Source organism: Amphiura filiformis, chromosome 10 (assembly GCF_039555335.1).
Source record: "Amphiura filiformis chromosome 10, Afil_fr2py, whole genome shotgun sequence".
NCBI classification, from domain to species: Eukaryota; Metazoa; Echinodermata; class Ophiuroidea; order Amphilepidida; family Amphiuridae; genus Amphiura; species Amphiura filiformis.
The window spans coordinates 64,538,349-64,609,006 of record NC_092637.1 but is presented as its reverse complement, the minus strand read 5'-3'; the positions used below and the strand labels follow the sequence as shown (position 1 = coordinate 64,609,006).

Here is a 70,658-nt window from a genome sequence, read left to right as displayed (position 1 = left end):
GACACGACACCCCCCCCCCCCTTGCGCGCATATTTTCTCCCAATGTCTGATAATATTACAATATCTTCAATCAAAGAAACTCGTCACAAACTTGGTTAATCAATTTCCCTCTAGAGAATTGAAAACGGCCGCATTGTAACTAGTAACGCCATATACCGACCAAATTTCGTTAAAATTGAGAGGAAAATAGAAACGTCACCTTAAAACGCTATTGATAAGGCAGTTGGAGGTACTTGGATACCTTTGATGGGATAAATGTTTCCGAGAGTATCTTATAAACGCATTTCATGTTATACGTTTTTCAATTATTGTACCATTTTCTTAAACAAAAATTTTAAAAGTTGAATGGTTATTCGATTTTAAGCTCAAAGTGGTATATCTGAACAAACATGGCCGCCATTGCCATCTTTGGTACCAAACCCTGTTTCCAACGAATTTTCCAGAAATTTATACTCTAAAATCTTGTTTGAAAGCTTCGGGATTATAAAATAGAATATTCTCATTTCAAAATAAATCAGTTTGAGGGGAAAACCTTCTTTAATAACTTTAAATTCCGAATTTTATAGCTCATTCCACCATTTTTTAACATGCTTTCAACCGCACAAGAGGTTTGAATTTTTTTAAACTTTTCTCTATTTTTGGAAACAATAAACTATTCTAAGAAAAAGTGTCATTTCTTTAATTCATACATTACACCAATCTGCTATAAGGGTTCTCTAAACAATTTTTGATACATTAAAAAAACCCGCCATTTTGGGTACTTTTGACCATTATGGATATAAACAGAGTTTATAGCAGGTTCGATCGATCTTTAAATACAATTATGACATCATAATAGTTAAAATTTTAACAACAGTGAGTCAAATAACTTAAGTTGCACATTACATAAGCAAAATGCACAAAGGTTTCTGAACCCCCCCCCCCCCCCATGACAAGCATCATCTCATTGCACGAGTATATGCCTAGGTCGAAAACGTTAGGGGTAGGGGTATAAAGACACGACACCCCCCCTTGCGCGCATATTTTCTCCCAATGTCTGATAATATTACAATATCTTCAATCAAAGAAACTTGTCACAAACTTGGTTAATCAATTTCCCTCTAGAGAATTGAAAACGGCCGCATTGTAACTAGTAACGCCATATACCGACCAAATTTCGTTAAAATTGAGAGGAAAATAGAAACGTCACCTTAAAACGCTATTGATAAGGCAGTTGGAGGTACTTGGATACCTTTGATGGGATAAATGTTTCCGAGAGTATCTTATAAACGCATTTCATGTTATACGTTTTTCAATTATTGTACCATTTTCTTAAACAAAAATTTTAAAAGTTGAATGGTTATTCGATTTTAAGCTCAAAGTGGTATATCTGAACAAACATGGCCGCCATTGCCAGCTTTGGTACCAAACCCTGTTTCCAACGAATTTTCCAGAAATTTATACTCTAAAATCTTGTTTGAAAGCTTCGGGATTATAAAATAGAATATTCTCATTTCAAAATAAATCAGTTTGAGGGAAAACTTTCTTTAATAACTTTAAATTCCGAATTTTATAGCTCATTCCACCATTTTTTAACATGCTTTCAACCGCACAAGAGGTTTGAATTTTTTTAAACTTTTCTCTATTTTTGGAAACAATAAACTATTCTAAGAAAAAGTGTCATTTCTTTAATTCATACATTACACCAATCTGCTATAAGGGTTCTCTAAACAATTTTTAAAAACAAAAAAAAAACCGCCATTTTGGGTACTTTTGACCATTATGGATATAAACAGAGTTTATAGCAGGTTTGATCGATCTTTAAATACAATTATGACATCATAAACGTTAAAATTTTAACAACAGTGAGTCAAATAACTTAAGTTGCACATTACATAAGCAAAATGCACAAAGGTTTCTGAACCCCCCATGACAAGCATCATCTCATTGCACGAGTATATGCCTAGGTCGAAAACGTTAGGGGTAGGGGTATAAAGACACGACACCCCCCCCCCCCCTTGCGCGCATATTTTCTCCCAATGTCTGATAATATTACAATATCTTCAATCAAAGAAACTCGTCAAAAACTTGGTTAATCAATTTCCCTCAAGAGAATTGAAAACGGCCGCATTGTAACTAGTAACGCCATATACCGACCAAATTTCGTTAAAATTGAGAGGAAAATAGAAACGTCACCTTAAAACGCTATTGATAAGGCAGTTGGAGGTACTTGGATACCTTTGATGGGATAAATGTTTCCGAGAGTATCTTATAAACGCATTTCATGTTATACGTTTTTCAATTATTGTACCATTTTCTTAAACAAAAATTTTAAAAGTTGAATGGTTATTCGATTTTAAGCTCAAAGTGGTATATCTGAACAAACATGGCCGCCATTGCCAGCTTTGGTACCAAACCCTGTTTCCAACGAATTTTCCAGAAATTTATACTCTAAAATCTTGTTTGAAAGCTTCGGGATTATAAAATAGAATATTCTCATTTCAAAATAAATCAGTTTGAGGGGAAAAGTTTCTTTAATAACTTTAAATTCCGAATTTTATAGCTCATTCCACCATTTTTTAACATGCTTTCAACCGCACAAGAGGTTTGAATTTTTTAAAACTTTTCTCTATCTTTGGAAACAATAAACTATTCTAAGAAAAAGTGTCATTTCTTTAATTCATACATTACCCCTAATCTGCTATAAGGGTTCTCTAAACAATTTTTGATACATTAAAAAAACCCGCCATTTTGGGTACTTTTGACCATTATGGATATAAACAGAGTTTATAGCAGGTTTGATCGATCTTTAAATACAATTATGACATCATAATAGTTAAAATTTTAACAACAGTGAGTCAAATAACTTAAGTTGCACATTACATAAGCAAAATGCACAAAGGTTTCTGAACCCCCCCCCATGACAAGCATCATCTCATTGCACGAGTATATGCCTAGGTCGAAAACGTTAGGGGTAGGGGTATAAAGACACGACACCCCCCTTGCGCGCATATTTTCTCCCAATGTCTGATAATATTACAATATCTTCAATCAAAGAAACTCGTCACAAACTTGGTTAATCAATTTCCCTCTAGAGAATTGAAAACGGCCGCATTGTAACTAGTAACGCCATATACCGACCAAATTTCGTTAAAATTGAGAGGAAAATAGAAACGTCACCTTAAAACGCTATTGATAAGGCAGTTGGAGGTACTTGGATACCTTTGATGGGATAAATGTTTCCGAGAGTATCTTATAAACGCATTTCATGTTATACGTTTTTCAATTATTGTACCATTTTCTTAAACAAAAATTTTAAAAGTTGAATGGTTATTCGATTTTAAGCTCAAAGTGGTATATCTGAACAAACATGGCCGCCATTGCCAGCTTTGGTACCAAACCCTGTTTCCAACGAATTTTCCAGAAATTTATACTCTAAAATCCTGTTTGAAAGCTTCGGGATTATAAAATAGAATATTCTAATTTCAAAATAAATCAGTTTGAGGGGAAAACTTTCTTTAATAACTTTAAATTCCGAATTTTATAGCTCATTCCACCATTTTTTAACATGCTTTCAACCGCACAAGAGGTTTGAATTTTTTTAAACTTTTCTCTATTTTTGGAAACAATAAACTATTCTAAGAAAAGTGTCATTTCTTTAATTCATACATTACACCAATCTGCTATAAGGGTTCTCTAAACAATTTTTGATACATTAAAAAACCCGCCATTTTGGGTACTTTTGACCATTATGGATATAAACAGAGTTTATAGCAGGTTTGATCGATCTTTAAATACAATTATGACATCATAATAGTTAAAATTTTAACAACAGTGAGTCAAATAACTTAAGTTGCACATTACATAAGCAAAATGCACAAAGGTTTCTGAACCACCCCCCCCCCCATGACAAGCATCATCTCATTGCACGAGTATATGCCCAGGTCGAAAACGTTAGGGGTAGGGGTATAAAGACACGACACCCCCCCCCCCCTTGCGCGCATATTTTCTCCCAATGTCTGATAATATTACAATATCTTCAATCAAAGAAACTCGTCACAAACTTGGTTAATCAATTTCCCTCTAGAGAATTGAAAACGGCCGCATTGTAACTAGTAACGCCATATACCGACCAAATTTCGTTAAAATTGAGAGGAAAATAGAAACGTCACCTTAAAACGCTATTGATAAGGAGTTGGAGGTACTTGGATACCTTTGATGGGATAAATGTTTCCGAGAGTATCTTATAAACGCATTTCATGTTATACGTTTTTCAATTATTGTACCATTTTCTTAAACAAAAATTTTAAAAGTTGAATGGTTATTCGATTTTAAGTTCAAAGTGGTATATCTGAACAAACATGGCCGCCATTGCCAGCTTTGGTACCAAACCCTGTTTCCAACGAATTTTCCAGAAATTTATACTCTAAAATCTTGTTTGAAAGCTTCGGGATTATAAAATAGAATATTCTCATTTCAAAATAAATCAGTTTGAGGGAAAACTTTCTTTAATAACTTTAAATTCCGAATTTTATAGCTCATTCCACCATTTTTTAACATGCTTTCAACCGCACAAGAGGTTTGAATTTTTTTTAACTTTTCTCTATTTTTGGAAACAATAAACTATTCTAAGAAAAAGTGTCATTTCTTTAATTCATACATTACACCAATCTGCTATAAGGGTTCTCTAAACAATTTTGATACATTAAAAAAACCGCCATTTTTGGGTACTTTTGACCATTATGGATATAAACAGAGTTTATAGCAGGTTTGATCGATCTTTAAATACAATTATGACATCATAATAGTTAAATTTTAACAACAGTGAGTCAAATAACTTAAGTTGCACATTACATAAGCAAAATGCACAAAGGTTTCTGAACCCCCCCATGACAAGCATCATCTCATTGCACGAGTATATGCCTAGGTCGAAAACGTTAGGGGTAGGGGTATAAAGACACGACACACCCCCCCTTGCGCGCATATTTTCTCCCAATGTCTGATAATATTACAATATCTTCAATCAAAGAAACTCGTCACAAACTTGGTTAATCAATTTCCCTCTAGAGAATTGAAAACGGCCGCATTGTAACTAGTAACGCCATATACCGACCAAATTTCGTTAAAATTGAGAGGAAAATAGAAACGTCACCTTAAAACGCTATTGATAAGGCAGTTGGAGGTACTTGGATACCTTTGATGGGATAAATGTTTCCGAGCGTATCTTATAAACGCATTTCATGTTATACGTTTTTCAATTATTGTACCATTTTCTTAAACAAAAATTTTAAAAGTTGAATGGTTATTCGATTTTAAGCTCAAAGTGGTATATCTGAACAAACATGGCCGCCATTGCCAGCTTTGGTACCAAACCCTGTTTCCAACGAATTTTCCAGAAATTTATACTCTAAAATCTTGTTTGAAAGCTTCGGGATTATAAAATAGAATATTCTCATTTCAAAATAAATCAGTTTGAGGGAAAACTTTCTTTAATAACTTTAAATTCCGAATTTTATAGCTCATTCCACCATTTTTTAACATGCTTTCAACCGCACAAGAGGTTTGAATTTTTTTAAACTTTTCTCTATTTTTGGAAACAATAAACTATTCTAAGGAAAAAGTGTCATTTCTTTCATTCCTACATTACACCAATCTGCTATAAGGGTTCTCTAAACAATTTTTGATACATTAAAAAAACCCGCCATTTTGGGTACTTTTGACCATTATGGATATAAACAGAGTTTATAGCAGGTTTGATCGATCTTTAAATACAATTATGACATCATAATAGTTAAAATTTTAACAACAGTGAGTCAAATAACTTAAGTTGCACATTACATAAGCAAAATGCACAAAGGTTTCTGAACCCCCCCCCCCCCCCATGACAAGCATCATCTCATTGCACGAGTATATGCCTAGGTCGAAAACGTTAGGGGTAGGGGTATAAAGACACGACACCCCCCCCCCCCTTGCGCGCATATTTTCTCCCAATGTCTGATAATATTACAATATCTTCAATCAAAGAAACTCGTCACACACTTGGTTAATCAATTTCCCTCAAGAGAATTGAAAACGGCCGCATTGTAACTAGTAACGCCATATACCGACCAAATTTCGTTAAAATTGAGAGGAAAATAGAAACGTCACCTTAAAACGCTATTGATAAGGCAGTTGGAGGTACTTGGATACCTTTGATGGGATAAATGTTTCCGAGAGTATCTTATAAACGCATTTCATGTTATACGTTTTTCAATTATTGTACCATTTTCTTAAACAAAAATTTTAAAAGTTGAATGGTTATTCGATTTTAAGCTCAAAGTGGTATATCTGAACAAACATGGCCGCCATTGCCAGCTTTGGTACCAAACCCTGTTTCCAACGAATTTTCCAGAAATTTATACTCTAAAATCTTGTTTGAAAGCTTCGGGATTATAAAATAGAATATTCTCATTTCAAAATAAATCAGTTTGAGGGGAAAATTTTCTTTAATAACTTTAAATTCCGAATTTTATAGCTCATTCCACCATTTTTTAACATGCTTTCAACCGCACAAGAGGTTTGAATTTTTTTAAACTTTTCTCTATTTTTGGAAACAATAAACTATTCTAAGAAAAAGTGTCATTTCTTTAATTCATACATTACACCAATCTGCTATAAGGGTTCTCTAAACAATTTTGATACATTAAAAAACCCGCCATTTTGGGTACTTTTGACCATTATGGATATAAACAGAGTTTATAGCAGGTTTGATCGATCTTTAAATACAATTATGACATCATAATAGTTAAAATTTTAACAACAGTGAGTCAAATAACTTAAGTTGCACATTACATAAGCAAAATGCACAAAGGTTTCTGAACCCCCCCATGACAAGCATCATCTCATTGCACGAGTATATGCCTAGGTCGAAAACGTTAGGGGTAGGGGTATAAAGACACGACACCCCCCCTTGCGCGCATATTTTCTCCCAATGTCTGATAATATTACAATATCTTCAATCAAAGAAACTCGTCACAAACTTGGTTAATCAATTTCCCTCTAGAGAATTGAAAACGGCCGCATTGTAACTAGTAACGCCATATACCGACCAAATTTCGTTAAAATTGAGAGGAAAATAGAAACGTCACCTTAAAACCCTATTGATAAGGCAGTTGGAGGTACTTGGATACCTTTGATGTGATAAATGTTTCCGAGAGTATCTTATAAACGCATTTCATGTTATACGTTTTTCAATTATTGTACCATTTTCTTAAACAAAAATTTTAAAAGTTGAATGGTTATTCGATTTTAAGCTCAAAGTGGTATATCTGAACAAACATGGCCGCCATTGCCAGCTTTGGTACCAAACCTTGTTTCCAACGAATTTTCCAGAAATTTATACTCTAAAATCTTGTTTGAAAGCTTCGGGATTATAAAATAGAATATTCTCATTTCAAAATAAATCAGTTTGAGGGGAAAACTTTCTTTAATAACTTTAAATTCCGAATTTTATAGCTCATTCCACCATTTTTTAACATGCTTTCAAGGGCGTAAACCACCAAATAACTTCTCCATTGAAAAGCACGTAAAAATCAACTTTTTCAAACGGCGTTTTCTACCAGGCGTGACAATATTTGTCACTTTTTTACGTCATTCCTGTATTAATTAAGGACTGAAATTTTATTTAAGCTTCAATTTTGGGGAACTTTATAGAATCAGTTTTTTATTACAAAATGTTGAAAAGCGACGCCGCTATTTCAACACCAAAACTAGCATTAAAACTCGTTCCGTTGGCAGTAATTCGGACAGGGCCTACTTTTCTTGTGAAATCGATTTGTATACTTTCATATCTATTTTAGTCATTAATAGGCTAGCATCTTTCATTTAAATCAGAACATGTCAACCTCACGAAGAACATGGTCCCTAAGGACACCACGTTGTCTCCAGTAGCCATATACGTTTAACCGGAACTCATCTTTCGCGCAGTGATTTAGTGTAATACGCCCTTAGAAAATCGGTGACCTCGACTGTGTGTGTGTGACCTGCTGGCTGACTGCCTACCATGAATGCATGTGAACTTGCCGCTTGATGCTTCAATAGGCTAAGCAAATAATTCAGTTCCAAAACAGAATCGGTCTATTGACCGAGCATGTTTACTGACCCGTAAGGTTAAATACCACTAATAATGTATTACACGGGTGTCAATGGGAAAATGGCTAATTTATGGTAGAATTTTCTCATATTCAGAACTCTCACAGTTCAATGCCACTAATATCAGAAGAAACTATATGATTTAGAAGCCAAATGATCAAAAATTCAACATAGGTTGACCTGAGGCTTTTCTTGTTTTAACGCACTGAACCGTAAACATGGTAAACACCTGAAAATAACAGTGCGCCCTTGAAGCTGAAAGTTACAATATGGTAGGGCGAATATTTACTAAACACCGAAGCCGTGCGTATAAATTTTGGTACTATTACAACAAAAAATGTCATATAATAGGAGAAAATGTACCATTTTGAACCCGGGGTCACCCCCATTGTGGCCTGTACACCATCCGCGATAATGAAAACGCGTATAAAGGGTCGTTTTTCGTGGGTAGGCACGATACGCGCGTATCGCGTTTAGGGTGTCAAAAACATGAAAAAATGGAAAAAAGGGGAGCAAAATTGCAATTGCTAAATACGCGGAAATGAAATTTAGGGTATGAAATTTGATGTCAGGAATGAAATCCCTGTTTAGGGTGTCGTTTTAGCCAAGGGTTAAATCCTTGTTTATGGTGCTTTTCAAAAGTTGATTATCGCGGATGGTGTACAGGCCACAATGGGAGTGACACCCCCGGGATTTTGAAGCATCAAACCCTAAAAAGTACTTTTTTGGCTATATAACTTGATCAATTTCAGCGATTTTGTTCCTTTTTTTTAGAAAACAAATAGTTACTCGTCGTATTTCAATGTATCACCCAGGTCTATTAGTGATAACCTATATAAGCACAAAAGTGCTCCAATCTCGGGTAAAATGCCATGAATGTAAACATTGACATTTGCAATACATGTTTAACAAGAAAATTTCTGAAAAACTGCATGACGAGTAAAAGATCAATGATTTTCGGACACCCTGTATGATGACTGTTTCGCTGTTTTTCAGTGCTTCGTAGAGATTCGTATCTGTAGCCTGTCCTAGCACGATCAGATCAGATTAAGATTGATTTAGGGTTAGTGTTCCGATTTAGGCTTGCTGATTAGTTTTAGAATTGTTGATTAGGGTCAGGTTCGCATTAGGAATAGGGTTTTTATAGGGCTAGGCTCGTGGATAGGGATAGAGATACGGCTAGGTCCGAGGATTAGATATGGGTTTAAAATAGAGTTATAGATCAAGTTAGGGTTCCGCCTTGAGTTAGGATATAGAGTGAGGCCATACAGGTTGCTGTAGAGGCCCATAGACAACGTGTACACAAAGACTAGGTTTAATTTACACGTGACTATAGGCCTGGCATACGCCTGAAAGCTTAAGCAAAATGCCTAGCCTAGGCCTATACTGTATTTACACGTAGGCCTATAGGGCTATGTACGATATTTAGGGCAAGGAAATCACCAACAAAATGTGAATGTGGGTCTAATTAACAAAGTGGCATGTCTATATAATGCAATCTTTTCAGATGCCATGAAAACAAATAGTTACTCGTCGTATTTCAATGTATCGCCCAAGCATATTAGTGGTATTTAACCGTAAGGTCATGAAATTTTTGACCCTTTTAAGGGGGGGGGGCTGAAAAAAAATGACCACAAATTTTCCTTGGAAAATTGAATTTATATGCTTTTCAACGGGGCTGAAATTCTTGAGATCTGTAAAGGGGGGCCCGAAACATTTTCGCGATAATTTTTGCATCAGCCCCGCCCCCCCCGCCAACAAGTGTTTGTGAACAGTTCCTTAAAGGGAGCAGTTATTATTTACGGCGCGATGGATCATTTTAAGGGAACACGGTTTGTTTTTAAATTCTAGGGGGTGAGAGGTGGGCGAAACAATTTTTTCTTCAAAGTTATAAATTTCATCGTGAGTATTTCGTGCTCCTAGCGTCCTCTTTTTGTAACATTTTGTCAGTTGATTCCGATTTTTGCATTTACGAGTTTTGCATGATTATGTGTTTTACACTGCTCCATAGGCCACTGTTGTAATTTCGTTCTGGTGCACCGTACGTAATTCAAATTTGACGATATTTTTGCTAAACGAATTAATCTGCAAGAAATATTTTGTACATAAACATAATGTAGCCAGAGGTTATCAATGGTATAAAAACTTCAACCTTTTTGGAGCAAAATGGGGGGACGAGGTTGTGGATCACGAAATGCCCTTTTAACCAGTCGGTCCGGGTCCCGGTCCGTGGACACACACTTGCATTCTGATGGGAATACGTACCAGGCTAGGAGCACGAAATACTCACGCTGAACGTTCAAGCCAAGCTTTGATATTGTTATTAGTCATTAATGACTCAAAGCCCAAAACACCCTTTTCCCAAATTCACTTCAGAATGCTCATAACATTGGGCCGAACTAATGATCACTATCAAATTTTGTTGTTACTCTCCTCCCGACAAAAATTCAGGTACGTTCCTGATTTCAACTCTTTACCATTGGGCCCCGGCCCGAGATATTTTGCTGACAGGGCCCTTTTCCTTAAATCCGCCTCTGAGGTCAATGTCAAGCAGATGTCATCAAAGTCAGAAGCCACCGCCTAACCTTCGTGGCTCGTGAGTCACAGCAGCTCTAGTAGTAGTAGGGGGAGGGGCCTACTGACTCATTTCTGTCATTTTCCGTGTAAATCGCCCCCAACCATCAAATACACAGAAAATCACAGAAATGCTGTGTAACTGCTGTGTAAACCTCCACCTCCTCCCCTAACCTTAGATTCATTTTTACAGGGCAAAATACAGGGGAAAATTCCACAAAAATAACAACACAGGATTACACAAAAAACAATTTACACAGGATTACACAGTAAAAATTCCCTGCATTTCAATCCACCCCAATCCAAATTACACAGAAAAAATTCCCCTGTAAATTAACCCACCCAAAAAAAAAATGCAGGGGAAAAAATTCCCCTGCATCTCAAATCAAAAAAAATTGATATTCTACACAGAAAAAAATCCCCCTGTATCTCATATCCTGTCTTCAACTATTATGACCTTGAGCTGACCCAAGTAGGGGAACAATCAATTTGTCTAACCGGAAACCTAGCCTGGAGGCAACTCGCAAATCCTTGACTAGCACACTTATGTACACTGTTGAGTTGCAGGAAGTGAGACGAAGTGGTTTCATGCTAAGCAGGAACAATCCAGTTTGTTTTGTTTACTATAGGCAGAATGTCTATCTAACTCCAAACCTATAGCCTGGAGGCATTTACATTTTATGTTTAAGGATGGGTATGATTATTCATGCTGAAAGCATCATGGGTAATTTTCCTTATGTTTAAGGATGGGTATGATTATTCATGCTGAAAGCATCATGGGTAATTTTCCTTATGTTTAAGGATGGGTATGATTATTCATGCTGAAAGCATCATGGGTAAAAACAGTTACAAACATTGTTAAGCCAGCAGCCCTCCACTTTTTCCAGGCTTGGGACTGGATATGTTTGTTTCAAATTTTTGCTTGTGTGTTATGCAAACACTTGACAAAAATATTATCAAAAAAATTTCCCTGCATTAGCAAACAAACAAGCATTTTTTGAAACATGTTTAATCTAGCGTCTTATGTTTCTTAGAATCAGGAGAAATATTATCTCAAGCTCTAAAAAAAAATGACGCATGGACCTAGACCAAAAACAATGTGGTAGTCAGTCAGTGTTTTTTCCTACTTTAAGAAGCTGATTTGGGTTTTGTTTTGATGCTTTGTTTCCAATATTCTTTTATACTCGGATGCTGCCATATCATCAATTTGATAGCCTTTTCATGCTTTTCAAATTCTTGCATTGTTATGCCTAAGCTTTGAAAACGTAGGTAAGTTCCCCATGTTTCATACAACTTTCGATATTTATTTGCTTGCGAATAGCAAATATCGACAGTTTGCTTGATCCATTCTTTCCACGTGCCTGAAATCTTACCTTTAAGCTTAGACAATTCCCAGATATGATAGGCATTGCTTATAGATTGTCCAAACTTCAGATACATTTCGAAACATTTTGAATTTCGAAATTTTACTCTTTCAAAATTGTTTTGCAACTTTTTTTGAGCTTGTTTGAGATTGTCTGTTGACGAAACTAATTGAATATTACCAGTTGGTGCTGTTGGTTTAACAAGATGTTTTTGCAAGAATGCGTGCAAATCTTTTCCTGTTACAGCAGTAGACTTTTAGACTTGCCCCAATTTTTGTCAACAAGAGGTTGCCACTTTTCCTTTGGTGGACTTGGAAAATCATCAATTGTTAAGTTTTCTCCTTTTTGTAACTGTATGAAACAAATAGCCGATTGACTATGATAGTCAATCCACTTTTGTATGGTATCTTTTTCACTGACTGACCACTTACTTGTTTCTGACATGCTAGATCCTTCATTCCTATTAGAATCAATATATTCCATAGGTTCATCGCCTGTGTCGGTATATGCGTGTGTATCAGTACCTTTCATTTTAGTTTGTGTTAACACAGAGCGCGAACCGTACCACAACACAGCTAGTCCTTTGTTCTCAGCCAGACATTCAAGGTCAAAGGTTCAAACTGTGTGATTATTTAATTTCCTGAGGGGGTTATGATTGGAATGAGTGTAGCAGAAATGATATGGAGCAATTATTGAGTGGTGGCGGTATTTCACTTTTAACATTGTTAAATAAATAAATCTTGAAATTTATTTACCAGTTTAAATTTGTCTTGATAATTTTTCACGCGCAATCATATCTTTTTTTTTTCAATCGGTGGTTCATTCGTAACAAACTCAAGAGTCTTTTTCAAAACCTCGAACTCCTCTGTCCTTTCAGGAAAAATCCAAGGTGGTCTTAAACACAATCTCATCCTGTATTTATCCTTATACCACCCAATGTAACACATCAAAAGGTTGATTGCCTGGATTCTTACTTTGTTTCCGTTGTAACCGCTAGCAGCAACAAACAGGTTTCCGAGACTAGTACCATTCCACATATAAAAATCTCCTTTGGAAGAGTCTTCCAGTTGTTGGAATATTTCATCATCAGCGAGCTCAAAATAAATCGAATCAGCCATTTTTATTAAAATAAAGATGATCGTAGCATTTTGGATTCTTACGAGCGCTCTTTTGGATTCTCCGAGAGAAGAATCAGGATGGAAGCCAAGCGTATGACAGAAATTTTGAAAGCCTACAACGATGCTAAAGAAGCAGAATGAGTACAGAAATAAAAAAAACCTCTTGTGATTATTAATCACAAGAGGTTTTTATACCAGCTGGGAGAGGGCACACACTATTTTTAGATTTTTTTCCTAATTTAAAAAAATAATTTAAGAAATTTTGATATAATAAAAAAATTTATAATAAAAAATGGAAGCGTTTAAAAAATATCATAATATCGAAAAAGATATTACTCTTGAGTCAAAAGTTGAAAACAAGCATTTGTTTGTATTTTACAAGGATCAGTGGATTCAACTTAGTTACAAGAAAAACTCAGACAGATTTTACAGCAATCGAACACTTCGAAATCAATACGATGCTAATTTGTGTATTGAGCTTGGAATGATTAACCCAAATGAATATTCAAGAGAGCGATATTTGAAATTCCAACAATCGTACAAAACAGCTTCTAAAAATACTACTACAAAAAGAAATTTTTGTGCTAATGTCTAAAACGTAGATTTTTTTTTTTTTTTTTTGCTTAAGAAAATATAATTTGTATAATAAAGATAAGATGCCTCGACGTTTAAAAATTAAAATATTACGAACGTTGAAAGAATTTCGCGAATACGCTAAAAAAAAAACGGATATCGAGGATACTCCAAACTGAAAAAGGAAGAGCTGAGAAAATTAATCAGCAAGCCTCCTCCGGATTAAAAGGCGATTAAGGAAGCAAAAAATGAAGAAAGACGGCAAAGAGGAGAGTACACCAGAAAGGAATTAAACACGCTCGCAAAAATGCCGGTCTCCGAGGATACTCAAAACTGAGCAAAGATGTTCTCAATGAGAAACTCAAGGAAAATTTCATCCTTTCCTCTAACATTCTCGACATCCAGGAACCTTCCAAAGAACCTCGTCATCCATTCAAGACCAAAAAGATCGATTCAGCTCTTAAAAACTTCGTCGAACAGTACACGATTGGTGGACACGATGGTTACGACCCCAACACCTTCTTTGCAACTGTCAAGCAAAGCATCATCAGCCTATTTTCAAACAACAGACAGAAAAAAGTTCTTTTGGTTCTCAAGTGTCTGTTTGAAAAAACAAACCTGCAAACTGGTGAAACTGATGCTATAAGTAGCGCATTTCGTTCTACCACGAAGGAGATTCTAGCAGGTACGGATCTCGATGATTTTTACGAAACCACGACGAGTCAAATTCTAGAGAATATCGCCACATTCCAAAACAGTGGGAGTGGTTGGATATTCAAGGAGATCGTATCCCTAGAGATTCACATGGCCAAGTACCAACCGATGCAAGGAGCTTCATATATTCCACTTCCAGAATTTCTAGCCAAAAGAAAGCGATTATCAATCTTAAAAATGATGATGATCAGTGTTTTAAGTGGGCTATTACTCGAACCCTCAATCCAGTTGACAAAGATTCAAATCGGATTGACAAAAAGCTTAAAGCAAAAGCGGATCTCCTCAACTGGGATGACATCGAATTTCCAACTCCTCTTTCAGAAATTGGCAAGTTTGAAAGGAACAATCCAACAATTTCCATAAATGTAGCGGGATTTACTCCAAAGGGTTCGTGCAGAGACACAAAGTATGAATATCTTATCTCTCCTCTAAGAAAGAGTCCTAACATCACTCGACGAAAGCATCACATCGATCTTCTTTTGTTTTCGGGAAAAAACTCTAATGGTGATGAAACCAATCACTATTGCGTGATTAAGAGCATGAGCAGACTTTTGCGTGGACAAGATTATAAAAAACATGCGAAACGATATTACTGCAGAAACTGTTACACATCTTACACTTCCGAAGAACGTCTAACAAAGCATGAAGAAGTTTGTATAAATAACGAGACCGTGTTAATTGAAATGTCTAAAGTAACAAAAGACGGTGATTTTCCAACTCAGTATTTTAAACACCTTTTCAAGTCACAGAGTGTCCCATTTGTCATCTACGCCGACTTTGAATCCTTTACGAAACCGATTCAAACCTGTCAGCCAGAAGTTCTTCAAAAACAACAAAATACCAAAAGCACGAACCTTCGGGCTTTTGCTACTACATCAAGTGTTTCGATGATTCCGTGTACTCTCAAGATCCGGTTGTATACACCAAACAATCTGAGGATGAGGACATATCCCAAATTTTCGTGAACAAACTTGAGGAGAACATTAAAAAATTTACGACAGGTTTTGGAAACTGGAAAACAATCCATACACGCATGCCAAAAATATGATCATTAGTCCCAACGAACAAAAGATCTACGAGAAGTCCACACACTGTCATATTTGTAAGAAATCTCTAACCCCAAGTAACACCGTTAAAGATCACTGTCACTTTACTGGAAAATTCAGAGGAGCCGCTCACAATCAGTGCAATCTTGCTTACAGAGTACCAAAGTTCATTCCGGTATTTTTTCACAACCTTTCGGGTTATGACTCCCACCTTTTCATCAAAAATCTTGGTAAGACAGAGGGTGAAATTGGCTGTATTCCAAACAACGAGGAAAAGTACATCTCTTTTAGCAAAAAAATCGTGGTAAATTCCTTCGTTCCAAAAAGAGATCCTATCGATCAGGAAGACACTCACTGCTATATTTGCGAAGACCCTCTAACCCCTAAAGACAAGAAAAATCCAACTGTAGCTGATGTGTCATTTCCTAAGAAAGAATTCTTAGGAGCAGCTCACAAAAACTGCATTAAACCGGTCGATATCAAATATGAAATCAGGTTTCTTGATAGCTTTAAGTTTCTGTCTGCTGGCTTGGATAAACTCGTAGCGAATCTTTCAAAATTTTCTGAAATTTCAAAATTTTTTGAAGATGAAAGGTTAGAACTTCTTCTGAGAAAAGGAGTATACCCTTACGATCACGTCAACTCTCTTGAGAAACTTCAGGAAACTAGTCTCCCTTCCAAAGAAGCGTTTTATTCCAAGCTCAACGAATCGGAAATTTCCGACGAGGGCTATCAGCACGCGCAGAATGTTTGGAATACCTTCAAGATGAAAACCATGAGGGAGTACCACGATCTGTATCTCAAGTCGGACGTTCTCCTTTTAGCCGACGTGTTCGAAAATTTTAGAAAAGTCTGCCTGAAAAACTACGAACTGGATCCTTGTTGGTATTACACGGCTCCTGGATTGTCCTACGACGCCATGCTGAAAACAACGGGTGTAAAATTGGAACTCCTCACGGATTATGACATGGCTATGATGATCGAAAAAGGAATTAGAGGTGGGGTTTCCATGATATCTACCAGACATTCCAAAGCCAACAACAAATACATGGGATCCGATTTCGATTCCATTCATTCAGTACCTTGACGCAAACAACCTCTACGGATGGGCCATGAGTCAACCGCTCCCGGTCGGTGATTTCAAGTGGATGACTCCGAAACAGCTAGACTCTTGGGGTGAAACCCCATGCATTCTTGAAGTGGATCTGGAATACGCTAAGGAGCTACACGACCACCACAACGACTATCCCTTAGCTCCGGAAAGACTCCTCGTGAACAAAGTGGAAAAACTAATTCCGAATCTGAACGACAAGGAAAAGTACGTCGTCCACCACGAGGCTCTGAAGCAGTACTTGGAGCTTGGTCTCAAACTGACCAAGGTTCACAGAGGGATAAAATTCCGAGAGGAAGCCTTCATGAAATCATACATCGACAAGAATACCAGACTTCGAACAAAAGCCAAATCGGAGTTTGAGAAGGATTTCTTCAAATTGATGAACAACAGCGTCTTTGGGAAAACGATGGAAAACATTCGAAACAGAGTGAACGTCCATCTTGTAACCAGCCTAGCCAAAATTCGGAAATTAACCTCAAGACCCAACTTCGACCGATACACCATCTTTGATGAAAACCTTGTAGCGATTCACATGAGAAAAATCAAACTGTACTTCAACAAACCGATATATCTCGGAATGAGTATCCTGGATATCTCAAAGACAAAGATGTATGACTTCCACTACAATTACATCAAGAGGAATTATGGTGGAAGGGCAAAGCTCTGTATGACTGATACCGACTCGTTGACCTATGAAATTCAGACTGAGGATTTTTACACTGACATTTCGGGTGATGTGAAAAAGCTTTTCGACACCTCCAACTACCCAGCTGATCATCCGTCGAAAATTCCGACCGGAAAGAACAAAAAGTTCCCGGTATGTTCAAAGACGAAGCCGGAGGAAAGCAAATCGCCGAATTTGTTGGTCTCAGAGCAAAGTTGTACTCTTACAGAATGCATGAGGGAAAAGAGGAAAAGAGATGTAAGGGTGTCAAAAAGCAGTCGTTGAAAGAAAAATTACCTTCGATGATTATAAAAGTTGTCTCTTCGATGAGAAACCTCTGATGAGAACGATGAATGTGATTAGGAGTTACAAGCATGAGGTGTACACTGAAACCGTCAACAAAGTTGCCCTAGATCCGCACGATGACAAACGAAAGATACTTGAGGACAAAATTCACACACATGCATACGGTTACTGTGTTAAAAAACTTGAATAAGAAATTTTACTTCAAAACTCTGTCGGGTGGCAACTGTGTACCCTCGGGTACTATCATAAGCTCCTGTCTAACAAACGCTCTCTTTGGTGCTCCCTTCGACAAATAGTACAAAATTGGATCACCCGGTGTTCTCACGATACTATCAACCGTGTAAGTTTCCAGAGACCAAATGGGATCGGTTGCGCGTCTTCTCTCACCTCCCTCCAACTCTCCGGGAGCGTACAAATACCTTAATCTCACGTTACCTGGAATTTTAATCTCATTTTTCAACTTCTGTGGAGCTGAAGACATCGTTTCAATCTTTTTCTTCTTGATAGCATCAACCGGTTTCATTCCTATCAGCCGAGTCTCTTCGCTGTTCAAAGCTCTGATCACATCCGGAAGCCTACCCACCCACTCGGTAGACCTCACATTTTTCTGACCACGAGCTTCCATCAGTATTTCCTGCGAGTACTGATGACCAAACAGTCTTTCAGCCAAAGTTCTGTTGAATCTTTCAACAATTGCCTGAGCTCTATGTTGACCAGGCAACCCTCTTCTGATATCGACCTTGTGCTTTTTCATCACTTCGTTCACTTTGCCCATGAATTCTCTTCCAGGATCGACCTGCAGAAGCTTCGGCCACTTTAAAACTCGAGAGTAAATTTTCTCAAATGCCTTAGCCACCTCCCCAGATTCCTTCGAGCTCAGAGGCTCAGCTTCCTTGTATCTGCTCGCGACATCCACCACAGTCAACGCGTACTTGTAAAGCTTTTTTCCTTTACTCGGTCTGTCGTGAGGGAGAAACAACAAATCGGCTTGATGAACTTCATTAGGTACACTTACATTAAATTTTGCTCTGGGAATGTACTTCGGTAAATTTGCCACTGAGTCTGCTTTTTCAAAAAATTTCTAGCTTTTTCTTTCGTCACTCCAGCCTCTTTTGCCAGCTTGTCTATCGCAGAAACACCCTTCCAATACCCTCTCGGACTGTAGTAAACCTTAGACATTTTAGTTTCAGCCATCTTTTATTTTTAACCCCGATTTGAAAATAAAAACAGTTTAAGAAAATCCTAATTAATAAAAAAGCGAACAAAATGGCAAAACAATCAAGCATAACGAAGCAAGAATTTGAAAAATTGTATGAAGAGCAAAAATTGCCAGATATTTTGAAATGGGTTGAACTAGAAGAAGGTGGAATTTATGAAGTTACTAAGTTTGAGTTTATAGAGACTAGAATCGGAAAATCCGGTGTCATCACCATTAGCGATAACAACCGGGTTTGGAGTCCTTCACTTCTAACCAAAACGCTAGAAAACTTGGTCCTAGATAAATTCTCCACTCTTCATGTTAAACCTACGGGTCTAAAAATGAGTAAAACGTCGGAGAACATGTACCACAGTTTTGAACATGTTGTAAAGCCTGCCATTCATGACGAAGACTCAGACTAGTCGTACAGTCTACCATAACCAACAAAAAAATCTCCTTTAGACATTCAGTCTAAAGGAGATTTTTATTGTTACAAAAATGAAGTGTACGAGTAAATATAAGCGTTGTTTTTGCAAATTGTGTAAAAGAAAACTCGCCTCCGAAAACAGAACAAAAACCGATTTGTCTATACGGTACTGAATTTAATCAGTTGTTTAAAGAACCCGCGCGAGTGCAAAGCATACCAAAATGTGAAAATTGTAACTCAAAATACATGGTGGATGACGTGTGTTATGATTGTGGTTTTGAAAACGACACACCTCTTAACGTGAACTCACCACGAGTTGACATCGATCAAATTCAACAACCAATAAAATACTGCGAAACCAAGATCAACCAGTTTGAAGAATACATCGAAGTCTACAGTGGAAATGTTACGAGTACTTCTGAGATTTTGATCGACGAGTTTGTTACAAAAATGAAGTGTACGAGTAAATATAAGCGTTGTTTTTGCAAATTGTGTAAAAAGAAAACTCGTCTCCGAAAACAGAACAAAAACCGATCTGTCTATACGGTACTGAATTTAATCAGTTGTTTAAAGAACCCGCGCGAGTGCAAAGCATACCAAAATGTGAAAATTGTAACTCAAAATACAGTGAAAATGTTACGAGTACTTCTGAGATTTTGATCGACGAGTTTGTTAAAAAATTTAAAAAATAAAAATTGTTCGAGTCCCTGAGTAAAAAAGACTTGTTAAAAGTCTTGAGATCAGACCAGTTTTTTCAAACGCCGTTCACAAGATTTACTACAAAGTTACGGGTAATTTCCCCGTTGATTTTTGTCATGATCGGATTAATTTGTTATGCGATCTTGATAATATACTGAAAATTTATCTACAAAATAAACCCTAGAGAAATAATTTTAACATCCACTACACTCTTTTTTACCTACTCAAACGAAGAAATTATCTCGTAACTCTCGATGATTTTCCAGAGATTAGAGGCTCAGCTCCCACCAAAATACTTTTATCCAAAGTATTTGATAGCGACCACACCGGTTCCGAGCAATCCCAGTCCGATCAAAGCTAACTCCCCATTTTGGATCGATTTTGTTTGATCTTCGTCGAGATACTCTCCATCATAAAGTTGTGGTTCGGGTGGAAAAGAATCCATCAAAATTCCCGTTAAATTATAATACTGTCTCATCGCGTCATCGACGTCCGAAAAGGTTCTCTCCGCGTGACCCTGTTTTTTAATTGATCGTTAATGTAATCTATTCTTGAAAGACGCGCTAGATTCCAAGAATCTCGGTCGTGCTGAAGTTTTTCGAGAGCGAGATCGTGTCTTTTGCGTTCTTCCGAACTACTAAGAGAGTTGAACAGATAATTGCTTCCTGAAAATGCCAAAGCGTTAACCATGGCTCCACCAACCATGAATGCGATCGACTGGCAACCCTGACACCATCATGGGTGGATGTGTAGAATAAATCGCTCTCGTTTCCGAGCCAGTTTTTCAGTATTTTGGCATGGATTAATTTATTTTGGAGAATGTCATTGGTTTCATATAATTTGAGGAGCACTGCTGAACATACTATGCCCGAAAAGAAGGGGAAAAAACAGCCAGCAAAAGAGCAAACTACACTGGAAGATATGTTTACCAGACAACAAAACAACAACAGTGAGAAAATGGCGGAAAATACGAACAATACAACGAGCGACGTGACTAACGCTGAACTGAAGGACTTGTTATTGAATATGGATAAAAGATTAAACGCTCGAATGGATGCAATAGAGGCACAGTTAAAAGGTACAGTGAACAGAGTAACGGAAAATGAAAACCAAATCAAGGACTTGGTCAAGTCAGTGGACCACAATGATAAATTTGTCAACCAAATCCTAAAGGAGCAGATCCCGGAGATTAACGCCAAAATTTTCCAGGCAAAGAATGAAATGAGAACAAATCAGATCCTAGCTGAAATTCATGATAGGAAACAAAATTTGCTTTTCTATGGAGTGAAACAGACCAAAGATGAGGACATTTACGATGTAGTGCGAGAGTTCCTTATTACGGATTTCATGTTTAGAAGAGAACACGCTGATTCAGTGATCATAGTGAACGCGCATCGACTACCACGTCGAAAGAGAGACTTACAGGGGCGCGAGCAACAGGAAGGAGAGGAACGACCGGATCCCATCATTGTGCGTTTTGGTTGCATGTCTGACAGAGATTGTGTTTTAGAAGCAAGCCAAATTCGCGGTTATATCAAGGACAGGAAGCCAGTCATGTGCTACACAGATCTCCCTGCAGAGATGAAACGTACGAGGGGTGAGTTGGCTACTCAAGCAAGAAGACTACGGAATGAAGGAAATTCAACAAGGATCAGAGTAAATGGGGTGAAAGTGTACTTAGAATATCGTGCCAAGGAAGCAAAAGGCAGTGCCTGGAAGATGTACACTAAATAATTGAACAAGCTATGCTATATAAATAATTGAACAAGCTATGCTATAGCAAGTCTTCTTCTTTGACACTGCAAACAAGCTATTGATAAAGTATCAACAGCATCCTTTATATCGAACAATATTAATTTTGCTGGAAAGAAAAAAAATTGCTGATTATGAACCAGTCCTTAATTGGTTTCAAATAAAATTTTCTATGTTAGGATCGTATCATAAAATTGTAAAATATAAACTTTAAAAATAAAAGCCAGAAAATGTGTACGACGATATAAAAAAAAAAACCAAAACAAACAAAACCATTTATGATGTTTATGCCTATGGTGAAAGGAAAATACTTGTTTTCAATGTTATCCACTTTATGATATATACTGTAAAATATTTGTTCATGTTATAACAATCTATATATAAACAAAATAAAACGTGAAATCATGGGCTTTTTTTTTTTTTTGAAAGCCTATGGTGAAAGGAAAATACTTTCCAATGTTATCTACTCTATGTATTGTTTAGGTTAAAACAATCTATATATAAATATGTAAACAAAATAAAATGTGAAATCATATGCCTTTTTGTGTTTGGATCCCTGTGCTTCTCATCACACACTTTATGATATGGATTGTTTATGTTACAACAATCTATATATAAATATATAAACAAAACAAAATAAAATGTAAAATCATAGGCCTTTTTGTGTTTGATTGAATACCTATGGTGAAAGGTAAATACTCATCTTATACTTTATGATATGGATTGTTTATGTTATAACAATCTATATATAAAAATGTAAACAAAATGAAATGTGAAATCATAGGCCTTTTTGTGTTTGATTGAATACCTTTGGTGAAAGGAAAATACTCATCACATACTTTATGATATGGATTGTTCATGTTACAACAATGATCTATATATAAATATATAAACAAAATAAAATGTGAAATCATAGGCCTTTTTGTGTTTGATTGAATACCTATGGTGAAAGGCAAATACTCATCACACACTTTATGATATGGATTGTTTATGTTATAACAATCTATATATAAATATGTAAACAAAATAAAATGTGAAATCATAGGCTTTGTTGTGTTTGATTGAATACCTATGGTGAAAGGCAAATACTCATCACACACTTTATGATATGGATTGTTTGTGTTATAAAAAAATATATATGTAAACAAAACAAAATGTGAAATCATAGGCCTTTTTGTGTTCGAAAGCCTATGGTGAAAGGAAAATACCTAATGTCACATAGTTTCCAATGTTATCCAATTTGTGATATGTATTGTTTATGTTATAACAATCTATATATGTAAACAAAATAAAATGTGAAATCATTTTCTGTTTGAATGCCAATGGTGAAGGGAAAATACTTATGTCACATAGCTTCCAATGGATCCACTTTATGATAATTATGTATTGTTTATGTTATAACAATCTATGATTATTATGTAACAATATAACAATCTAAAATATGTAAACAAAACAAAATGTGAAATCATAGGCCGTTCTTGTGTTTGAATGCCTATGGTGAAAGGAAAATACTTATGTCAGATAGTTTTCAATGTTATCCAATTTGTGATATGTATTGTTTATGTTATAACAATCTATATATGTAAACAAAATAAAATGTGAAATCATTTTCTGTTTGAATGCCAATGGTGAAAGGAAAATACTTATGTCACATAGCTTCCAATGAATCCACTTTATGATAATTATGTATTGTTTATGTTATAACAATCTATGATTATTATGTAAACAAAATAAACTGTGAAATCATAGGCCATTCTTGTCTGAATGCCTTTGGTGAAAGGAAAATACTTATGTAATATAATTAGTTTCCAATGTTATCCACTTTATGATATGTATTGGCCGTTTCATACTATAGCTTTATACCACGTTAGTGGTTAAAATGCATTTATAGTTTACATGGATAGTGCAGAAAGGTAACATTTGCTGGTAAATATTGTTTAAATAGGAAACCTATGTACATACTACTGTTTACAAATTCCAAAAATGCAATTTTAAATTATGTATGATTTTGAACAAAAACAATAATTTGAACAAAATGAGTAATATTTGGAGCTTGATTGATAAAAACAAAACATGCTACAAATTACTATTCTGAAAAAATCAGACAAAAAAAGTTTGCCTTTCTTAAATGCTGTTTCCATGTTGGCTCGGAGATGAGTGCGGTGTGTAGATACTTTTTTAGTTTCTTTATGTTTGTTTTTGGGTATCTACCAAGATTTTGTTCCAATTTTCTTTGTTTTTTTTACATGTTCTTTTTTGCGTGGTTCTGTTTGTGTGTGCGGGTGAGTGGCCATATTTATCAAAGTATAATTTATATGGATGTCTAGAGTTTTCTATGTACAATTACCTCATGAAACGTGTTCCATGATACCATTATAGACATTGAAAATGATTAAGTATGGCTAATGATGTTAAAATTCTATCAATGAATTGCCGGGGTTTAAATGCTAAACAAAAAAGAAGAGATGTTTTACATTATTTGCGTAACAAAAGTGTTTCAATATTATGTTTGCAAGATGTTCATTTTGATAAGAATATGGAAATAATGGTAAAAGCTGAATGGGGAGGTGAAGCTTTTTTAGCTCTTTTGCCTCAAATTCAAGAGGAGTTGCCATTTTCTCAATAACAATTTAGATTTTAAAGTCCATACAACACAAAATGATGAAGAAGGAAATTGGGTAGCTTTAGATGTATCTATTAACAATGTTCGTATAACACTTATATCAATATATGGTCCAAATGATGACAAGCCAAACTTTTATCACGACATTAAAAGGGTAATAGAAACATTTGATAATGCCCATTGTGTGTTATGTGGTGACTGGAATTTGGTTCAAGATCCAAAATTAGATACCTCGAATTATATTCGCATAAATAATCCAAAAGCGAGAAAAACTGTTTTAGAAATGAAAGAAGAACTTGGATTGATAGACCCGTGGCGACTTCAAAACCCAAACTCTCGCAGATATACCTGGCGTCAACCAACTCCTTTAAAACAGTCCAGATTAGATTTTTTCTTTTATCTGAAGAGCTTAAAACATATTTAGTGAAATCTAAAATAGACCCTGGATATCGAACAGACCACTCTCTTATTAGTCTTTCGCTCGACGTGTCTCCTATTAAACGTGGGAAAGGTTTTTGGAAATTCAATAATACGCTATTAAAAGACATTGATTACATAGATAGGATTAAGAAAAAAATTAGTGAAGTTAAGAAACAATATGCAGTATCACCATATAACTTAAATAATATAAATCAAATCCCTGCAAGTGAGCTTGAGTTTACGATAAATGAACAACTGTTTCTTGAAGTATTGCTCATGGAGATAAGGGGGGAAACGATCAAATATGCATCAGAAAAAACAAAAAAATAAAAATAAAGAAAAAATACTTGAAAGAGATATAGAAACTTTAGAAAAAGAGCTAGATGATTCAAACAATACAGACGTTTTAGAAAATGTTGAAATTAAAAAGTCCGAATTAGAGGAGATGAGGAAGGAAAAATGGAAGGCGTAATGTTACGATCCAAAGCAAGATGGATAGAACACGGAGAAAAACCATCTAAATATTTTGTAAACAAAGAAAAAAAGAAACTGTGTAAATAAAGCAATCGTTCATTTACAAAATGCAAACGGGGATGATATAAAAGATCAATACCAAATAATGGAAGAAACTTTTAAGTTTTACTCGAAACTGTATGAATGTAAAGACAACAATTTATATTTGGAGGAATTCGACCAAAATCTTTCAAGATCAGATTTACCTCAATTAACTCAAGATCAATTAAAAAAGCTCGAAGGGCATTTGACTTATAAAGAACTTTTAACTGCCTTGAAGAAAATGTCAAACAATAAAAGTCCTGGGTCTGATGGGTTTACCACTGAATTTTGGAAAGTTTTTTTTCAAGACTTGTGAGGTTTTCTCTTACGTTCTCTGAACTACTCATATGAATCAGGGGAATTATCAGTTACGCAGAGATTAGGGATTATTACCCTCCTTCCTAAAGGAAACAAACCAAAACAATTCCTAAAGAATTGGCGTCCTATTACTTTGTTAAATATAACCTATAAACTAGCTTCATCGTGTATTGCTGAAAGAATGAAACAGATTTTACCAAGCCTAATAAATGATGATCAAAAAGGTTTTATGAAAGGAAGGTATATTGGAGAAAATATAAGATTACTTTATGATTTAATTTTATACACAAAATTACATGACCAACCAGGTATGCTATTGCTTATAGATTTTGAAAAAAGCGTTTGATTCCGTTTCTCATAAATTCATTTTTAAAACATTAGATTTTCTAAATATCGGTCCATCTTTTACAAAATGGATCAAACTTTTTTATGATAAAAGTCAATCCTCAGTTTTGGTAAATGGAAATTCCTCAAAACAATTCGATTTAGGTAGAGGTTGCAGACAGGGGACCCTTTGTCCCCTTATATCTTTCTAATTTGTGCTGAAATGTTGGGCTGTCTCATACGAAAAAATACTGATATATGTGGTATTACAGTTAAAAATATTAAGTGTAAAATCACCCAATACGCTGATGACTCGACTGTGATCTTAAATGGAAGTAATGAGAGTTTACTACAAACGTTAAAAACACTGGATTTGTTTGAGCGTTTGTCAGGGTTGAAAATAAACGAGGATAAAACAAATGTTGTGTATATTGGGTCACTTAGAGGTAGAAACCCAAACCCTGGCATTACAAATAAAAATCTAAAGTGGGTTGAAGACGGAAAATTCTCTGCATTGGGAGTACAATTTTCAACCAATTTGGTTGAAATGGTTAATTTGAACTATGATAAGGTTATGGAGTCGGTGACAAAGGTAATGCATCATTGGTCTAAAAGAAACTTGACAGTTTTTGGAAGAATAACTATAGTCAAATCCCTACTGATACCAAAGTTTAACCACCTTGTTCTTTCAATTCCTAACCCGTCAAAAGACTTTATAAAAGATTTACAAAAGAAAATCTATAATTTTATTTGGAAAGGTACAAGAGATAAAATAAGTAGAGATCAATTGTCAAATGATTATTCTGAAGGTGGATTAAGATTGGTTAAAGTAGATTTATTCTTTGAAGCACTGAAATGTACATGGATTAGACGAATTGTAAATGGATGTATTGATGCTAAAGGATTGATGTTTTTTTCTATTTTAACTGGTATACATATTAATGATCTTGAAAAGGGCGCAAATTATACACTAAAAGTAGCAAAAAATTCCCAAAATGTTTTTTGGAAAGAAGTTCTTTTATCTTGGTCTAAGGTAAAGAAAAAACACAATCCTAATACAATTGATGATGTGTTAAGATCATGTTTATGGGAAAACGAATGGTTTAAGATTGGTGGTAAAGAAATAAATTATAAAAATGGCGGACAGCAGGTATTGATTTTGTCTCTGACCTTGTCCATGTTAACCAAAACCGTTTTCTCTTTCTTCATGAAATTGAAACAAATTATGGATTACGGCTAAATTTTTTTTTTTACAACAGTGTAATTTGCGCAATTAAGAGTAATTTCAAGCATCTATTTCAGGAAAACGCTACATTTATTGCAATTCCTAAGCCGTTTATCCCATTTCATTTCAGTTTTATTTTAAAAGATAAAAAGGTTGCAGATCAATCTGTAAACAACTTATGTCCTCAAAGATACCAAGAGCAAAACGAAAATGGGAAGTAAAATTAAATAGTAGCTTTTCAGATGATGAATGGAAGGTATATTCTTTGTTGCCATTTAAATGTACAATGGATACAAAATTACGGTGGTTTCAGTACAGAATTTTAAATGGAATTCTTACCACAAATACATTTATGTTTAAAATTGGCAAAAGAAATGATAATATATGTACTTTTTGCAACAAGGAACCCGAAACGATAATTCATCTTTTATCAGATTGTAAAAAGGTTAAACCCATTTGGTCTCAGCTCGAAACCTGGTGTTTACAAAAACTCGGTATACCTATCACATTCAACCGAAATCATATTCTTTTCGGGACAGATTTAGGAAAACTAAATAGTGCTATCAATTTAATTCTCATTCTAACTAAGTTTTATATATACAGAAAAAGATGCCAAAATTCAACCCTTTCTTTTATCCCTCTTCAGAAGGAAATAGAATATTATCATAAATTGGAAAGATTCATTCTTTTAAAGGATTCAAAATACCGAGTTTATCAAAATAAATGGCAGGTTTGGAAGGGACTTTTCAACTAAACATTTTGTTCTTATTGTAATAGCTAGACAATTCAAATGCTATATAAATATGTATGTGAGAGTGTGTGTGTGTGCTGGTACTGTTTATGTATTGTTTAATATTTAAAAAATACCTGGTGTATAAAAATCAAAATTTCTGTATTTATCTGAGTAAACTATCATTGTAAAATGTACACTGGAAAAAAGAAATAAAAAAAAAAAAAAAAAAAAAAAAAAAAAAAATGAATGCGATCGACGCCATTTTCTCTTTAATATCAAAAAAAAAACCCTCTTAGCACTATCTGTGTGCTAAGAGGGTTTTTTTTTTAATACACCTACCATAGGCAGAATGTTTACCATAGGCAGAATGTCTACCTTATGTCTAAGCCATAATTTCATCCGGAAGAATTCCTTGATTCACGAGCCAATCTCTGAGCATCGTAGCCGAATAGACGCTCAAAGTCAACTTTCCAATATCCTTTACATCAAGCTGCGAGAGATTAGCTGGCTTTATTTTCATGAAATTGTTCATAACGAACGAGTTAGCCCATACACCGAGGCTTATCGTTGCTGCGTGATACGCGCCGTTTACGATCATTTTTACGTTTGGATTGGTTTCTGCCATCTTCTTTATTGTAACTAAAAATCACCGAAAGGATCGACTTTTGGTTGACTGTTGACTGCTGTGGTTACAGTGGGTGGGTTTTTAGTTGTATCGTTTAAGGTAGACATTCTGCCTACGGTAGAATACCCATATGCCACTATCCCTCCAACAACGGCAACCGCTCCTCCAACAAGAACTGGGCCTGACAACCAGTTTGACACGGTTGATTTTTCTGAAGGTGTACGCGACGTTTCGTCTATGGTGGACGGGTTCTCCCGTGTTGTTTCCGCTGCTTCATAGGCTTTTAATTTTGCTAATTTTTCTCTGTTTTTTACGGCTAATGCCTTTCCAGCGGCAACCCTCTTTGGGTCTTTGACTTTTGCTTTGACTCACTTTTGCTATCACCTTTGCCGGCTTCGCGGATGTTGCTACCGCTGTTGACACTTCCACCTTGGACGGAACGTTTACTGATTTGGTTTCTTGATCACTCATCTTTTATTATTAGAAAAAATCTATAGATACCTGTAGAAATCATCTATAGATACCTGTAGAAATCATCTATAGATACCTGTAGAATCATCTATAGATACCTGTAGAAATCATCTATAGATACCTGTAGAAATCATCTATAGATACCTGTAGAATCGTCTACAAAAAAATTCTTATCATACAATTTTAGTATGATAAGAATTTTTTAGTCAGTTTGTGTCTCTATGGATCTCATCTCCGGATAAGTTTGTGTTTCTATGGTTCTTTTCTCCGGATAGGTTTGGGTTTCAATCTCAGGATGCTCCTGTTGAACTTCATGCATCGCTTCGATTCTTTTTTTCAAACGTTCTGCAACCATTTTTCCAGCTGCGACTCGTCTTGGATTTTTTTCCTTTACTTTTTCTGCGCTTCAAACTCTCTTAATAATTCAAGCTGTTCTTTATTCTTTGCAGCCAATGCTTTACCAGCCACAACCCTTTTTTGATTCTTTGCTGGATCACAATTTGCTGTTGACATAACTGTAGTTGTAGTGATTGTTGTCATTGTTTCCGTTTTCTTTTTGTTATGCTTTTCATAAATCAATTTTTATTTATTCTGCACTCGGACATACATCTGATTTAGCACTGAGATTTTCACTAGAGTGTTTAGCTGGTGGTGGAGATTCTGATTGATTTCCAGCCAAGGGTTGGAGTTCCTAAGGGGTTTCTGGGTTTTTCTGAATGTGATTGCCTGTCAACAGTACAGCCTCAAGTGGGTCTAGCATATGTCCAAATTTGTTCAAGTACCATAGGAATCCAACCAAAAAAAATTCAAGAGGAATAAATACTTCCTCTTGATTTTTTAGTTTCCAGGATCTCAATCAATCACATCAATACTTGGGGAGTCGTCCGTCGTACACTCCGTTTCTGGAGGAGGGTCAACTTTTTTAATACTGTTGCTAGTTAACAGAATAGCCTCCAACGGAGCTAGCATATGTTCAAAACTATGATACAATCCACTGGTCCATTTGTTTAAAGCTAAATCGATAAAGGGTCCTTCGTTCAGAGACTCTCCCAAAGCATCGCGATCGGTAATTACAAAATTTTTTGGAAGAAAAAGTCCAATCAAATTTATATAAGTGGTGACAAGGTACTTTTTCATCGATTTGGTCACTATCCCACCCATGTGAGCCTCGTATCTGCCGTAGAGTCTCGTCAGACTCTTTTGATCAAGCCTATCAATCTCAGCGGAGGTTATATTTTTTCCCAAATACTCTTTGCTTTTTCCTGTCTCTACTACACCGATCAACTGTTCCCGTAGTTGTTCCGTTTTGGTAAAGTCCGTGTTTACAGGTTCCTCCTGTGTAGTTGTACAGTCTACCTTAGGCAGAATATCTACCGTAGGCATCGTTTTGTTCAAAGTAGACAAAACACCCATATTCATCGCCTCGTTAACTATATCTTCAACTTCAGTCATGATTTTCTTTATTTGATTATAAAATTCATGTTAACGAGCTTTTTTTAATCTGTACTCAAATCCTCTGGGTGGACATAAAAAAAGATTTAATTTTGAATATTGATTGTTTTCTATTTTTTTATTTAATGCCTCCCTCTTTTCTTTGGGAACTACTTTGTTCTCTTTCATGATGGTGGTAAAATCATCTTCATCTTTACAATAGAAGGTGGACAGCCATTTGATCTGTCTTCTAATAGTTTTGGGAACTGCCACGTAAGCTTGAGTGAGCATCCAAAGAGAGCAGTTGTCGTGTCTGCCAGAACAAGCGAGTTTTGTTAAAACGCTTCTTTTTTTGTCGATTCCTTCTTCGGTTATGCTATCGTCGATCAAAAACAGAACCTGGGAGTCATCCATTTTTCCGACAATTTCCCAAAATACCTTGATCGATAATTGAAATTGATCGTCTTTGTCAGGAAACCATTCTTCTGGATCGATCATAAATACTTGGTAAGGATTATCAAAAATCCACCGCCTACCTCGGTAAGTCGAATTATTAACCCAGTTCGGACAGATAATCACTATGTAAGCAAAAAATCCACGATATTCGTTTTCAAATAGATTTAAAACATGCTCGGTTTTGCCGGACATGGTTTCGCCTGAGATTATCGCCGAGTGCGCGTGTTTTGGAAACATCTTTTATTTTTAGTATTTTACGCTCTGCAATCTTCCGGCTTCGATATTTACCTGCGCATCCTGTATGAAGTACACGTAAGCGTTCAACGCTCCTGCAGCCTCGGCTTCTTTTTCGATTTCGATTTGAATACTCTGACTAGCTCCCTCAATTCTCCTACCAGATCCATGCAGCGTGTCATCATCCGTGGTTCTCATGTCCAACCAGAGTCCATACTTGGTCGTGAGATAATCTCGCCTCCTCACATCAGCCAATCCGCTTCCTTGATTACGTGTGGAACAGTTCTGAATTTTCCATCCGCGAAGTGCTTTTGAATTTCTTTGAAGTGATGGTGAGGCAGCATCCCAGAGGAGTGCAGCTGATTTGGAATACCGTCGAGCGTTGTTGAAACTTTCTTGATCTGTGGGTTGTAGAACTTTTCGGTATCTCGAGCGTAATTGGCTCCTCCTCCATCCGCAGCTGGGTCTACGAAGAGAATCAGAATACCTTTCATGGACTTTGCTCGCGGTGCTAGAGCGATATTCAAGACGGTGTCTGACTTGTTAAACGACTCCTTGCTGTGTCTGATGACTCTGTCGTACATGACGACGCTTTTTCCATTCACCCTGTTCCTAAGAGTCATCACTAGCTCAGGATCATTGACTACATCAAACTCAAGGGTAATATCTGAGATGGAATAGCTGGCTGCCGGATCCGTGGACACCACGACTTTTCCGTAATTGTTGAACGTCAGCTCGTAACTCAGCCTGTCCTTCATCTCGTACTGGAAATATGGATTATGAGAATTCAGCATCTCAAAGTCCAGAGGGATGCAGAACATGTTGTCGCCGAAGGACTTTCCTTCAGCGACATCCTTGACATCTGTACCTTTGTCACCAGCGTCGATTCTTATTTTTCGACCTGCCGCAGACTGGATGCCCTGATCAGCGGCGTTCTCTCTTTCCTCGCTCGTCTTCCAGAGATCTTGGTAGCATAGGAATATATCAGCATCGTTCAGAGTGAAGATGCTCTGTCCTTCCAATTTAACCTCAATTTTGACACTATCGCTCTTCCGAGATTATTTACGATAGTCCTGTTAAGATCTTGATTTCCACCAGAGGCGGAATTTAGAGCAATCTTGAACCAAAGAAAACTCGTTCCAGGGTATATTACATCATCTTTTCCAAGACCAGGAAATCTCACCGTGAGAATTCCGGTTTGGTCGATGGTACTCGGAACGTGCGTATTCCGAATGCTACGTCTTTCACCTTTAACTCCTCGCGCTTTGCGAAGTTGTCGGTATGGGTCCAATTTGTATCCGTATTCAGTTGCCATCTTTCTTTTTTATTATTACGGGAAAAAGCGTAAAATAAAAAGAAAGATCAAAATGTTAGAAGTTGAACCAGTAACAGATTTGGAAATGGAGAGGCTTGAAGATGAGTTGTATGAGTCAACGGTCGGTGATACAACGGGGGCAGTTGGTGGTCAGACGCAGGAAGAGAGTAATTTTGGAGGTGGACAGATAAAAACAGAGGTTGAGGTGTACTCCCAGAGACGTAGAGGAAGCGTTGAATGGGAAAGTGATGACCTCGCTCAAGAGAATATCGAGGATGTGGAAAGTTTAACTCAACGACTTAATGCTCTTAGAGGTGATAGAATTCGCTCTGGAATTCCAGAACCTCCAAAAGAGTTTCTAAAAATACAAAAAGATATTAATGTAAAACTTTCCGTACCTTGGAAAGAGTATGTAAAACAAAAATTAAAACTAAGATTTGAACTCAATAAAGATAATGTTGAGGAAATAGGAGACACATTTCGGAAGGGTACAAAATGGTCAATTGAGGACGATACTATTTTTATTGAATATAAGGATAAAAAAACCAGATTGACTCATGAAGGAAAGCCGCGAAAATTTCTAAGTATTGGTTATATCAAAAAACAATATGGTGATGGAGCTACTACATTTGTAAGAGAAACCCTAGGTGTAAAGGATTTCCCTAGCACTAGTAAGAAAACGCAACAACTAGCCAAACAGGTTGAAAGTAGTACCAGTCAAGCAATCAATACCCCCACTAGACCTTCCGCCCAGGGTGGAGCACGTAACGGTACTAGAGCACGTAGAAATCCGTTTGCAAATTCGATTCAACAATCAGTCCAACAATCAGATGAATTGGCTGAACAGCTGGTGGATGATCCCATTGCGAACCAAGAGGAAGTCAGGAATTTTTGAATGAACAAGGACAACTAAAAAGCTGTCCGACATTTACAAGCATCTTGTCAAAAGAAGGGATGAAAAAAGTCACCGAACTAAAAACTTGAAATCCAAAGGCGGTCGTTCAGTTAGTTTTAATCCCAATGATCCGGAAGGGGAACCTCTATTACCCGTAAGCGAAGAAGACGCTGAAAGAGCTAGAGAACTGGAAACAGAAATCAATGAATTTGACAAAGCTATTGCTGATCAAGACGCCAAGGTCAGAAATTCGCTTCAACGTTTGCGAGATTCTATCAAAAATTTTATCGATAGCGATGGCACTTTGAGTGATCAAGTTAGCACGTTATTTCGACAAGAGGGGGTTACTATTGTATCGATTATAACCGCAGTTAGTATGACAATATCAACAATTATTACATCGATAATTGTGGCAACCAAATCAGCAATTTCAGCCGTCACTCCTGCACCTAAGCCTGTGCCTCCAAAACCAAAGCCTCCAGGACCAGACCCGGGTCCAGGACCAAAGCCACCAGAGCCTCCAAAGCCAAAAACGTGGACGGATTGGTTCAAGGATCAACTGCAAAAGATTGCAAACCTCCTATTAAAATTAGGAGACAAAGCCTTGATAGCTCTTCCAGGGATCATCGGAGCCGTAATAAATTTTGTGATGAAAACAGCCGGATCCGTGGTTGGATTTTTAGCGGAACACCTATGGATCTTTGCTCTGGCGGTCGGAGGAATTTTGTACAAAAATGTAACAGAGGCATACGAGAAAAAGAAAAAGTAATACGACGAGCAAAAAAAAAATAACCCTTAGCATTTATTTTTGCTAAGGATTATTTTTTACTTAAGCCACCAAATTTTTGCCGCGAGACAAGTCATCCACACAAACGTGAATGCTAGTTCAACTCTCATATTGTGAGCGGCTTTCTCTCTCTTCTATCAGTTTCTCCCTTTCACTTGCTTCTTCGGCTGGTGGGACATCCATCTTTTTATTTTAACGAAAATATACGATGGCTGATCCAATAACGGCTGCTCCCAAAATTAAAGAAATTTTTTTCTCATCATGCATTAGTGGGAAGTCTTCAGTTAAGAGCGGATTTTCAACCTCCTCTACCATAAGTGAACTTTCAACCCCTTCAGCCAAAGATGGGCTTTTAACCGTTTCAAACAACTGACTCTCCTCAGGAGCACTGTCTTCAACATTCGGTCGAAAGTCGGTGTTTACGTCTGAGTTTAGCCCTATCTGCATGTCATCCGTAGCGATTTGAATGAGGTTGTTGTATCCGTTTACGGATCCCACGAGGATTTCCATATTGCTCGGAAGCAAGTAAAGTCCGTGACCCACGACAAAATCCAGTTTGCTTTGAGCGTACTGAAGAGTTCTCTGGTATCTGTCGATCGAGTCCGGAAGATCCACGACCGAGTTGATCGCATCCTCGACGTTTGCTAGAAATTGTTTCTGAGCGTCGAACGCCTTGCCAGAACGCAGGATGCCGGATCTGGCTTGAGCTTGGGATCCGAGAATTGCCCACGTGTAAGTCCTGATGGAGTCGTTGATTCTCGAAACTCCCGCACGTGTGAAACCCTCGTTCCAAGTGTCTGCTACAAAACTGCCGATGGCAGCCATGCATCTCCTTTCCGAATGGATCTGTCGGTTATATCCGGATCGTGATCGAACAGCTGTTCAATGTATAGAATTTTGTCAGTCTGCTTGTCCACGCCTCCGAAGCTGTCCGCATCAAAGTGAACTTTCCAGTCCATCGACTGACTGTAGTTTCCTCCGTTGGTAAGCTTCGACCATTTTTTGGTGGTCACGAATTTCCAGTCGTAAAATTGTTTGTTGAAGAAGTAACTGCCCATTCCGTTGGAAAGATCGAACTTTTGTCTCCAGTTAGCTCTCGTGGACACTCCAAATTCGTTGCAAATTCTTTCGTAAGCGTAGGTGTCGATCCGTTGTTCAGAGGATTGAAGGATTCCTCCGAGGGTAGTGGACAGGACATTTCCGACAGGATTCTTCTGATCTGATAATATGCGTGAAATCTGAACACGGATCGAATCATCGGATCTTTGTGACTGAGAAGTTCTTTGGACACCCCGCATCCTGACGTGGCGCACCAGACCGCGAAGTTCAGCTGGTTTTGCCAAAATTGCATCTGGTTGGAGAGCCAGTCATCGTACACCTCTTTTTCCGTGACTCTCAGAAGTTTGTACTTTTGCCACAAACTGGGAAATCTTACGTAAAATTTTCCTTTTTTGCTGACTTGAATTTCTTGATTCACAAGACTGAAACCGTGCATCGGTTCGAATACTCCTCCGGTTCTCATTTTATTGAAAGATAAAAGAAAAATGTTTGTCACAATTACCGGCACCGGCAAAGGAAAACCTTATCGCCCGTTGCAAAGTATAGACAATAACGGCGAGAACTTAAAAATTGGAATCAAAAGGATCTCGGGTCGAGTAGGTTGGTTCAACGTCGAAGAAGAACTCGAATGGAGGTACACTCAAGGAGGGCAGGGACCTGAAGAAGCGATAAAAATAAGCCCGGGGCTGTATAATTTTGACCTGCTCGCGAAAGAATTCACGAGCCAGATCGATGGTTTCGAATTCGAAGTCGACAAACGCGATGGGAAACTCAACATGACAATCCCCGAGCAGTATCAGATTTGGTTTCCGGACCGCGTTCGAGAAATGTTCGGATTGGACGACGAAGGGTGGCTAGCGACCGGTGAATACACGGGAGATCGAGCGATCGAATTTTTACCTCGAAGAATTCTCGTGTACCTAAATCAGCTGTCAACCACGGGCAATCTCGTAGACAACGACGACGTTCTGCAGGGAGGCCAGGTTCTTGGGTCCATAAATCTCTCAAACGCCGCGTTCGGAGAATACTTCGTTTCGACCTACGAAAAGCCGAGTTTCAAAAACTGCAAAACGGAACCATCCACGAGCTCGACTTCGACTTCAAAGTAGAATGGAAAAATTCTTCGAGAAAGCTCAATAATCACGATCAACCGCTGGATTTGGAATTTGAAATCCGATAAAATAAAAGAAAGAATGTCTATCTGGGGACCAACGATCGAAACAAAATCGACGTCAATAGCTGGCGAAGATGTAGATCTTTCCGCGTACGTCAAAAAAACTGGAGCGCGAATGACCGGAAGGATTAACATGGGAGGAAAAAAAATAACGGGGTTGATGAATCCAACCGAGCCGCAAGATGCAGCTACTATAGGTTCCGTGACCAGCCTAACCTCATGGTTAAACGACAGAAAAGTTTCGAAGGATGGCGACTCGATGACCGGCGAACTCGCTATGAGCGGCAATAGAGTCACGGGTCTCGGAACTCCCACGGACAACGAGGACGCTGTGACGAAAGAGTACGTAGACCAGCAAATTGGACACGAGCACGATACCAGCTTGCATGTTTTGGGGAGATTCATGGTATGGATGAACGAAGACGGAACGCACTATGTTTCCATCCGAGCCAAAAAACATCGACTTGGAGAGAGACAAGTTGATCGAAATTAAAAACGGAATGAACAACACTTTCAACGCTAGGCCTATGCAAATTGGCATCACTGCTGGGTTTACGAATTTGCCGAATCCCGGAAAAGATTTGACCCCCATGCGACTCACTAGACCTTTAGAAATTTTCTTCAACAACCCACATTTTATTGCTCAGCCTTGGAACCTCTCTTTTTCGGTAAAATCGGGAGTGAACCCGCCGAACGCCCCAGCGAACGCTTGTTCTTTGACGTTTCAGTCTAATCGGAATTTCTTCATGTACCTAAATATTACTTGGACCGACGACTCGATATCGTTCAAAGTGCTAGATAACGCGCGGCAAACCCTCTTTTCCACATCCGTTCAAACGGACACTACGATTATGCATCATGTCTCGATCGAGTACGTTGAAAATAAGCTTTGCTTTTGGATCAACGGGGTTTCAGCAGATGTCTACAGAACTCAAGCCCTGGTAAGTCTCCTTGGAATCAACATGAATTTTGAGCAACTGGGAATACTTAGCTTCTACGAAAAAAATTTAACCAAGCAAGAAATCATACAGCATTTCGTTGAAAACCACATCTCGAATTTTACGGAGCACGAAGTTTTGCTGGACTAACAATTTTACTAATGTGATATAAATAAAATAAGCATGAAGAAACCTAACGCACCGCCACTTTATCCCGATCTTCCTCAGGAAAGCGAAGATCGAGGAGTTGAATTCCAACAAAAAAATATCGAAGAGATTAGGAATTTCTTGGACAACGAGGTTAACGAGAGGGAGAAATTGAGGAGAAAATACAAGGCAGCGTGGAACATGTTCTACAACACGGCTCAAGTTTCCGGGCTCATCGCGGTCGGATCTGGAACAGGGGCTGTGGGGACGCTGGCCAGTGGAATTGGCGCGATCGTGAGCATTCCACTCGGTGGAATCGCCATCGCTGGTGGTCTAGTTAGCGCGGCATGCGTAGCTCTTGGAAAGGCTACCATGAAAAAATTGGAAAAGCACGAAAGCGTAAAACGAACGGCTGAGTCCAGTTTGAATACGGTAAATGATCTGGTGTCCAAAGCCCTCGAAGACGGACGGGTCAGCAACGAAGACTTCCACCACATTCGGCGAGAGTTGAAAACTACAGAGGTCACAAGGCTGGAATCAAGCACAGAACCAGAGCGGATCTAATTGAACTTACGGCTGATAGAGAACGTAAAATTCGCACAGAGGCAGAACAGGCTGGATTGGAAAGGGGAAAAAAAAGAAGCTCTGGAGAGCCTCCGAGATACTCTGAAGCCATAAACAACATTCTGCCTAAGATAGAATTTAAGTTCGTTTTGTACAAATAACCACGTTTAAATAAAATGGATCTTCCAAATCTAACGGATGACAACTGGGTTGAGAACCTGAAAGCGTACGGAGAGTATCGGAAAGAAATGTGGGATGATGAAAAAAACCATGCAGCGTTTGGAGATGGTACTATGACGAGGAAAAAACAAAAATGAAGGCTGAGATGGTGTTTGATGATAATTATCCCACGTATATAACATGTTGGTACAAAAACGGATTAGTAAAAGCTGAAGGTAGATACAAAGACGGCGCACCTAGAGAACCGTGGGAATTTTGTGCTGGACGGGATCCTTTAGTTACTGGATACGCCGCATTTGTAGTAACCTACTTGATTACAACCATTTTAAACTGGGTGTGGTAAACTACAACAAAAAAAACCTCTTGTGATTAATAATCACAAGAGGTTTTTTTATTTCTGCACGACCTACTCATTCTGTCTCAGGCTTTAAAAATTTCTGTCATGCGTTTAGCTTCCATCCTGATTCTTCTCTCGGGAGAATCCAAAAGAGCACTAGTAAAAATCCAAAATAAAATTATCATCTTTTTATTTCATAAAATTTATCCACAAAACCAAATTTGTCTCGGTAATTTTTTAACGCAATCGTGTCTTTTTTCCCAATTGGTAGTTCATTCATAACAAAATCTATTAACTTTTCCAATATTTTTATTTCTTCGGTTCTCTCGAGAAAAATCCAGGGAGGTTTTAAACACAATTTCATACTATATCTATTTTTGTACCACTTAACAAAACACAATATTAAGTTAACAGCTTGATGTCTAACCTTTTCTCCATTGTACCCGCTTGCCGCGACAACATCATCGGAGCATTCAAAATATAGAGAATCAGCCATTTATTTTTCGATAATACAGGACGTGGTCAAAAATTGGTAGTGCTCCATTCTTTGCAGAGTCTGACGATGTTTTCGCGTCCACTCAACGCTGCACTTTCTATCGCGCCGTCAAAATCGGCAGCGCCAGATTCTTTGCAGAGTATGACGATATTTTCGTATCCACCGAATGCGGCACCCCTCATCGCGGAGTCAAAATCGGTGGCGCCCCACTCTATACAGAGCTTGACGATGTTTTCGCGTCCGCAGTATGCAGCACACTTCATCGTTTCGTTAAATTCAAGAGCACCGGATTCTTTACAGAGTCTGACAATGTTTTCATTACCGATTATCGCAGCACCTATCATCCCAAGGTCAAAATAAGTAGCTCCCAATTCTTTACAGAATTTATCCATGTTTTTATAACCGTTTGATGAGACGTAAACTGTTTCATCATTATCATTCTTAGCAACGTAGTATAACCCCGAGCTAAGTGACTCCGGTGAACCGATTTGTACCTTTTCATCCATGAGTTTTGTAATTTTAGCTAGTGTTTGTAATTGATCCATTTTGTTTTTTATTAATTGGGATTTTCTTAAACCAAAAATTATTTTTTATTAATCGGGGAAAAAATTAAAATAATTTTTGGAAAAATTATTTTAATTTTTTTTGAGGATTTTTGAATTTTGAGATGCAGGGAAAAAAATTCCCTGCATTTTTTTTGGTTGTAAGGAATTTTACTGTGTAATCCTGTGTAAATTGTTTTTCTGTGTAATCCTGTGTTGTTATTTTTTCCCCCGGATTTTGCCCTGTAAAAATGAATCTAAGGTTAGGGGAGGAGGTGGAGGTTTACACAGCAGTTACACAGCATTTCTGTGATTTTCTGTGTATTTGATGGTTGGGGGCGATTTACACGGAAAATGACAGAAATGAGTCAGTAGGCCCCTCCCCCTACTACTCTAGTTGTAATTATGCTTATGACTGGAGACCGTTTTGTTAATACAAGAGCATTGCCTCTATCATGCCACATGCATCTGTTTTCCATAATTAACATTAATTCGATTTTTTTTTATGTTTCTGTTTTGTAAATGTGAAACTGCTTGTGAATTTTTGTCATTACTAACAAATAATTTCCAAATGTTTGCTTATCGGTTGATATACTGTAATTCTGTATACGTATACTGACATGAAATTTGCATTTTGGCAAAACATGGAGGGATTTGATATTGTGTCATATATCTAAAAACATGAGGGATATCCACTCCCCTTGCCCCCCGGGATTTATGTCTCCCTGTCTCCCAGGATTGATGCCCATGTTTGCAGTTATTATCTTACCATTTGAGGGAGGAATATTTATTTTAAATTTGGTAAATTTGATTCGTTATAAACAGCAGCCGTAGCGATAAATTAAAGATAATCGTCAAAGATGTACTTAAAATTCAGCAAATTTACTATAATATAAACACGCTCATATTGCCACGATTCAGATCTACACAATCACATCATTGCAAAACTCTTTGTACACAGCTGATCCGAATGACGTTTTCTACATGTCAGCATAGTCGACAATACAAACTCAACAACACGGATCTTACATTATTTAACAAATTTATCCATAAAATAGACATTATCAAAGTATTTAATTGATCGTTTATGTGAATATTTCTACATGTAACAGTTGTTTGAAATGGTTTTTGATGTCACTACAGCATCATTTAAAAGGGCATTTCGTGATCCACAGCCTCATCCCCCACTTTTCTCAAAAAAAGTTGAGATTTTTATATCACTGGAAACCTCTGGCTACATAATGTTTATGTACAAAATATTTATTGCAGATTAATTCGTTTAGCAAAGATATCGTGAAATTTGAATTTCGTTCTGGTGCACCAGAACGAAATTACAACGCATTGTCTAATGGAGCAGTGTAATACACATAATCATGCATAACTCGCGAACGCAAAATCGGAATCAACTGAAATTTTGGGAATAGGTTTTTTTTGTGGATATCTAATGAAAAATGACATAAATAGAGGATACTAGGATCACGAAATACTCCTTTAAACAGAATTAATGGTCAACATCTGTTGCGTGTTATTGTCAAAAAGAACGCCCGTAGATATTTGTTGAAGGGTTGTTTTCCCTATCAACATGCATGGGTTCATGTAATAAGGCCAAAAAAAAAAAAAGGTTTTTCTCACGAACATTTGCCAAAAAAACTAAGTGCTATGCTTTTTTTTTTTTTTTTTTTTGGTTTAGAAGCTATGCTAATGCGGTTTTTTATTTTTTTATTTTTTTTTAGCCTGAGACAAATGAAAATCACAAGACAGGTATTGGAAAACTACAAGTGGTCTTACAATGAAAGAGAAGCAACAAATTTACAATGTTAATATTCTGTAACTGTATTTTATTTGCCTTTCTAGAGCTGATCACTATTAAAAATACGGGTTACAGCTTCGCCCCGACACCAACTCATTTTTTAGGGCATTCAGAGTAACCGAATCGGCGCACCGATGCAGTGCCCAATTCCTCAGCACAGTCCCCCTGTTTTAACTATACGAATACGAACAATCATGTTGAAATAAACGGTAAAAAATTCGTTAAAAAACAGCTACAAAAAAATACAAAAATTTATGAAAACAACATGGCTTCACTCGATCGCAGAGTTCTCCGTAGGCTAAGTCCTTTTATATTGCATCCACTTTGCTTCGTCGGCTTTACGCTCCGTGCCGTTGCAAGGATGGCGTGAAACTAGCGAGACTGAGGCTACGGTGTGGGTTACGGGCTATCTGCAACACTAATGGCATACGCGCTGCCTGACATTTTCGATGGTTTTCTGACATTGAGGAATTCATTTTTACTACGTTGGTCGAACTATCGGGAACCGGAAAAATCGGGGAAAAAAAAAAAACCCTTTAAAAAGGCGGTCAGCGCGTAGACAAACGCGCTGTATCGCTTTCACATACTTATGCGCGCGGGTTCGTGAGACAAACCTTTTTTTTTTTTTGGCCTAATGTAATATTTACATACATGAGTCTTACATATTGAGTCAGGTCTTTTTAACAAACTGTAACGGTTATCACATTATCATTACTGTATAGCATTAAAAATTAAATCAAAAAATAGAATTTAAAAAGTTACAAAACTCACCAGAAATATGTCAGATTTATAATAAGTGGTTAAACCATAGAATAAATAATAATTTTAAAAAAACCACAATTTTCTCATGTACTGTATACTTCTTACCAGTTTAATATAATTGAAAGACATAAAGTAAGCTTTATAAAACATTATATAATTATTTTAGCATAAGCATAATTATTAACTAATTTGTTGTATTAAAAACACAATGATAACCGTCAGTCCAGATATTTGTTTACATTAATTAGTGTCTTCCTAAATTTATCAAAAAAGTTACAGCTGAAGAACAGCCTGGAAGTGTAGGGCCTACGTCAGTTCAAACAAGTCAATTAATGCAATAAAAAAACGTTCATTTCAGGCCTACACAATTATCACAAATCAAATAAAGAAAAACAAACCATATTATTCTCAAGTTTGCCATGCATAGAATATTTTATCATGATAATGCTCATCACAGACGGGATAATTATAATTTAATTTCAGTTGACAATAGTCGACATATCAACACCAACGAGAGTCGTAAGTTTTCAAGTACCAGTATTTCAGGTTGTGTAAGCCGGTGAGGAAAGCATAGCTTTCTAGCACACCACTCTTCGTCATACATAAATTCTCGCAGCCATATTTCCCTAACATAATATGAAATTTAAAAAAGGTGGGGCTTGAACCCACGCTGCACTGCGCCGCTATCATGTATGCAGTAACGTACCATATTTTGGAATTTTATATGTTTAAAAACATTAATGTGTATAGTATTAATAGCGCTCAATTGTTGATAACTGCGTGTTCTACATACAGAAATCCGACAATAAAATGGGCAGCTATACATGCACAATACATTATCGATTTGAACGCACGTGCTATACTCCTATATTATACCGGGTCAGTATGGAGCCTACCATTTTTCGTACGGTCTGGATTTTTGCAATTTATAGGAGAAGTCCTTGTAGGTCCTCAAAATTTTCTCCCAGATATTGGCGATTAGATTCCCATAAAGACGAAACAGTAATTTTTAGTGGGGACCTATGTAAATTTTACATAGTTAATATCCACTAAATTCAGAAAATATTTTGGCGTATATAAAATTGAAATAAAATTCTTTGCTTTCTAAACCACATAAACTGTAGCACCATTGGGTATCACGAATCGTCATACATGATGTACAGTTAATATTCAAATATTTGTTTATACATATGATGCTTCAGTTTTTACACAAAAAATATTTCATTGAAAACCCTCCCACTCGGCTATTTTAAAAAGGTAATCAGGCTTCCTCAGCATGTGCAAGAAAAGAGCATCAAATTTTTTTCTTATTCTAGCAGCCTTTTAGAAATACTGGTGAACGGCGCCACTGCTGTAGCTTTCTAGTAGTTGCTAGTGGCCAAGCATACAACTCGACGCGGTGGTAAGCTAACGACGAAGGGCTCGTGGTCACCACGAAAGTGGGAGGCGATAATGTGCAGACTCGCCTTATAGCCGGTTTCTATTGTTCTAAACATTATGGAATGCAGTTCAACCGCCACTAACTGCCGGTCAACCGGCTGTTGAGTTTTAAAGCCACCCATAAACTATTATCAGCTAACACACTATGAATTACAATGTACTAAAATGAGCAAAAACGCAAGAAGCCATGTCCAGGGGGTAAAATGCCCGAATCAAACGAAATAAAGGTTATTTTCCCACTCACACAATGTCACTACAATTATTTCCACAAGTATTTTAAAACTTTGGTCAGAGATCACCCCTCTACTCCTAGGGTAGAGAACCTAGGGTTAGGGTAAGACTTAGGGTTCGACTTCGGTAAGACTTAGGATTAGGGTAACTTAGGCTTAGGGTTAGTTTAGGCTTAGGTTTAGGATTAGGGTTAGGGTATAGGTTAGGGTTAGGGTTAAGTTTAGGCTTAGGGTTAAATTAAGGTTAGGGTATAGGTTCGAGTTAGGGTTAAGGTTGGGGTTGGGTTAGGGTTCGGGTTCTTGTTTGGGTTTGTTCAGGGTTAGGATTAGACGCGAACAACTCCTGAGAACCTAGGGTTAGGGTAAGGCTTAGGGCTAGGCTTAGGCTTAGGGTTAGTTTAGGCTTTAGTTTAGGCTTAGGGTTACGGTTATGGTTAAGTTTAGAATTAGGGTTAGAATTCGGGTTCGGGTCAGGGTTAGGGTTAGACACGGGAACAACTCCTAAGAACCTAGGGTTAGGGTAATACTTCGGTTTAGGATTAGGTTTAGGGTTAGGGGTAGGCTATGGGTTAGGATTATAGGCTAAGGGTAAGGCTTAGCGTTGGGGTTAAGATCAGGGTCATGGTTAGGGTTCGGGTTTGACACCGGAAGAACCCCTAAGAATCTTAACCTGTTGTCAAAATTTGACCTTAATACTGATAGCCTTATAATTGGTGCTATAGGCACACTTATACTCGATGGTGCCTACGTTAGGCTCGGGTTAGGGTTAGGGTAAGGGTAAGGGTTAGGATTAGGGTTAGGGCATGAGTTAGGGTTAGGGTTAGGGTTAAGGGTTAGGTTAAAGATTAGGGTATGGGTTAGGCTGAGGGTTATGGTTATTGTTATGGTAGGCTTAAGTTTAGGACTAGGATTAAGGGTAGGGTTTGGCTCATTGTTGGGCTTAGTATTAGGGTCAGGATATAGGTCAGGGTTAGGGTTAGGCGTGGGGTTATGGTTATGGTTATTGTTAGGTTAAGGCTTAAGTTTAGGATTAGGGTTCGGGTAAGGGTTATTTTTAGACGCCGGAACAACGCCTAAGAAACTAGGGTCAGGGTAAGGATTAGGGTTACAGTTAAAGTTAGGGTTCTGGTCAGGGTTGGGGTTAGACGCCGGAACAACTCCTAAGAACCTAGGGTTAAGGTAAGGCTCAGGGTTAGGGTTAATGTTAGGGTTAGGTTTAGGCTTATCGGTTATGGGGGTCTCCTTGTCAGTCCGAAACACCGTTAGTCCGAACCACTGTCAATCCGATTTTTTTTGGGTTAGTGTTAGGGTTAGTAATCCTAAAAAATAGTACTGACAGTTATTCGGACTGACGGTGTTTCGGATTGACGGGTGTACCCTGGTTATGGTTAGGGTTAGGCTTAGGCTTAAGTTTAGGGTTCGGGTGAGGATTAGACGCTATAACTCTTAAAAACTCAGGGTTAGGGGAAGGCTTAGGGTTAGGGGTAGGCTTCGGTTTAGGATTAGGCTTAGGGTTAGTTTAGGCTTAGGTTTAGGGTTAGGGTTAGGTGTAGTGTTAGGGGTCGGGTTCGCGTCAGTGTTAGGGTTAGGCACCGGCACAACTCCTAAGAACCTAGGGTTAGATAATGCTTAGGGTTAGGGTTAGGCTTCGGATTAGGGTTAGGCTTAGGGTTAGTTTAGGCTTAAGGTTAGGTTTAGGGTAAGGATTAGGGGCAGGGTTAAGGTTCGGGTTAGGGTTAGGTTTAGGGTAAGGATTAGGGACAGGGTTAAGGTTCGGGTTAGGCTAATGTTTCATATCTTATCTATGAACTCAATACAAAAATTAAGCGAGGAATGACTTTCGTATTCAATTTTGTTTTCCATTTATTTTATTTTATTTTATTTTATTTTATTGACGTGGCTGTCAAATTTGGACTGATGCTGTGCTTTACAGATTCGGACTGACGACGTGCTTTTCAGATTCGGACTGACGACGTGCTTTTCAGATTCGGACTAAAGACGCGCTTTTCAGATTCGGACTAAAGACGTGCTTTTCAGATTCGGACTAAAGACGTTTCGGACTAAAGACTTCGGACTGATGAAGTGTCGGACTTAAGACGTGTTTATTATTTTCGGACTAGCGAAGCTTTTTTTCGGACTGACGAACCTAAAATGACTTTCGGACTGACGAACCCCCAGATATAGTAAATTTGCACTTCGGACTGACGACGTTTCGGACTGAAGACGTTTCGGACTAAGGACGTTTCGGACTGACACCCTGCACCCAACAAAACACCCTGTTTATTACTTTGAATTAATTCCTTGTTTTTGGATCAAAAGTTTAAATCATAATCAGAAAAATTCCAGTATATTAATAGCCAATTACTACTTTTACAATATATGATGTTTGTTTGTTTGTTTGTTTGTTTACCCAGGTTGGTCCGTGAGGAACACATGCTAATCCATGGAAAACCATGGACCGTTCCAAGCTCATACAAATGCACAAGCCTGGATAGCCAGTGTAGGCTAATATATGCATGCTGGCCTAGATAGCTTTGATAAACAAAGCAAGAAATGGAAGAAAATAGCTAGGAAAAGAGAAAAGAGAGAAGGCCACTCCCAAACACAATTGTACAATTTTACTCTTAGCCCTTACTTCGTGAGAAAGGAAACTGGAATTCCAATCTCAGGCCCCGATGCAAAGGCTTTATCCGGGAATTCCCAAGAATAATAATAATAAACATTAACCTATTACAACTGACATTACATCACTTCCTGTGGTATTCACAATCAGGGATGTCATATCCATTTTACAATATTGGGAATTCCCCATCCATAAACAGCTAGTCCTGACTTTGTTTACAGAGTTACATCACAAAGGGGTTTCCCAAATATTATTATACAGGGTGTTTCCGAAAAAAAATTACCGGGTGAATGTCGAGAAATAGGCATCAGAATCCGAACATTTAAAACACAGCGTATAGCCCATTTTATTATGCATCTTATTTGCTTTTTTTTTTATTGATTGGGAAGAAATGAGCGATTATGGCGTATGCGTATAAAGATAATTCATTCAATAAAATGCACACTCAGCTAGTAATTAACTCTCAATTTTGTTCGCTGAATCTTTTTCGTTCTTTTTAAACACTCTGTTTCTTGCAAAACCTTTAATTAGGTTTTGTTCAAATTTGAAAAACTGTACGATATTGAAAATGAAAGGTTGCGTGTAAGATGATGCTCGGTACTTGTAAATATTTTTTTCGTTAATGTTGATATAATTACGGTATGGCATAAAGAATTGTTGGAGAAAAAATTCCAGCTTCTCACACACATGAATGTTTATGGAATATTACCAAGAAATATTTTTTTTAATGTAAAATTTAAATCTTTTAAAACTTCAACATAATGTTGCATGGTATCAAAAATCACACGTAAAGCTGTAAGCACTTGATCATTGTCATTCTTGGCTCAACTGTTATTGGAAAGTTAAAATATAAATATTATATAACATATTTGCACAATACAAAGAATTAAAACTGGGAAGCTTCCAAGTGCAGAAAAAAGTTTTCTCGGACACACTGTTGTTCATCTTCAGTGACAGCATGAATAACAAACACTGACGGATCATAAAAAAATAGATAATGAGTAAATTTAATGAGATACACAAACTTTACGAAGGGTGAGCGAGTATGAAATAAAAATTCCTTTAAAAAAGGAATGGGGCGCCCAATGTGAGCTGGACGGGATATGATGATCAAATACGAGAGAAATGCTTCATGGAATGACGCTTTCGTGTCAATTTGCGATTATGTGGGGTGGGAGTTCTGTTTTGGGGGCCTATTGTAGTGAGGATATTGCTTTGGATATTGAATATTGTTGAATTTTGTTATGCAGGGCCTAGGGTATATGATGGATAGTATAGAAGATACAAATAAGTAAGCTTCCCCCCCCCCCCCTAGTCATCTATACACTCATTCTTGTCACACGACGAATTTCGACATGTAAACGTAATTTCGTTTTTCACCCGACCTCCGTCCACAAACGATCCTGAAATGTTGAAAACCTGGGGTCAGCGCACTCATGCCAGTTTATCCTAAGGTATACTTTGTGTCTTTTGTAGCCAACCCTGTGGCTAAGAGAGGCTAGGAAATACTTAAAACTAATACAAAAAAATCATACCCTCCTTTCATATCAAACAATTCCAAGAAATTGACAGGCCTGTTAAATCAAGGGTAAGATCGATCGTTATTCTTCATGAGACGGGCACAGCCCATTTTTATGTTATTAATTCTGCTAAAAATAGTAATTAATAAATAACAAAATTACGTCATAATTATGACTTTAAATCGGCCATAGAACTCTATTTTAAACGGACAAAATAGCCATTGGGATTTCTTTCACTTTACCTTGCTAGGAACCCTTCCCAGCAGTTAGGCATATTACAATAAATATTATTTCATTCAGCATTATGGGTAAACACTAACAAAATGATGTAGGCCTAAATCGTATATTATTGCTTTAAACTGCCCAACAACGGTGAACTACGAGTTAAAAGTCGCCTAATTGGGCTACCATATCGCGGGGTTGGCAACTCGGGTTGCAAATACACTTCTGACCTTCAACACAATCATGTCTTTCGAATTTATTCCTTTCTCTGCTGAGCAGAATTGAAATTCGTTAATTAATGTTTTTTATCAGAGATAGTCACCACAAAGATACTGAGCTGTGTTCTAATATTTGGTCACAATCAGTTAGCATTGAAGCACATAAACCAATTAGTGATTTCATGATTGGTCAGTGGTTGTTTTGTTTGGTTTAAGGATTAGGTGTGCAAAGGTCACTATGGACCACAATGGCCTCATTCCAGTGGCATATTATCATTAACCTCAATTAAACAATCATAGTGCAAAATTTGACCTTAAGTTGCAGAGTAGGAGTTTTTGTACTCACATTTTCAAAGGTCATTCAATGAATGCACAAATGTATTGGGGTTAAAGAACTGTGCCCTGATAGATGAGCATGTTGTAGATTCTTCACACTGTAAACAACTAGTTCATGTGCAAACATGTTCAAAACATACATAATTAGAATGGTCAAATGTCACCGTCTATCGGGTTCTAAGAGGCGGTAAACTGCAGTTTAAACAATACCTGACCATACAAAGGTCACGATGTATTTGGTGTTTTTATAAGTCCATTAATTTTGTATTTTAAACAAAGAATATACGCACAACATTTTATCCCGTGCACATCAGAAAACAATAATAAAATAAAATCCAAGCATATTGTGGTTTTATTTCTAAGCTGGGCATAATTTTAAGCAAAACAGTTACGAAGTAAATCTAGCAAGACTGAAATTAGAAGCTTTTTGCAAAGTCAAGCCAAATAATGGGGGACGCCGCCGTAGCGGGCGCCCCAATTAGCGGGCGCCCCAAAAAGCGCCTTTTGATCAAACTTGGAATGAACTGCATATTGATGCGCGTATTATGCAATATCTTCGCAACTATTCAACCGAATCAAATACAATTTGCGTATATGATGCACAATAACATGAGCTACGAGCTACATTTAAAAATTTTGGATTCCAATGTCTATTTCCCGACTTACGTCAACATGTTGCATTCACCCGGTAATTTTCTGGGTCACCCCGTAAACTAACTCTTGCAAAGGGGGTTTATCATCATGGGAGTAATTCTTAATTGTAAACAAAGATAAATAATCAAATCAAATTACTTAAGGCACATCACAATATAAGCATGCTGACCTGTATGCAGAGAAAACGAGAAAGAAACAGAATGAAAGAAAAAGAGCAAGGAAAAGAAAGGCCAATCCCAACAAATAAATCGTACAATTTTGTTCTCATAATATAGCCCCTGGGTCAAGTAATTGGAAACTGGTAATTCTTATTCCGTGCCCGTGGTTAATATAGGACAGCATGCTTATAATAAGCTTTTAAAGCTTGGCTTAAGCATTTTGGTTGTGCCTGCCCCACGTGTCCGCCCGGACTGTCCGGTTAAGCAAACAAACAAACAAACAAACAAACATAGGAAATGTGATGCATATTAAAGACAACAATAGAAAGATTATAAACATCTCAAAATAAGTAACTAACCCCCTTAAATAATGACCATTATTCAAAAACGGGTGATTGTATTACAATTCTGTAAAATGGGTTGGAAGCAGAATTTATTTCTGCACATTTTGATACGTCATTTGTAGCAATTGACTAAATATTGACGTCACATCGTACATTTTTAACCCAGGATTTGAAAGTTTGCAGTAAATTGTATTGATTTTGTATTCAGTATAACGGAAGGAAATCTGTGCAATGATATCTGAGTGTTTTTGTATTGTAAAAATTTGTATGTAAAGTGCAACTTTCAAATCTGGACCTCACTACATTAAATTGACCGGTGTTTTATTTTTTTCAGGGCTATCGTATCAAATGAGGTGTCAAAATGCGCAGAATAAATTCGGCTATCAACGCATTTTACAGATTTGTAATTTGCCCCTTTTTGAAAAATGGCAATTATTTAAGGGTCTGGCATTTTCTTCGGAAGGGGGGTCCCAAAAATACAAGGGGGTCATATAATTTTCAGAGATGGTTATGAGATGTTTATTTTGTTAGTTGAGGTAAAACAGGATGAATAATATTTCAAATGATTTTTAACAAAAATGAATTTCGACATGAGAAGTACTTCAGTTCAATTTCAAGTGCTTTTTAATGATTTTTGACATGAAAAGTACCTTTCAGTGAGTTCACCATGGAATGCCTTTTGATGTAAAAAATAATATGAACCGATTATTTATAAATTTGAACATCACACAATATTAAGCGTTAGACATAATTTATTTCGACCCATCTGAATTATTATAGAACATTAGAACTAGACCTAAATTATGGTCATAGACCACAAACCTAGCCGTGGTGTGTTGGTGCTTTGGAGGTATGACTTTTGACTCGACCCGGAAGTTAATGTTCACATTGCATTTAATCCGACTAAGAAATCGGAATGTCACAAGGATCATTTAAGCTCAATCGGAACAATGCTACCTTTGAACTTGGATGACTTTTGCAGTTTCATTCTCCCCCAAATGTCAGGGATCATTTTCCGTACATCATGCAGTTATTGTTAACTACATGTATGCACACAACACAGGGCCACTCACAATAGGCAAATGAACCCTACTGGTAGCGCTGTGTTGTAGCTATATGGGATGAACTAGTTAGCATCATTATCAAAAAGGAAAAAGCTATGATTTTAGTACTTGCTCTATGTTTCAATTACTTATTCTTTTCCAAATATCTGAATCATCAACCCGGTACAAGCTTTAATAACGGGGGAACAAACATTTTTATTAAAAAGAAATCCTACCATCTATCCAAACTCGCCGTGTTATTCCAATGCACATTTTGCTCCACTGGGCAGCCATTTGTTTGGTCGTATTTGGAAGATTGGTGTCATAAAACCGTCATAGGTACAAATTTAGTACTTTCTGTCAATCAATTATGGCTTATTCTCTACATGTCAATCTTTAAATATTAGGCATAGTCCTTATAATAACGGTGGTCCGCCTTGATGAGTAAATGACAGCAAACAGCTGCAAACCAGTGAAAAATACCCCCAAAATTCGGTCAGTGGGGCTCCGCTCGTACATGTCAATAGAGTCATTATCGATTGGATTAGTCGTCCGTAGCGGACAATTCGGTCGCTCATTGGATCAATATTATCAGGTGGTAATAAATTTGCATTGGACAATAGATTATTATATAATGGTTTAGTACTGCATATATCGGTTTAATCTTCAATAAGCGGGTTTATGGCTGGAAAGGTCACGGTGAATATGCCGTGGACGACACTGCACTATGAAGTTACAGCCTGGTCAGAGCAACTTTACCTGACCTTTGACCACTGATGACCTGTGCGGTTTCATACTCACCAAGTGCCAGGGATAGTTATTCCCGAATTATAGCCCGATCGGGGCAACTTTGAACTGACCTTTGACCACTGATGACCTGTGCGGTTTCATACTCACCACGTGCCAGGGATAGTTTTCCCCGAATTATAGCCCGATCAGGGCAACTTTGAACTTCACCTGACCTTTAACCTCTGATGACCTGTACGGTTTTTTACTCCCCAAATGTCCGGGATCATTTTCACCGAAATTCAGCCCAATCAACTTGGAATTTAACCTGACCTGTGACCTCAGATGACCTTTTTCGGTTTCATACTCCGCAATTGCCAGGGACCATGTCCTTCGAGTTACAGCCCATTCAGAGGAACTTTTAATTTGACCTAACCTTTGACCTTGGATGACCTAACAAATGCTTGATGTTAGATCCATTAAAGTTAGTTTTCCTGGTGGAAATTGGAGGTGCCTTAATAGGGATGCAAGTCAAAATTCGTAATCGTTCAGCTGCAATTGCATGCTGGGGACGAAGGTCATTCTCTGAGTTAGTACCAGTACATGATGAAGATCTACCTGTAATAATGTTACGAGTCTGTATTTGTTTATTTCTGCCTGCACGACAGCCTCTCCATCTGGTTCTAGCTATGCCCAAGGGTTTTATATGGGCCCATTGTTCTGGAGGCAATGAATTCTTGGTGCCTATGCTCGGGTAATCAGCTGAAGCAGATTGTCACTAAACCCACCAGAGGTAATGCCATCCTTGATCTTATCATAACCAATGTGGAGAGTCTTTATTGCGAGTCAATTAACTTTGCTCCCATTGGCCGTAGTGACCATCAATGCATCAGCTTAGTACCCAAGCATTCCAAACCATTGAACACAATTCAAAGTTAGTAGTCCACTTGGGAAGCTAACAAGCAGAGGGAGTACCGTGACTGAAAGGATCAGATTTGAAAATAATTATATCAATTGTACACAAGTTAATACAAATCAGAGTTTTATGCTTATGATATGGAGCTAAACTTATATGAAATCCACCACTAGCCAGTTATTTGGTTTAGGAATCATACCAGATACATGGATCTCAAAGTTCCACGGGGAACGACTCGCTGAATACTCGAACAGAAATAGATGGAATACAAAATATAAATTCACAATAATCACAAGGTCGTAGGCGAGCGTGATTGATGAGAGAAAGACCGCGGAGCGATATATTGATTGAAAAATAGAAAGAAAATATCGCCATAACACTTAAATGTGATAGCAAGAGTATGCAAAATGGCAATGACTACGGAGATGTCTACTTCCTCAACTGTCAAGTCAGCTCTCCACTTTCTCCCTGACCTAATATCTGGCTGGGTGTGCTTGATTTACTGGATCCTTTGAGTCTCGTAAGGGTTATGGATAATCTTGTCTTGGCCATCTTGAACTCTTCACGGTTGTTTGATGTATATAGAATTGGCTTCATTATTAACTAAATGCAACTATAGATGGCGCTATTTATCCAAAATCATATTTCTTTATTTGCAAGGTGTAGGTGATTAATACTGCCATTAAAACAGCTGCAATAGGTGAAACAAGCAACAAGGACATTTTATAAACATATTTCATCAAACAATAAAAAGAATTATCTGTATTAAAAGCTTGAAAGAGTAATTTCCAGTAACTAAATAGCGCCACCAATTTTGTCATTAATAGATACATTTTATATCCGAAAATGCTATAAAAGTGAATAATTTTGTAAAAGATGGGAAATCAAAGTTGAGAATGACTCAAAAGCATCTGTATACATTAGCATGATATCATATTTAGCTGTTTAAGCCTAAAATTTGGTTGTATATGATGTTTTGTTTGAAAAACTAATAAATGTTCCCATCAAACAACTGTGTCTTCAAAAAGAGAACGCACTGGTAAAGTCAATTTAGTGCGGCTGCCGTGGATTGCGATGTTTATTAAACTGCGTAAAGCTCCAAGCCACTTCTTGACAAAGTTGTTGATCTTCCGCTGTATTACATGAGTTATTGCTACCTCATAGACTATGAGTGTCCACATAATCAGTGGCTTGACACCATATTACAAACACAACAGTTTCAACTTTCCATGTAAGCCATGTAAGTCGCACTGATCGATGGCATCAAGGCCTAGTTTGACTTGCTATCTCTTAGACTCTTCTTGTGTCCATCAGTACGTCTGCCATTAGCCGACCGCGTAAACTTATACTGGGCGAAAACGTAAAGGGACTCTAAAGTCGTTCCGCTAACCTGCTCCAGAAATTACTATACCATGACAATGATTGCGCACACAAATGTCACAATAATCATGATAATTTGACCCATAGCATTATACGATGATTTGTTTTTTGTGTATTAAAAAGATGGTAGAGCCTTTTTAGGTTTAGATGTAGATGATGGACTGGTAGAATATTTATCACGGATCCATTCGGGCCATTCATATTGTTTAAATTGTTTAAAAGCAACTATAGTTAGATAGTGGGTAGTCTCAAACACAAGATAGTGGTTCTTCACCTGTGTCTATGCTTCTTTTACCCGTTATAAAAATACTTTGCTCAAGACTGGAATAATATCCTTATATTTGCCTGATATGGCAATGTGAGTAAATACAACTATTCTGCCAGATACCGGGAGACTGACGTGTACATATCAGTGATTGTGGTGCTTTTGGGTTCTTTTTTTTTCAATAGACTGTGGATTATCGCTTTCCAGAATAGCTCATTATCAGTGCTCCAGGAGGCCGTAGCGTCGCTTGGATGCACAATCATGCTGTTGATTACCTAGCTTCTATTCTTCTTTCTGGGAACAATTTCAAAATGCATTCTCCTCCTACATGTTACACCATACAATTACGTCACTTGCACATATGTATCGGCTATATCCAGTGGCCATAGGGTGTAAACAGAATTTGGGTCAAAGGTCATTAAAGGGGCATTTCCGGTATATAACCAAATACCTTCAAAATGCTTCTCTGCCACGTATTACATAGCACAATGACGCCACTTGCACATATGCATCGGCTATACCCAGGGCCCATAACTTGTACACAGAATTGGGTTCAAACTACACATACTACATAGCACAATGACGTCACTTGCACATATGCATTGGCTATACCAAGTGCCCATAGCTTGTACACAAAATTGGGGTCAAAGGTCATTAAGGGGATAAAATCTTACAATTGCATTATCTGGACATCTGTAAGGGGCTCAAACTCGGTGACAATAAATCTCATGACCAGGGGAACATTTTGCAGGGGTCAGGTCAAAGGTCATGCAGAGGTAAAATTTTTGAAATGCATTTTCTGGACATCTGTAAGGGGTACAGGGCTCAAACTCTGTGACAACAAACTAACTGACCAGTGGAACATTTTGAAATACTGTGCAAGGTTATCTGGGGTCAAATCTTAGAATTTCATTTTCTGGACATCTGTAAGAGGTATGGAGTTCACACTCGGTGCCAACAAACCTCAAGACCAGGGGAACATTATACAACATCATGCAGCAATCTTGTGCGAAAATCGTTGGGACAGATGATGTTTGAAAGATCAAATTCCTGTGAATTGAACATGACGCTGAAAATACATGATAGGTTTCATAGGTCATGTTATGTATTTGTTTACTCCCCGAAATAATGTTGGAGCACAGATTGAGCTCAACCACTTTCCACTATTTTTCACAATTCAACATTGAATAAGGGGAGCGGGGATGCGTGAAATAAACAAACTTTATATTAAAAATAAAAGGATTGGCAAGTTTTTAAAACCGTGTATATAAAAAGATGGCAAATTTATTAATATATTCATAGCTGAAAGAATGATCAAATTCGAACAACGCGTTTAGGAGAAATGGTCATATTTATGATATTAATGTTGTACTTCAACATTGAATAAGGGGAGTGGGGATGCGTGAAATCAACAAACTGTCCCAAGCTTTTCGCGCGGGATTGAGGGGTCAGGTCAAAGGTCATCTGAGGTAAAATCTTAGAATTGCATTTTCTGGACATCTGAGGAGTACGGGACTCAAACTGGGTGACAACGGACCTCATGGCCAGGGGAAAAGTTTTGGAACATTTTGCAAGGGTCAGATACAACCACAACACCAACATGCCCCAGCTAGGTTTGTGGTATGTGCCCACCATTTGCCATTAGTTTACATTAATGTTCACATAATGAGTTACACACATAGGATAATATCATAAAGAGTTCTTGAGTAATTATAGTACCGGGCATATGGACATTATTTACAGCCGGATGTGCTAAATTCATATCCCACACATCTAAGTAGAACGCACCACTATTTGCGAATATTTTACGTAACAGTCTTCTAATTTCATTCAACATAAAATCACTAGAAAATAGTCTCGATTGAAAAGACGGATGTTCACGTGGATGCGGGCTTTTTAATATTACAGGTGCATTAGGACACCTGTGATGAAATCGATCCACGGCTTCTCTTAACAGATGAAATCGTTCTAACAGACCTTCTCGTTTCCATTGCACAAAATGAGCCCATGAGCTTATTATAATTACGTAATTACAATCTGTATTTACAAGTTGATCAAGTATGTCAACCTCGTAATGATAGTCACTAAATTTCATCCAAGGACTACCAATTCCTTCCGGGTGAAAGTCAAATGTCATCGAAATGTTGTACGTCTTTATATATCGATGCATATGGCTTAACTTGTTTAATTCTGGTTGTTCTATTGGATCTGTTGGAAGTAAGAGGAAGAGAAACTGGTAGTATTGCCGTCCATTAGAGTCACCCATGATATGTATCTTTTTATTTCGTAGACATTGAGCCACTTTGGTGGAGTCAGTCCAGCAATTATACTTGCGGCAATTAAATGGATGCCATTGGTTATCCATCCAGTACCCTTTGATGGCTGGGATTGGTGTTTGTGGTTGGCAGTTCGGAAGACCATCTAGAGGGAAAGTTACTGGCGACTCTGTAATACAAAATACATGAAAAGGTAAAAAACAGAAATAAAGCTGCCATTATAATCAATTTGGGAAAAGTAAACATTTCAGAATCGGCGGGGATCAAACCAGTCCACGTGATTTCCGTTCTGGTCTTCTAACTTCACCACCTACACGAAACTATAAAGGCTATGATACCTGAACACGGGGCGTGGTCTTCGAAAAAAATTTCCACCCAAAACACCCCAAAAGCACCCAAATTTGCCCTAATTGGGTGCTTTTAGGAGCACTTTTGCCCAAATGCGCCCAAGTGGGCGCATTGGTCTCCACTAAAAACCCACCCATTGATCAGGGGCGTAGCAAGCGTGGGTACAGGGTGCATGGACGAAGTCCATGGGCCCGATGGTTCAGGGCCCCGAGCACAAAAGCGAAAGTTAAATAAGGGCTGATAATGGAAGCAGGGCCGGATTTATCATTGAGCCAGCTGATGAGCTCGGGTCCAGGGCCGCCAAAATTTGGGACACCAAACTTGCCCTATGCATAATTCATTTAACCCCAATAACCGCATTTTTTGGTCAAAATAGGACAAAATTGTAAAATTTTCCACACTTCGCGCGCATTCAAATAGTAAAATTCATGTTGATCTGTGACTAAAATAGTCTAAATTTTAATTTTTTTTCGCGTGCTTTGCGCGCAAACGTCCTAGTAATATCGGAACAAAATATGTTGAGTCTCCTCTAAAACTTGGCCACTGACTTGAGTGCACATGCTTTCCTCGGCACGTGAGTTCGGGGCCTCCAAATTTTGGCTTGGCCCAGGGCCCCCATAAGGTAAATCCTGCCCTGGTTAAAAGGGCCCGTACTGCTCCTTGTCCATGGGCCCCTGATGCTCTAGGCCCCTGCCATTGATATACCAAAATTGTTGAAAGGTACCCCCAAAACCGTGGCACATCCCCGTATACCTTTAACCAGGGAGAACCCTCACTGAGACCTGAACAAACAGAACTCTTCATCTGTTCATTATCCCCATGAACAGGTGTATGGGCAAATTAGCTACCTGTAGGAACACCTGAATGACTTTAAAAAATAAAACGATATTTTCGCACATAATTCCCGGCGTTAATTATCGTAATTTACCTTTGAAATTTAACATCTTTACATCTCCATTAATCTTCTGATTATAATTTCCCCTGTGAAGAAAAAAAATTAATAAAGTAATTACAGCTTCACCATTACACTTACGTTCTTGAATGAACGAGAGGAGGCGCTGAGCATGAAGCTCTAACCAATGGTCTAGATGATATTGAAAGGTGAAGCAGAATGGCAACTGCATGAAACAACCCGGCGCCCTGGATAACCCTCCTGATGTAATTTAGGAAGAGCGTAGAAGCCTCCGGTCTCAGAGTTGTCCGAAAGAAGAAAATCTTGAGTATCTTGATCAATAACATTGGCTCTACGTAAGTAATCAACTAAAACTTTAATTTTGTTCGTATATAACTATGAGTATCGATCATTACAACAAGTTGTCATAGACCGAGTGACAAACTCTAATAAGCTGTGACATCATCACCCAATTTACATCTCGCCGTATACAGCCAATACAATTGAAGCACCATTGTCCTATTTGCCAAATATGGGCATTATACAGCCTGTCTCAAAAAAATTGTGCAAGTGAAAATCGCCTTCTATGGCAACTAGAAAATACCGTTGTGACATACAACTTATGACTTACAACCGTATGACATAACAGGCGAAAACAGTTACTTTTTGCACAAGATTTGCAATTTAAAGAGAATTGGTCATTGTTCATTCTAATGAAGCTAGCATATGGCCAATATAAGTGTGCTGTTTCATTTAATGACATAAAATTTGAAAAATATTTTAAGGAACACTTAAGGTTTTGACTTTTAAACCCTGCATTTTGGTCAAAAAATGGGTTGGATAGATAGTTTTCAACAGATTTACCACATTCCCCTTCCTATAACATTGAATTGCATTATCTGTTGACCCAATGAAAAAAGCGGAAGTGTTAGCTTTCGTTCGAAATAAAAACATTCTGATTGGGTGAAGGGAACCCTTGAGGTTTTGATCCACTAGATCTTACAGAGCTCTTGATGCTATGCACTCAACCGTGTAGTATAACACAGACTGCGTGGAGACTAGACTCGCTGTGCTGGAAATATCTGTGTACTCGGGTGTATCGAGGTGGAAACTGTGCGTAGATCCATTATAAGAGAATCGTTTTTGTAGTCAAACCTTTTCATATGCACAGCATTTACCACATGTTATATATAATTCACTCGTGATTGACAGAACACCTCTACTTCACATAGCATTGCACGTTTTATGGACTAACCAAAACACAACAAATGAAAAGGCCCCAAGAGGCCGGGGGGGGGGGGTCACTCTCACACCAAAGTACCCACCTCTGAAATGCACCCTTAATGGCGAACTTTCACTTAACCAAATTGCACCCCTTAATGGCGAAACACATGCAAAATCCTACCCTAAATGGCGTAGCACATGCAAAAACCATACCCTAAATGGCGTCAACTGAGAAATATCTAATTTATACCCTAAGTGGCGTAAACAGGAAAATGAGCTACTTTGATACCCAAGGTGTCTTTTTGATGTTGCAGACCTACAGATACTAAAGAAAACATGCACAAAGGTAACAAGAATCAATTAAAAAGTCAATAACAATATTACTAACCCTAAACGTCTAAAGGATTTGACTGAAAAGGGACCCCTAAATGGCTATGGCTTCTGGAAAAGTACCCCTTTTTCAAAAAGACGTCGAAAGGAAAGTATAATTCTTACCCTTCAAATAGAAACGTCTTATCTCCAAGTATTTCTGTCGTCCTTTTATTTATCATTCCGCCATGTGCCTTAAGTTTTGCAATAGAACTACACGGCAATCCAGGAGGCTTATCACAAATAAAACTTGTTCGTCCATTAGCAATTGGACGTGGGTAAATGCATTTATTCTCCCAGATACCTGGATACTGAATTGTACACAAAACGGTCTGTGTTACTTTTGGATTGTGGGGACTTTGGTATATCGCTTGCCAGAATATCTTGTCATCAGTATTCCAGAAGACATCTTTCATGAAGGTCGTGGCGTCACTTGGATGCACCAGTATGATGGTGATGTTGGCAGGTCCATCCCAGGCGGCCAAGAATTTAACTAAGTACGTTCCGTTGTTGTAATCAATCACCTTTAATAAATGAAATAAACATAATTCGGTAAATAAGAGAAATTAACACAAACATACTTAACAAGATACTGACGAGCATCCAAACAGTTAAGGGTACGAAGCAGCCAACAAAAATCGATTTTCATTGTCTAAATCAATATATTATTGAAAAATAACACTTTGATGTTTTTCAAAAGTTCATTTTACAAATCATATATTTTGAAAGCTAACCGATTTATTGTTGTTAATGAATTATGTACGTTTTACAAAAGCGTTCTTGTTTTAGCCCTCTTTACAACATAACTCAAGAACCACAGGACCTACAAAAGTATATCTGTGATATTTGAATTCTTCTACACACACGCTATGATATGATCAATGCAATTTTTGCCTAAGCTCACTACCATTCGCAAGATGCTGCGAACTAATAAATCGCAACAGTTTAGAATAGTTGCTAACCTTAAAGGAGTATTTCGTGATCCTAGCATACTCTATTTATGTCATTTTTCATTAGATATCCACGAAAAAACCTATTTCCAAAATGTCAGTTGATTCCGATTTTGCGTTCGCGAGTTATGCATGATTATGTGTATTACACTGCTCCATAGACAATGTGTTGTAATTTCGTTCTGGTGCACCAGAACGAAATTCAAATTTCACGATATCTTTGCTAAACGAATTAACCTGCAAGAAATATTTTGTACATAAACATTATGTAGCCAGAGGTTTCCAGTGATATAAAAATCTCAACTTTTTTTGAGAAAAGTGGGGGATGAGGCTGTGGATCACGAAATGCCCTATGGGGGTATGAGCGCTTGGACAGTATTTATTGTGGGATATAGGCATATCGAATTGCATTCTTATATCAAATAATTTTGATTTTTTTTTTTTTTTTTTTTTTTTTTAAATTCGCAATGGCAAATGATTAAAAATTGATATTATAATCTGATGATATGTACTTAAAGTGTATGTAGGTGTGATGAAAAGCCGAAAACACAAAAAAAAAATTAGATCTTTTGGGGGAAAACCCATATTTTCAATATGAAAGGCGATCAATTGAAAATTTTGACTTTTCGAATTGAATATGAATTTTTTTCCGAAAACACCAAAAAAAAATTAGGTCTTTTGGGGGAAAAACCCATATCTTCAATATGAAAGGTCAAAATGTTCACTTGATCGTCGGCTTTTCCTCCCAGCTACATACACTTTAAGACTATATCATTAGATTTATGAAATTTACTTCGAGGACTGTTATATATCAAAAATGAAAAAAATATCAAATTTTAATAATTTGTCATAAAAATTTGTATTATATCGTGAATTTCAAAAAAATGAAAAATATTTGATATCAGAAAAACATTCTTCGTATTCAGAATGCAATTTGATATGTCTGATGTCCCACAAAAATACTGTCGAAACGCTCAAAACGCTTATTCCAGATCCCTTAACATTGGTTTCAAACAGTTAAAGCTCTAATACCACAAATGTCTGCATCTCCTGCATGTCAATGATCTTTGAAATACGATTCGTTGCTCAACAGTATAGACCAGCAACAATTGTGATGTGTCATGTCAAAAGGAGACACTTTTGAGCAGGATCGTAAATGGAAAAATAGCAAAAAATCTGTCGGGGTGATTTTTTCACAATTTGGGTTTTTTGCGAATTTGTGATGATATTAATGTTAAAAATATTGTCTGATAGTTTCAGATCGGAATATAACTGGCATCTTGTATTTTTGAGACATTTTTCAAGATAATTCCTATGCTTTATAAATCCAAAATTTATTTATTTATTTATTTATGCTCTACTGCTTTGTCTCCACCCCATGCGCGTATTTTGGGGGAGGGGGTGGGGGCGACAGCCCTCCCCCCCCCACCCGGGGTAAAAGCAGGGGGCGGCAAAAACGAAGGGGCGGCAAAAAGAGGGGCGGCGGGAGAAGAAGGGGCGACAAAAAAGACAGTAAAGAAAAAAAGGCGGAATAAATTTGAAATAGTATAAAAATTGTTGAAAAAATGGTACTATTAGGGAGCTAGCGCTTATAATCCATTTTTTTCTTTTTTTGCTCTTCACTTTTTCAAACCACCGAAAAAATAATTGGGTCAACCTTTTTGGGCTGTTGAGGAAGCGGCGGCAAAATTGTATTTTCTTCAGCCCCCCGGGCTAGGAGCGGCCACGGTACACCACTGCACCCCTTTTCATCTTGTAAGGTAATGCCTATGGTTTGTCAATGAAATTAATTTGCTCTTAATCGTGTTTGTTTCAATCATTACCATAGTCATACCATACCACCATCCCCCAACAACCACCACATACCAATTTGTATGCGCTCTTTGGCTAAGTCATAGTTCATTGAATTTCCAACCGTATGACAAAACAGGCGAAAATAGAAACTGTTTGCACAAGATTTGCAATTGAAAGAGAATTGGCCCTTGCTCATTCTAATGAGGCTTATATAATTGACAATATAAGTGTGCTCTTTCATTTAATGACATAAAATTTGAAAAATATTTTAAGGAACTCTTGAGGTTTCACTTTTAAAACCTACATTTTGGTCAAAAATTGTGCTGGGATAAGTCGTTTTCAACAGATTTACCGCATTCGCCTTGCTATAAACATTGAATTGCGTTATCTGTTGACCTAATGAGAAAAATTGTTTTTAGGGGGACGTGTTAGCTTTCGTTCGATATAACAAAACTATGAATGGATGAAGGGAACACTTGAGGTTTTGACAAAAACCAATCACAGAAGAGTATTTTCCAGCTAGAAGCTCACAAAGCTCTTTGATGCTATGCACTTTGTGCAATCAACGATTGTGTAGAGACAATTCACTGCTTGCTTGGAAGCTCTTGAACGAAAATGTGTGCTCAGGTATATTGAGGTGGAAACTGTGCATAGATGGTTTATAAGAGAATCGTTTTTGTATACAAACCTTTCCATATGAGATCAAGTTTTGTAAGCTACGCACGTGGATACTAGTAAAACTACTTGGCGCAATACGTACCTTACCAGCAGTACTGGCAACAGGTTTCTTACTATCCAGCCAAGCAAACCAAAAGTCTCCACCGACAAACCGAGCCTGGTTGTATTTATCTCGGGCATCTATTCTTATTTTAACGATGTCTCCTGAAGATAATGAAAATATTTGTATAATAGATATAGAAACGAACCAATTCGGGAATAGTAACAGTTATTATTAAGAAACAAAAAGTTAAAGTTTTCTTCGGAAGGGGGTCATGAATATGTCGGTGACCGTAGGCAATTTTTATGATCCCCTATTGCGATCGCGGGCTAAATTTTTTGACCCCGTATCTCGGGTGCGCAAAATCTTAAGTGTGAAGAAAGTTCGCGGAGCGCATTTAAATTTTAATCGTAAGTGAAAATAAGTCGCATGGATCGCGCAAAAAGTTTGCATTGTATAAGTAAAGATTGCGCGCACATTTTGATCGTAAATTAAAAGAATGCACGCACAGCGCGCGAAAATTTTGAGTAACCAGACCTATATAATTCTATACCCCCCCTACATTTGGCGTAAAATGTTATTACCCCCCCCCCCCACCTAGTTTTGGTCTAAAATTTCTATGACCCCTCATTCTGAAGAAATTGACAGTCCCCTAGGAGTAACATCATCAGTAGGCATCTGATGATATCCTGGCCTAATCAAGTAACACTAACACTCTCAACAAGTAATACGCGCAGTTATTAAAGAGGGTCTCAGACAATCACAACATTATGCCTTATATGTTAGAAAAATAACTATCACGCACGAATCACATGGGTTCATTTAAAACAAACTCATAGTGACCATAAAAACGAATAAAAACATCAGTCTCTCAACACGCGATATTCAAAATCCCCGGGCGCCGAAATTGTCGAGTGCAATGACGCCCCAGTAATACAATGAAGGCTGACGACAATTGAGCACAAATAACCATTACGTCATTGCACTTAGACAATTTTGGCGCGGGAATTTTGAATGGTCAATATGAGTTTCTTTCAAATAAAATCACGTGATTCGTGAATGATAGTTAAAGGGAGTCTGCGGCAATCCAAAATCCCGCCTTAAGAGTATATCTACCTTTCCAAATTGAGCCGCTATTTAGAACGTAATAACGGCAGTTGGTTGCATTGGTTTCACTCATGTTAACACCTTCATCCGCGCTAGGTATCCAATTACGTTTGGGAACCTCGGTCCCTAGTTGCTGAGCAGCATACAACTGAGCAGTGGTGTCATTGGTGGTAAGTCCTCGGCGGGCAAATTGCGGAGCTAGGATTTTAGGCATATTCACCTTGACCTGTATAACAACATGGACAATTGAATAAGGGACCGTTCACAAACACTTGTAAGCTGGGTCTATTTTAGAAAATTTACATGTAGTTCATAAGTAATAACGTAATGTTTCAACAGTAGGATTTCAACACAAATCTGAAATAGGCCTACAGCTATTTTGCTGGACAATTCTTGATACGGATGGTCGAATAAATACTATCTCTGCGCATTGTGACATTCGTCCCCATTGCTCTAAATGGATTGATTAAAAAAGTTTATGGTACCCGACGTTCTAAGGCTTGTTTTGAAAATATCGCGGGAAAAGACCAAAATTGAAAAGAAATGGGGTTTTAAATTGAACTTGAGAATTTGAAAAGTATAAATCACGTTAGGTCTAAGGCCGTGCTAACACTTTTCTTTGATGACTTTGACCGCAATTTTGTATTTTTTCAATTATCTTAAAAATCCAAGAATCTAAGCTAATTGAACAGACAGTAAGCCTGAAGTGCTTTAATAACAGTAAAATTTAACTTTTTGTATTAAAACCTGGTCGACCCGGTTTAATTCAGAGTTCAACGATCGAGTGCTTGCTAACATGTACGGTGGATGTCAGTTTGTATGCAGAGGATGATTTAAGCACTTTCCACCACGCCACTAGTGTTGACTTGCGGTTAGCACAGCTGTGTGAGTGAACATGACACCACTGCTCGCACATTGCATTGACGGGCATGGTTAAATTTGAATTTGGACTGATATATTTACAATAAAAATGATTTCACATTTTATGTTACCTACAGAAGGTGTGAATTATCCTTTATGCATACATCACTTTTCTTCTGAAATCGACCAAGTAATAATGACACACGAACAATTCTTAAACAACATCTTTTGCACAGAATTCAATGGGATTTGAAAAGTAAAGTGGCAGTTGAAGCTCTAGTGATAACACGTTTGCAGTGCATGATGGGGCTTCCTTAAATCATCCTCTGGCTTGTTTTACCTTATTACATTATTATGAGCGCGATGCTCCGTGCAGTTACATGTAATACGATCGGCGAGCGTAGTACACGCATTGTAGGTGTTGGAATGAAATCGCAATTTTCTTCGTTATACCTCATTTGTTTGGCTCGAAATTAAAAGGGATAATGTGATCAGTGAAAATTATTATGTCTTTTAAGTTAGAAAAATAATTATCAATCACGAATCACATGGGTTTTATTTAAAACAAAGTCATATTAACCATAAAAACGAATAAAAACAGCCATGTCTCAAAACGCGATATTAAAAATTCCCGCGCCGAAATTGTCTAGAGCATTATTATTTTTTCAACTAAGACATAATGTTATGATTGCCGGACACTTCCTTTAAGTAAGAATCTATTCTTTATGCAAATCACACATTATTGCTTTAATAGTGATTTTGCTCATCGGGAGCATCGTAAAAATCATCAAAATGTTTTAATTGACACCTTTGTTAGTGTCGCAGATGTGCTATCTGCTAATGCCTGTTGGTTAAGGGGGTATTACACCCCTGGCAAATTTTGTGCCTAATTTTGCATTTTTCTCAAAAATTATAGCACATTGGTGACAAGTAAGATATGCATATTATAGGGGCAAGAACTACAACTACTGTACTGAAAATTCAGCAACTCAAAGCAAGTAGTTATTGATTTATTGATCAAATATTGGTTTTCCCTCATTTTTGACTGTAACTCTACAACTGTTATCTGTGCTGAAATAAAATTTCCATTGCAGTAGTTGTAGTCCGTGCCCCTATATTTAACATATCTTACTTGTCCCCAATGCGCTATAATTTTTGAGAAAAATACAAAAATAGGTACAAAATTGGGCAGGGGTGTAGTACCCCCTTAAGCTGAAAACCGTGGGTTTAAGACAATAGAAGACATTTTAGAAATTAGGTACATTTATTTGAATGGCAGGAACGGGGCTTCAACTTTGTCAGTGCTGCTGTGATAATTCTTCTTTCTAATCAAATCTTTTCTCAATCTGTTGCAAAATGTCTGTAAAGATGATCTAAGGATTCATACCTGTTTTCACATGGTCGTTCATCAGCAATATAGATAAATACCCTTTAAGTACTGTACAAATTCCCGCTTTTTTATTTAAAATAATGAAAAAATGACAGTGGAAAAATAATGAATAATGAAAAATTTGCCTCATTTCGTTGCCGAAAACATGTTACGGAAAACTAAGAATCGACTTTCATGAGCCTTATCATTTTTCATTATTCAGAATCGACCTGTTTCCGAAAATTATATCTCGTCCTGTTTCCGAAAAATTAGTTTATATCTCGCTCTGTTTCCGAAGTAGTCCTTGATAGGCAACAAGGTCATTCCAAAAACTGTATAGGGGTGTGGAGGAGGGGTGGGGGTTGAGATTTTGGGTGAGTGCAGTGTACTTACAAAAGCAGAAGCCACGAGCCAACAAATTGCTACGCACATCAAAATCCCCAAACAACGGTTACTACACAGGCAGACATAATCCACGTTTCGCATAATGCTCATCCAATCCAATTATAAAATAGAAAAATGCGTAGGCCCTTATATTAGGCCAACAAAACTATTCGAATAATACATTCAATCACGACTCAGCTTCAATACTCGTGTGGATGTACTGATATGAGATGTGATATGTACAGTACACGTGAATGGCCATACGGCCGTTGATACAATGTGACCCGTTTTCACAAAACGCAGAACGTGCTAAGATTTTACTTTTGGTCGCTCGCTCGACAATAACAATAGCCAACACCCGGGGGCACTCCAACTTTGGAGGTGACGCGTATGTAGGGCTGTTAAGACCCCTTTTTCAGCATCGCTGTCACCCAAAGACCCCATATTTTTTACGAACACATGCTCTGTCCATGCTCTGTCACCCGAAGACCCCCTATTTTTCCATTTGATCTGTCACCCGAAGACCCTTACAAGTCCAATTTGAACAGCAACTTTCATTTATCATGGATTTTGTTACTTATTTTGAAAAAACAAGGAAATTTGAAGCCATTTAGAACTAGATACTCAATTTTCGAGGTTTCTGTGGCGTTTTTTCGGCTCTCACCCAAAGATTCCATTTTAAAAAAAGGTCATGTTCTCACCCAATGACCCCATATTTTTCACATTTTGCTCTCACCGAATGCCAAAAATCATGCTCTCACCCAATGACCCCATATTTTTTACATTTTGCTCTCACCGAATGCCCCTTAGTGCGAAAGTGCCAGCCCTACACCTATATCCATTTCATATTGAAGTGCCCCCCCGGGAGCCAACAACCCGGCGGTAGACCTACTGGTATTTACATTTCCTTTTGGGAGCCGGATGGTGGTATCGATCAATATCGATCTTTTAGCAATTTGGCGCGAAGCTCAAATTGGTCTAGCTGGGCGTTGGTCTAGTCAGTGATCGTTGCCAGCTCGGCCAGTGCGGACAGTAAATTTGTAAATTTATGTTTTAACGTTTTAAGGTTTTATCTTTATATATGTAGATATAACAGTGTCGAGTCTGCAAAAAAGGGCTTCTGAGGAAGAGGAAGGGTCATGTCAGGTCAAGTTTTAAGAGTCAAGCATGACATCCTTTATTTGTTTCTAGCAGGCAGGCAGGAATTATTATTTCCAGTGAAGTCAATAGACCTTAATTTGAGGTTTGCAGTACTTTTGAGGTACGTGCCTAAGTAGGTATGTCAGTAGGTATGTCCCAGCAAACACAAAACGTTTTCGACATCATTCGCAAAAGGTTATAAAAGGTTGTCAGAAAACGTTTAAATGTCGGGTTATATAAAGGGTATATTATAAGCATAAAACGTTTTCTTAACCTTAAAAAACATTTTTTGATAATCTACTGCTCAGCAAACAAAAATGTTTTACAGAAAACGTTCAAATGTCGGGTTATATAAAGGGTATAAAAACGTTTTAATAACATTCCAAAAACATTCTTGAAAACTTGATACAAAACATTCTAAACAGAATGTTATTTTGGGGTTGAAAAAATATTTTGCGAAAATGTTTGCCCAAAATATTTTCAATAACGTTTTAAAAACATTTTCATGACCTTTATATAACCCGACATTTAAATGTTATTAAAAGGTTTTGAAAAAACATTTTAAGAACATTTCTGTGTTTGCTGGGTTCAAATATTTTAACATAATGTTATTTAAGTATTGACACAATATTTGGCAAAAATGTTTGCAAAAATAGTTTGCAATAACATTTTTTGAAAACATTACAAAATATTGTTGTAGTGTGTTTTCATACAAAACGTTTTAAAACGTTATCATGACCTTTATATAACCCGACATTTTAATGTTATTAAAACGTTTTTACCTAAACCAAAAGCCAAAATATAACTTATTTAAAACGTTTTTAAAACGTTTTTGTGTTTGCTGGGGTAACATAAATAGTCACTCGATAGTCGTTTCACAGTGCTCATTATTTAGCCAAAATTGTTTTATTAAGTAGGTATGTATGTTTGTGGTTCAATTTTTTGCAGAAATTATGGGCCTCTCGGGCCTACACGCTTCTTTTGTAATTAGTTAGTCTATTTGCCCTTAGTATGGCTGAGCGATATTCCCCTGTTTGAGAAACTGTGTTTGTCATGTTTGTCAACAACCAGACACAGGCGCAATAGGAAATTGTTTATTTCCGATTGAGCTTGCGAATTAGGAATTAGGAAAAGTAACACACCACATTTTGCATTCTAATTGGCAAAAAAAACACGTTTTTAATTAAAATATAATCACTGAATACCTGTTGTAAAGGCCTATTCAGTGATTCCAGCGATGGAGTGAAAAATTAAGGGTAGACGAGGTATTGTTGGTCGAAGCAACCTAAAAATCGATTTTGATTATCTAGATCAATATATTATTGAAAATTAACACCTTGATGTTTTGCAAAAGTTCATTCTACAAATCGTATAGCTTGCAAACTTGCTTAATTTATTGTTGTTAATGAGTTATGCACGTTTCAGCCCTCTTTACAACATAACTCAAGAACCGCAGCACCTATAAAAGTATGTGATATTTTAATTCTTCTACACGCTCGCTATGAATTGAGCAATGCAGTTTTTGCCAAAGCTCACTACCATTCGTAAGACGATGTGAACTACCAAATCACAACAGTTTAAAATAATTAATAACCTTAAAATTGGCAAAAAACGAGGAACACGGCAGCATTGACAAAGTTGAAGCTCCATTCAAATACATGCAGTTAATTCCTATACCATGTTTATTTAATTTCTTTATTCGTGTGTAATGTCTCATTTTGTCATTGGCGCCCAATTTGTGATACATTGAGTGAATTATTAGGGGCTGTGTAATAATTATGTGTACCCCGGGGTGGTGAATTTTCAAAATGGTCTGCCAAAAATCGCTTGTCCCCCCCCCTTGACCGTGCCAAAAATTCTTTTGCCCCCCTCCCCCGTTACACATGCAAGATTTTGGGGAACCCGAATTTAAAACCTTATCATAATTATAATGCGAGCGCAGCGAGCAGGAAATTGTTCATTATTTGAATGTGTTCCTAACGTGTTCCTACACCTTTTTAGGGCGTAATATAGAAAAGGTGCATAGTGTAGTTACGTCCACGGCAAATTCACCGTGACGTTTCCAGCCATAAACCCGCTTATTGAAGATTAAACCGATATATGCAGTTAGAAACGCTTGCTGTTAGAATAAGAAAAATTTTAATGCTAATTTATTGCACATTCTAGGGAAGCGTGGTTACCGTTTTGGAATAACCGAGTGAGAGGGTTTTCAAGAAAATATTTTTCCTGTCAAAACTGAAGCATCCTCTGTCTGTATAAAAGGAAATATGAATATTAACTGCACATCATTATATAACGATTCGTGATACCCAATTGTGGCACATTTGATGTCGTTTATGAGGCAGAGAATTTTATTTCAATTTTATATACGCCAAAATATTTTTTTAATTGAGCGAGAATTTAAGGGACCGTTCACAAACACTTGTTAGGGAGGCCTGATGCAAAAATGGGGCCCTGAAAATTTGTGACCCTCCTAAGGGGGTCTGAAAAAAATAACCACAACTTTTCCTGGAGAAATTAAGTTTATATGCTTTTCCATGGGGTTGACCCATAATTTTCATGTCAAAAAAGGGGGGGGGGCCTGAAAAATCTTCGCGATGAAATTTGTTTGCATCAGGCCCCCTTTACAAGTGTTTGTGAACGGTCCCTAAACCTACACATGCTAGCTGCGTCTCGCACCGTACCGATGAACCTCTGAAACCCTTGCAAATAAGAAGTATACTAAATAGCTTTAAGGGATCTAGAATGAGCGTTTGTGGCGTTTCGACAGTATTTTTGTGGGACATGAGAGCACCTCAGACGTATCGAATTGCATTCTGAATACGAAGCATGTCTTTCTGATATCAAATAATTTTCATTTTTTGACATTCACGATATAGGCCTTTTTTCCCAAAAGACCTATTTTTTTGGTGTTTTGGGAAAAAAATCCATATCTTCAATACGAAAGGTCAAAATTTTCAATTGATCGTCGACTTTTCATCCCACCTACATACACTTTAAGTTTAAATCATCAGATTTATAAAGTTTACTTCAAGTACTGTTAAATATCAAAAATATCATTTTTAATGATTT

At 37.4% G+C, this 70,658-nt stretch overlaps 1 protein-coding gene across 1 annotated transcript; it reads right to left on the bottom strand.

Annotated features, from left to right (window-relative positions):
• Positions 1 to 55,426: 55,426 nt before the first annotated feature.
• LOC140162361 (NXPE family member 3-like) lies at positions 55,427 to 66,647 on the bottom strand. Its single transcript, XM_072185573.1, has 6 exons — positions 66,456 to 66,647; positions 63,842 to 64,058; positions 62,768 to 62,889; positions 59,390 to 59,787; positions 57,707 to 57,759; positions 55,427 to 56,599 (listed from the first exon to the last, which is right to left on the bottom strand). The coding sequence occupies exons 1-6, from the start codon at positions 66,555 to 66,557 to the stop codon at positions 55,806 to 55,808; spliced, it is 1,686 nt and encodes a 561-aa protein (XP_072041674.1). The 5' UTR covers positions 66,558 to 66,647; the 3' UTR covers positions 55,427 to 55,805.
• Positions 66,648 to 70,658: the final 4,011 nt, after the last annotated feature.

What these genes read in the sequence shown, in the direction of transcription:
- LOC140162361 (XM_072185573.1), bottom strand. Translation starts at nt 66,557, where the DNA reads ATGAGCATTATGCGAAACGTGGATTATGTCTGCCTGTGTAGTAACCGT. An exon ending in GGCTCGTGGCTTCTGCTTTT is followed by an intron (nt 64,059 to 66,455) that starts GTAAGTACACTG and finishes GTTGTTATACAG; the next exon opens with GTCAAGGTGAATATGCCTAA. An exon ending in AAAGATGTTAAATTTCAAAG is followed by an intron (nt 56,600 to 57,706) that starts GTAAATTACGAT and finishes TTTGTATTACAG; the next exon opens with AGTCGCCAGTAACTTTCCCT.